This window comes from Trachypithecus francoisi, unplaced genomic scaffold (assembly GCF_009764315.1).
Source record: "Trachypithecus francoisi isolate TF-2019V2 unplaced genomic scaffold, Tfra_2.0 Lachesis_group5, whole genome shotgun sequence".
NCBI lineage: Eukaryota > Metazoa > Chordata > Mammalia > Primates > Cercopithecidae > Trachypithecus > Trachypithecus francoisi.
The window spans coordinates 92,969,645-93,039,403 of NW_022681470.1; the positions used below are offsets into that span (position 1 = coordinate 92,969,645).

The 69,759-nt window shown below is 51.5% G+C and overlaps 1 protein-coding gene, 1 long non-coding RNA gene and 1 other non-coding gene across 8 annotated transcripts; 2 read left to right on the forward strand and 1 right to left on the reverse strand.

Moving 5' to 3' along the window:
• Nucleotides 1-836: 836 nt before the first annotated feature.
• Nucleotides 837-36,560, forward strand: MEF2D (myocyte enhancer factor 2D). Of its 6 annotated transcripts, XM_033198509.1 has the most exons (13): nucleotides 840-1,194; nucleotides 18,354-18,544; nucleotides 19,144-19,347; nucleotides 20,807-20,944; nucleotides 21,978-22,188; nucleotides 22,428-22,484; nucleotides 24,569-24,759; nucleotides 25,260-25,280; nucleotides 26,517-26,646; nucleotides 33,666-33,825; nucleotides 33,898-33,978; nucleotides 34,461-34,767; nucleotides 35,097-36,560. In XM_033198509.1, the coding sequence occupies exons 2-13, from the start codon at nucleotides 18,491-18,493 to the stop codon at nucleotides 35,106-35,108; spliced, it is 1,566 nt and encodes a 521-aa protein (XP_033054400.1). In that variant the 5' UTR covers nucleotides 840-1,194; nucleotides 18,354-18,490; the 3' UTR covers nucleotides 35,109-36,560. The 6 variants fall into 6 exon arrangements, with proteins under 6 accessions (XP_033054397.1, XP_033054399.1, XP_033054400.1 ...); XM_033198506.1 differs by lacking the exon at nucleotides 20,807-20,944 and adding an exon at nucleotides 21,001-21,135 and having other exon boundaries at nucleotides 837-1,194; nucleotides 33,666-33,978; XM_033198504.1 differs by having other exon boundaries at nucleotides 33,666-33,978.
• Nucleotides 31,905-32,042, forward strand: LOC117076919. Its single transcript, XR_004434538.1, has one exon. It is a non-coding gene; the product is annotated as a U4 spliceosomal RNA (small nuclear RNA).
• A 3,690-nt stretch (nucleotides 36,561-40,250) lies between the features above and the next one.
• On the reverse strand, nucleotides 40,251-45,501 carry LOC117075799. Its single transcript, XR_004434125.1, has 3 exons — nucleotides 45,137-45,501; nucleotides 40,707-40,782; nucleotides 40,251-40,383 (listed from the first exon to the last, which is right to left on the reverse strand). It is a non-coding gene; the product is annotated as an uncharacterized LOC117075799 (long non-coding RNA).
• Between the last annotated feature and the right edge of the window lie 24,258 nt (nucleotides 45,502-69,759).

Consider the following 69,759-nt stretch of genomic DNA (forward strand, 5'->3'; position numbering starts at 1 on the left):
TTTGAAAATAAAAAAAAATTGAAGAGCTACTACTGCTCCTTTAATAAGATATCTCTGGGTGTTTACTGTGCGGCGGGAGGTGGGGAGGAATTAGGGTCCCGCCCCTTTAAATTGCCCCCTCGGCAGTTAAGTGCTGTGGGGCCCCGCAAGCACTGGAGATTAGGTCACCCAGGAACTATGAGCTGTCGCTTTAAATTGCTGGGCGTCTGCCGAGCCGGGCCCTGGGACGGGAGGGGGCCTGTCACAGGTAGAGGGAGCAACTGAGCTCCCTAGGTAACCCCCACACCTCCAAGAATGTCGCCCTTAAGTGGGGCTTTGTCACACACCAAGTGGGGGAGATGGGAGCTTTTCACCACTTCCAGTCTCCCCTTAATTTATCTACTTAGACTCCCACCTCCCAACTCTCCCGGGGCCCGGGGCTGGGAGGAGGTCCTGAGGTGGCGCGTGTTGAGAGTGTGCGTGCAGCTCGCACGGCCTCCCCGGAAAGGACCTCCTGGAGCACGCGGTGGCAGCAGCGCCAAGCGGGCGGCCGGCGTGCTCCGAGGGGCACCGTGGGATCGGACCGATCCCTTAAAGGCCTCCGGGTCTCGCTTTCCTACTTTGCCTCGCTTCATCCCTTCCTCCCTCCCTCCCGGCAAGCGGAGGGATCCGCCGCTCCCGGCGCCACAGCCTAGCTTGAGAGGGCGGTAGGGCGGGGGCCGACCCGACTCGGCCCGACCCGGCCAGCCCTGGAGAAGCGAGGGGCGGGGCCGCGTCCTCGGGACCGCCCCAGCCCCGGCTCCGCCCCCGCAACACCCACACGTGCCTCCCATTGGCCCCCACACCTGTCCGTCACCCTGTTCTCCCCACCCCTCAAGCTAGGCTGAGCTGTGCCTACGTCGGCCTCGACTCCCGGGGGCTGGAGGAGTTACCTTTGGAGCCCGAAAGGAGGAAGGAAGCAAAATATCAACAACAGCCAAGGCGGCTCGGGCGCTCGGCCCCGGTTCCCTGCTTGCCCGCCGCCCGCCTGCTGGCCCCCGCGCCCACGACGGGGGCCCAGGCCCCACGGCGCCGCCCAGGGCCCGCGCGGACGCCGGCCTCATTTATTATTCCCCCCGCCCGAAGCTGCGGCTTCCTGGTGTTGAAGATCCCCTGGACCAGGGGCTAGGGCTACCCGCTCTTTGCCGTGACAACACCGTTCCCCCAGGCGGGCTGGTGAGTAAAGAAAAATAATGCGCCTGCCACTTTAAGAGGCCCCCTCCCCCACCCGGGCCAGGGGTTGGGGTGGAGGGTGGTCTAGACCGTCCCCCTGAGGGGTGGGATGGGGCAGCCCCCGGGCCGGGAGGAACTCGCGAAGCGGGCCATGTTTTCGTGTGGCGTTGGCGGGGATTACCTAGGGGACTGTTTGTGTCAGGGAGTCTGCCGTGGGGGACAAGTGGAGTGGGCTGTAATTCTCTTGGGTGTTGGGAGTACGGGGTGGGGACGGGCGGATTGGGGGTGCGCCCGCTTGTTCGCCTAGGGGGTTTACGACGGTCTCCGAGCGGTCTGGGACGGGGCGCCATCCTCCGAGGGGGTCTCCGGTGACAGCCGGGAGCGACTGACATTTTAACAGCCGGCCCTCCCTCCCTCTCCCTCCTCTCGCCGCCTGTTCCCTCCTCCTTGGCCCGAAATGGTGCAGAAGGGGGCCTGGGAGGGCGGCGGGAGGGTGGAGGCGGGGGGAGCCGCAGCTGTTTGGGAAGCGGGGGAGGGAGGGGGGATGTTGTTCAGATGACACCGGGGTGGGGGGTTGGGGTGTGTGAGTGTGTGTGTCTCCGGGGCCCGTGTTTGCCGGGTGCCTGTGGAGTTGGGACGCGGAGTCGCCACGAGGTGGGCATCCAAGACCCTTCCTTGGGACCTCCTAGCCCCGCTTCCGAGACCCCTGATGTGGTTTGTCAGCAACCCCAGCTGGAGAACTCCCTGGCCAGAAGTTTGCAGCTGTTCAACATCTGGGCAAGAGTTCTCTAGTCCCTCTCTCCACCTATGGCAGGCGGAGCTGGGTTGCGAGTGGGGGTTTAGGGAGTTTGGGGGGCTTTTGGGAGGGTGGGCTAAGGAGACCAAAATGCATTTAGTCCCCCACTCCAGTGCCAGCCTCCCTCCTACCAGGTTTGGGTCTAGGGGGATGGGGGAAAGGGGCCCCCTCCCCTAGTGAGTCACGCTGTCCTCTCAGCAGCCTTCTGAGGGCTCCCCCTGAAAGGAAGGCACTCTAGGAGCCACCGACTGGGTTATCCCAGGTTTGCCCTTCTGAGTGGGAGCCTCCCTCTGCCTCCCCTTACTTGGTGCACTGTTGATGGATTGGGGGAGGGTATCGCGGGCTTGGGGAGATCCTGTGTCCCTCTTTGCTGTGCCTAACCCCCATTCGAGTTTTCCTCAGAGTCCTGGTTTCTTTGCTTTGGGGTGGGGGTGGCGCTTATCCACTCCTCCTCCTATCCCTTCAGTGGGTCTCCGCAGCAATTCAGGGTCCAGCCGAGACTATGGGAAGTTTGCCGTCTGAGGCGGTGACCTTGGGCTGCTCTGGCCTGGAGATAGGAGGGAGAGTGCAGGTCAGCCTGAGATTGGGTGTTTTGGCGTTTGGGAGCTGTCCACCTCCCACTCCTCTCCCAGCCCCAACAGGAAGGTCTCAGTAGCTGAGGAGAGCACCGAAAAGGCACATGTCAGTGTTCACAGATGTCCACTGCTTGTGGCCACGGGGTCACACCCGCCCCAGGACTTAGTCTGGCTCTCCCAGCTCCCACGGCCCTGCCTGGGAATGAATTTCCTTCCTGTGGTTTCCCAGTGTGTTGGGCAGGAGATGGGGGTGGGGTAGGACTATTGTGGGAGTGGCTGAGGACCTATTTATGTGGGGTGATTGGGGGACACTGGAGCTTATATGGAACTCCTTCCCCACTTGCCCCAGCATAGGCATTTGGGCCCTTGGGTCTCAGTGGTTATATTCTCTTTGTTGTAACTCCCCTGCCCCCGCCAACACACCCTGTATGTTTGCATATGTGTGTATATGTATGTGTGTGCATGTACATTTGTAAAGGGAGGGGTCTCTGGTCTCTCTGGAGGGAAGGGGGAAGGGAGGAGCTTTTACTCACTCCTGTAGGGACCAAAAAGGTTGAGTTTTTTACCTGAGATCACACAGCAAATCTGTGTAAGAGCTTTCGTCTTTCCACTCGTTTAGGCACAACTTCATAGTAGGGAGGGATTCTAGGAAGGGAGACATACAGTCCGTGTTCATGGAAGCCCCAGTCCAAGGGGAGAAGCAGGACCCAGAGAGCGTCATGATCCTTATGTTGGGGGATGGGCGTGGGGAATTGGCTAGAGCCTCTGTCTGCTGTACTCAATGCCTGAGAGAGTGGTGGAGGACTTGGAGGGGTGGCAGGTGCTGTCCGTGTCCACTCCACTCTGCACTTGGTGCCCCTGGGCTGGAGGGCCTGGGCATCCTGGCTCTGCCCCCTTGGCTCCTGGTTCTCCTCATAGGCTGGGAGATATGATAGTCTTTCTGGCTGCTGTTATATAATCTCTCTGTAGCAGGGTTTTTTTTTTTTTTTTTTTTTTTTCAATCTTTCCTGGGAGATGTGATGGGGAAGAGAAGGCAGAGGGAGACTCTTCAGGTTGGGGGGCGCTAAAGGAGCAGTAGTAAGGAAGATTGGGGTGGGAGGTACCTTGGCCCCTGAGGAGGCCTTGGGGATAGGCCCTCATTGATTATGGCCCAGCCCCTCCGACCCTTCTCCTCTACTGTGCCCTCAGAGGGTCTCTCTGCTGTGGTCGTCCCTTGCTCTTATACCCCCAGAGAGGCCTGGACCTCTGCCCGTTTTGTCAACCTTCTCTTCCTGGCCAGCTGGGCCCCCTGCTCTCCCTGGTTGGCACTGGATCCAGAATCTCAGTGCTTTTGCTGGCCTGGTGTGGGCCCTTGGTTGCACACTTTGCCACACACCTGAGTACCTCTGTGGGGACAAGGGAAGTCCAGGATCTGATGGGTGGGCCCAACATTTCCCTAGTTGTATTTGAGCCAGGCCCCCTGTTTCTTTGCCCCTCTAGTCCAGAGGGTGGTGGCCTTACTGGAAAAGAGGAGTTGAGGGCCTTGACTTAATACAGGCCTTGACCTCTTGGACACATCGTTGGTGTTCATCAGGTTCTGTAAGTGGGTATGAGGATCCGATGTGAGCTTGGAACCTGTCATCAAGGGTTGGGTTCTCAGTCTCCCGGTGCTGTGGTGGTGGGATTCTCCCCATCCCGCGGGACCATGGCTGGGACTCTCAAGACTCTCTCAGGCCAGCTGGTTTAAGGCAACTATTTCTCTTTTATAGGGAAGGAGGAAATGGTGGCAGGCCGGCACAACCTCAGCATCACTGTAATCGCTGGTGGCTTTTATGAGCCAGTCATGGGGCCGGAGTCCGGCCAACTGTCTGTCCTTCTGTCCCAGTTTGGTGACTTACTCATGGAGGGAGGGGCGGTTAGGTACTAGAAGCTGTGTTCTAGAAGCTGGACGGCTGACTGTATTGTGGTTGATGTCACTCGTCTATCCATGATCACATGGATATATCACATATAATCTCTCTGTAGCAGGATGGAGATAGGATGGAGCTTAGACTGTAAGAAGAACTTCCCAGTGGGGAAGCTGGGGAGAAAGAGATGGCTCTAATTTGGCATAGGAAAGGAGGGGAACTCAAAGCGCTTTCTTTTCCAGTGGCTCTCCTGAAAGGCCTTGACCTTTGGCCTGGTGGGGTCGGTGCTGTTTGGATCTTGGAATATTTATTTTCTTTTTCCTCTCCCTGCTTGTGGCTGAAAGTATTCTGAGGCGTTTGTCCTGGAACTGTGGGAGAACTAGCCATTAGGCCCCTTTCTCCTAGTAGTGGGAACTAGATAGGGGTCTCATGTAGACAGGCATGCCCAATGCAGTCCACAGCATTTAGTGGTACACATGCAGGAAGGTGTGCAACGCATACACACTGGTATATACACACCCACAGAGCAGCTGCTGCACTGTGGGAGGTGGGGGGTAGTGAATGGCAAAGATGATTAAAGGATTGGAGAGTTGGGATGGGTTTGAGGGGACCGGAGGCAAGAAGGCGAAGGGCATAGCAAGAACTTTGAAGAGAGAAGGGCTGACTGGAGCAAGAGGGATTAAGGTTAGACCACAGATGGGCAGGCAGAGCCCTGTCTGCAAAATAAAGAGCATGGCTTGTGAGTCAAGGAGCCTTGGCTGACTTCCATCCGTGCCCCCTACCCCTCCCTCACATGCTCCTCTCTGTGGTCCTGGCACAGCCTGCCTCTGCCCCTCACACTGACCGTGTGTCCCCGGGTCACTCCTCTTGGGCCCCAGCTTTCCAGATGTACAGAGTTTCGCCTTTCGGTGATTAACACCTGGGTGTTTTGGTGGTTTGTCGCTGGTCTCTGTTGCCCTCCCCACTCACCTTGATGAGCAAGGCCACTGTGAGGCATCAAGGCTACATCAAAGCCCTCAGGCATTTGGGGGTAGGTCCTTGGCCTAGGTGATCCCCAAGGCCCTCTTCATCTGACATTTTCCTTTTCCTGTGGCCGAGGCTAAAAGCCTCTCTTTTCTGAGAGCCAAGTCATGCTTCTGGTTAGTCCTGGCTGGTGTGGAGACAGGGGAATGCATTCATTGATTCTGCACAGGACCCTGATAGCCAAGGGGGTGAGAGGCTCTTGTGCCTGTCTTACTTCTCTTCTTCCTGCTGTAGGCTGGGAGGGGAGGGACATGTCCAAAGCTCTGGCCTGTCGCTTGCCACACCCAGGCGGGACCATATTTACTCATTTAAACTTACCCTCCCAGGAGGCTCTGGGCTCTAGGCCTGGTCACTGACCTTGGCTTGTTGCCTCTGGCTAGGTACTCTGGCCACTCTCCTAGGAGCTGGGCAGACCAGGAAACCATACAGAGGGTCCCCTGGTCAAAGGAGCTTCACCCTCAGCATTACCCCACTTGCCCAACTTTCCAGTATACTTTGAAGACCAAAAACCAAAACTTTTTTATTTTTTTTTGAGGCAGGATCTTGCTCTGTTGTCCAGGCTGGAGTGCAGTGGTGCCATCATGGCTCACTGCAGCCTCCCATTCAAGCGATCTTCCCACCTCAGCCTTCTGGGTAGCTGGGACTCCAGGTGTGAGCCATCGTGCCCCGCCCAAAAACCAAAACTTTTGAGATCCCAGTGGAGAGAGGTGACGGGTTCTCAAAAGGGAGGAAGGAAACTTCCATTTCTTGTGTTCGTGTGTACCAAGCTTCGTACTGAGCATGGGAACATAAGAAGACTGTTTCTCTCTAAAACTGTTATTTTGGATTGGAAAACAGAGTCTCGGAGATTTAAGTGACTTATTTAAGCTTTCCTAGTTATTAGGTGTAAAGGGCTTTTGTCTGAGATTAAAGGAGAGATCCTGCCCTGCAGGACAGGGCAATGGAAAGAAGGCCTGAGAGGAGGAGGAGAAATGGAAGGGAAGAGAAAACCAGGATTCCTCAGCAGAGGGCAGAGAACCAGCCTTTGGTGGCAAGGTGAGGGAGGTATTGCTTTGACTTGAGTGTCATGGAGAAAGCCCCCAAAGCAAGGGTTTGAGGGCAAGATCAAATGACACTCCAAGACCCCTCCTGCTATCCCTGTGAGCTGCCGCATGGGAGTAATGAGAAGACATTGGAGTGGGAAGGCTTGAACCACAAGAGACTGGGCTTGTCTCAAGGCAGACACAAGGCCAGTGTGAGCCTGCCAGGCCCAGACCTGGGGAGTTGGCCCTGGAAGGAATGTGCTAGAACTCCCAGATGGAGGGAGACTCGCTCCCACTCCCATCCAGGTTGTGAGCAGAAGCCCTGTGCCCAACAGTCAGTCTGCCTCTGCCCCTTATTTCTGGTGACCTTGAGCAACTCCCTGCCCATCTCTGTGTGAGTTTCCATACCTGTGAAAGGAAAGTGGTGCTACCTGCCTCACATGGGAAGGGAAGGGAAGGAGGTTCCGCCAGAAAAAGTGTGATGGTTGCATCTTTTCTCTCAGACCTTGAGCTTTAGGCTGGCCCAGGACTTGCCTGAAACAGGGGAGGGGGCAAGCAATGCCTTTGGTGTCCAGGGTAGGGATTGAGGAGGCCTTGAGGGTTCCTCCTGGCCTAGGGCTCTGTTTGGCCCTGGGATGGTTTGGGAAGCTGAGCCCAGCCCTCCCCTCCCCATCCAGCCATCTCCTTGTCTGAGAACCTGCCTCCTCCACACTTAGCCCCGCGAGTCTTGCCAGATCCCTCTGGCTGCTTGATTGCTTACCCCTCATGATTCTCTCATCCTCAACCCACCAGCGAATACCTAGGGTTGAGGGTTGAGAGAACAAAGAATACGGAGAGAGCCCATCCCTGAGTTTCAAGTAGAAATGCGCGGCAGGAGGCTGGAGTGAGGAGAGGGGGCTTGGTCCCTTTTCCTGGGGTCTTTCCACTCCAGCTGGATCAAGTAATGTGTAGGCAGGGGAATAGAGCAAGGGGTTTGAGGGATGATCTCAAACCTTGAGATTTTCCCTTTAAAGCATGCGTGTATTGTGCATTTGGTGAGAGATGGTGGTTGGGGTAGACTAGGAGGATGGGAATGATCTGGAAGTGGGTTTTTCAGACCTTCCTGTCACCTCTCTCCTTAACTTATGGGCCCCTTTCCTCCAGCCACCACCACTGCCTCCTCTGTGCTGAGTCTCCTTATGCAGGCCTCTGGGGCCAGGGATGGCTGGGTGGGGACAGGTGTCCTAGCCCAGCTGCTTCCTCTTGTCTCCCCCACCTGTCAGCCTGGGGGTGGGGAGCTAAGGGGGCGGGGAGTTAGGGGAACCACTTAGCCCCTCACCTGTTCTGAGGGGTAGGGCCCTGGTTATAAACTGTAGCAGGGGAGTCAAGAGTAGACAACAGGCAGGACTCCCCTCAGAGGAAAGATAACTGCAGATCATAGTAATGGCAGGGAAAACTTGATAGGCAGAGGTCCTTGCTAGCAAAAATCTGAAGGGTCCCTGCACAGCATCCTCATGAAAGGGTTAGAAGCCAGGTATTGGTAAGGGGCATGGATTTGGGGACATGTATCTGCATAGCCTTGTGCAGGTACTGCTCTCCCTACCCCCTTCCCTCTGGGCCCCCCCTCCATCTGGCTGGGCATCTTAGCCTCACCTGGCACCTTTCCTGAAAGCAGCAAGCTAATCCTGTAAGAGCTGCCTGGCTGGCCGCCTCAGCAGGCCCACGCAGCCACAATGCCCGCCCTCCCTCCGCTGCCGGGGGCTTAGAGGACTGTCCTTCGAGTTAGAAGGAGACCCAGCCATTGCCCTGAACAGCCCCTTTAAATCCTCAGTGGCTTCTCGAGGTCATGATGTCTCTAGGAGGATTTGCTTTCCCTGATTGGATTGGCCTCTTTCGGGTTCCCTGTCATCATCGTAGGTGAACCCTTCATGTTCTCCACCTCCCCTTTCCTCATAATTAGTGCTGTCCAGGCTGAGGTCCCAGACCTTGGACTCTCTCCCCTCTCTCTTTGCTCTCATGTCCCAGCAATGAGGGCTCAGACCCCTTCATCTGCTTCAGCCAGAGCAGCCTTGTCTCAGTTCTGTGGGTCAGAAGAAAGGATCTTTCTGCTTTAAGAAAGGGGACAAACACTGCCCAGGAAGAGAATGTCCTTCTGAGACTGTCTGCTGCCTGCCTCTCTCCATTTTTCTCTCTTCAGCCTGCCCTTCCTTTGGCCAGGGGCCCACACTCCTCATTACCCCATGCCCTTATTTCCATGGAAAGTCCCTCCCCTGGTCTAACCATTAGCCCACCCGCTGCAATGGCAGGCAGCCCAGACCCAGCACTGGTGGCATTATGCTCATTCCAACGGCTCTCAAGCAGATCCGCCCCCAAGGCCCCAGCTGCCACTTTCACTTCTGTCTCCTGAGACCCCAGAGGGAAGTTGGGTTGGGGAGGTGGAAGGTGACACACTAACCGTCCCAACGGCCCCCACCTCTCCTCAGTCAGGGCTTCTGATGGCTAAGGGCCCCTGTCCATTTCTCTTGTCTAGATGACCAAAGTGGGTTAGGTAATAGTGGAAGGATTGGCTGCGGTGGGAGGGACGGCAGTTAGATAGCAGGAGGGACTTCCTAGGATTGGAGACCACTGCTGGGCTTCATTGTTTCAGAGGATATGGGAGCGGTGTAGATACTCTGGACAAATGTAGGTCAGACTTAAAGGTAGGTAGGAGAATGGTTGTCTGCAGCTCCCGTTGGTTGGCATACAATGCTGGGGCCTCCATGCCCTCCCACGTGTCACCAGCCTCGCATGCTTGGTTGGAGGGCTTCTGACAAAGCAAGTTTGAGCCCCAGAGACTACTTTGAGTCCAATGACTCAGCCCTGAGAAGTTCTTTCTGTAGTCTTATATCTATCCTACCTGCTGTCCTGGGCCATTTCCTCCCACCCTGCACTGTGGATGGGTTTTGGAAATGGAGATAGAAATGGAAGTAAAGGACGGCTCACCTCCGTCCTGCTGCTGCTGCCCCAACCTTGGCACTAAAGAGGGGAATGGGATTCTTCCCTTGTGACACCTCAAGGCAGTGACAGAGCCACGCTTCACCCTGTGAATCTTACCAAACTCCTGTAGCGGCCATGCTTGCTTATTCCTCGTGATTTCACACCCCTCCCCCATCTCTGCCTAGACAAGAGTAGGGGACCCAGTTGGACTGAGAGCTCTAGACTCTATCACTGTGGGTTACTATAAACCCAATAATGCTTTCTGGTGGGGAAAGATGGGAACAAAGGCCTGAGGTGCCAAGAACTCCACTTGGTGTCCCCAAGTGCCTATGGATCCTGGGTGGGGGTGACCCACGTCCTAGAATGGGAAGTTGAGCCTGAAGGAATAAGGTCAGAGACACTATGCAAATCCTCATGCAAATGAGTGGTGGTGAGTCATTGCAACTTGGCCTGCTGGGATGGAATCTGAAGACAGCCTTAGGCTTGGGTTCTAGAGCTGGTCCCACCAGGGACCAAACAGTGACCTTGGGCTAGTTGCTGCTCAGTAACCACAAGCAGGTGGTCTGATAGGCATTCCCAGTGTGTGAGGGGATTGGGATGGCTGAGCCTCTGCCACAAGGGCATTGTGTACCCCACTTGGTACTTGTTCTGGCTGACCAGAGCCTTTGTCAACCCTTGGCCATCTGTTGGAGGGTTACTGTTTAGAAGACACCTGCCCCTTCACCAGCTCCATCCTGACTCTCTTCTAGCACCCTCATTGCCTTTCCTCCCCAGCAGGAGGATGACAGACCCAGCCAGGCCATCTCTTTGGTTCCTCTCCATGAATTACACAATTCTGACCTCCCTTCCCTTTGGGCTTCCCCAGAGAGCACAGGAGCCATGTGTTTGGGCCAGAAGGGCATTTGGGTACCTAGTCCACCCAGCTACCCATAAGACGGGACAGTGGGGTAAAGCCTGTAGAAGGCAGTGACTTACTCAGGATCACACTTTAGACCAGAGCAGGGACTAGAACCCAGGTATCCAGAATCTCAGCTTAAAGACCCCATATTTCCCTAAGCTGTTCATTCCCCTACCTCACCCATCCCTTCTCTACTGGGACTCAATCTCCTGTTGCCCCCAAATACTTCCTGAGATCAGTCTGGGTAGCTCTAGGAGCTTGTTTTGCGGGGTGGGGTGGTTACCTAGGAGCCAGTCCAGAGGCCATAAGGGGAAGGTCAGAGCTGGAGTGGGAAGTGCTGGACCCTGGGGGACAGGCTGCTGCCTTGTAGGGAGCCAAATGGCCTCACAGCTGCTGCAGGAAGGATGAGAGCTAGACTACAGGAAGGACAAGCTGGGGTGGGGAAAACATGGAGGAGGCCCAGGAGACAGACCCTCACTGGAGAGGCATCTCCTGGGCAGAGAACAGGATGACCCCATCCCAGGAGACTTGCCAGGGAGAAGAGGGCGGGAAGCCTAGGGTGGGGCTCAGGAGAGTTGTCCAGCGGAAGCTAGGGGGAGGGCTCAGCCCTGCTGTCCATACCGGGTGCTCCCCTTGGCAAGTCAGTTCCTGTCCCTTAAGCTGAGACTGCAGGGCCTGCCCCCCACTTGAGTTCCTAGGGTGCCTGAGGCCTGAGACCACCCCTGCCCCAGGCCCAGCTTTCCTGGACTGCCTGCCCCCACAGCCCGATAGCCCGCCCCCAGGTCCCCTGTCGGTGAGTTAAAATTAGCTCAGTGCCCAGGCTAAAAATAGCCCCTGCCCAGCCCTGAGGCTGCTGGACTGGGGGAGGGGAGTCCCCGAGGGAGGGAAAGACGGTGGGAACCAGGGATTTGGGTAGTGAGCCTGCCAGACAGAACTTTGAAGGGTTGGGGCTGGGGCCCTGCTTTGAGATCAGACCCTAGAAGCACTTCTGGGGTAAAGAAAAGAGGCTGCTGTGGGAGGGGGCGGGGACAGAGAGGGGGCAGAGAGAATGTAGCATGAGAGGGAGACCCGAGAGGGGCCCAGGAGCAGGGGCGTGGGGAGCAGGCCATGCAGGAGGGGGTGTGAGAATTGGGCTGTGTGTGGGATGGGGAGAGGGACAATGTGAGGCTCCTGCCTTGGCTCAGACTTCAGAGGGGTAATGCCCCCCACTTCCTTTGTGAAGGAAGAGCTCACCATGTGAACCACAGAATGATCCTGGACCATCTTGCCTGGGTGTTTGGGGGCATCACCGGGTTCACCTCGCCACCCTATCTCCCAGAGCTCCTTAGCCTGTGTCTCTGCACTGGGGAAGAGGTCCCAGGGCTGAAGTTGGGAGAGAGAAATGACTAGAAAGGTTGTGAACCTGGGGGTAGACTGGGTAATAAGGCAGGGCCTGGGGATCGAGCTGGGCAGCCGTGGTCCTTGGTCCTCTGTCCTCACTTCTGCTGCCTCTTAGGGCTGGCCTGCCTGCTCTGGGATGCTCCTTCCGGGGCTGTGTCTGGGTCCAGTCCAGGCCCCCGAGGGCCCCCTTTCGTCTCCCTGCCCTTGCCCTGGGTGGGACCGGCCCCTCCCTTGTCTGTCTCTTGGCTGGACTGCAAGTTCTCAGAGGGCAGGGGTGGTGTCCTGTTGAGTTATTCCCCCAGCGCTGGGCCAGAAGTCAGTCCTGGAAGCCGTTGTTGAACCTGTCTCTTGTTCTCTACCTGCTTCTCTCTGAGTCTTTGTCTCTGCGGGTCTCCTGCCTCTCCCTGTCCTCTAGCCCTCTCCTTGTCTGTCTCTGCTTCTGCCCCATAATGCCTTCTGGCCTTGCTGCCTCTTTTTCTCTGTTATCTTTCCTGTGTCTGTGTGTCTGTCCCCCCTCTGCCACCCTCTTCTGTGTCTGCCTCACCCACGCCTCCTCCCTCATTAGTGAGCAGGCTGCTTGAGGCCGCCTGACTGTGGGGGTGACAGGTGGATTGGATTGTCACCCCCTCCCCCAGTGCCTGCTGCTTATTTCATGCCCTGCAGCCCAGCCACAGGGAAGGGGCGGGAGGAGGGATGACAGCTGTCTCCAGCGCCTCCTGCCTTACCCTCCAGTCCTCAGCCTGCAGCCTGGAGCAGCCTGGGAGGGAGAGATGAAGGGCCCGCCTAATGAGAGCTCCCTTTCTTACCATGAGGAAGAGCAGGTTGATGCCCACTGCTCTGTGATGCGAGGCTGCTCACTCAGACTCTCTGGGCGTCTGCTCCCTTTTGACCTGTGCTGGTATGGGAACTCTGGAAGCAGATGCCCTGTGGTTTCTTTGAGCCTTGGGACTACTAGGATGGGACAGATATGGGTGGAAGGGTATAGGGGAGAAGGAAGGTAGGTACTCCCCTGCCAAGAGCAAGAAAGAGAGGATAGAGGCTGGCCATGGGAAAGGAATTCCCCTGCAGCTCCATGGGAAGGACAGCTCTGCTCAGCCCTGCTGCAGCTGCAGGGAGGCTGCCCTGACCTCTCCCCTTCACCGCTCTCCCCACTGGCCCCAGGCCACCTTCACACAGGAACTGAGATAGCATCATTCTGAAACCCGAGAATGGTTTGAATATTGCTCAGGTACCAAGAGGTGTTGCATTGGGGGAGCCAGGGACCTGTTTCTTCTCCCATGCCCCTTGCAAACTAGTCTTGCTTTAGGGTACCTTTTGCACATCATTTGTAGCTCATTTGTATGTAAACACAACCCACAGGTTCTAATTGGGTCTGTACCTGGGCTTGGAAAAATGGCTATCAGTGGGGTCCTTCTGGATTCCCCCTGGCCCCCTCAGCTCTCCTTCTTGTCAAGGGTGTTGTCAGAGGGGCCTCCTGTCCTGCATCCTCCCTGCTATCCATTTGTGAAATCTTCTCCTCAGCCACCCTTCTCTATAGTTGGTAAGTCTGTGCCTGCTTCCCTCTCTGGGCATCTGCTCCCTTTTGACCTGTGCTGGTATGGGAGCTCTGGAAGCAGATGCCCTGTAGTTTCTTTGAGCCTTGGGACCACTAGGATGGGAACAGATATGGGTGGACATTGCCAAATGTCCTCCCCGTCTTTGCTTCTCACATGTCTACCAGGAAGGCCCTGCCTCTGCCTGTCCCAGCCCCCTGCCACCCACGAGGTTCACCCTGCCCCACCCTTGTCCTATCCACGGAGTCAGGTGAATCAGAGTCAAGCAGCCAGAGCCTTGAGAGCCTTTGAAGGGGAACTTTTGGTGACATAGATACTGTCAGTCCGAGGAGTCATAGCTGTGGCCTGAGGTCAGGATTCGGCAGGCCCTGGGACCATCAGAACAGGAAGGCCATCCTGACCAACCCCATCTCTTTGGTAGCCCAAGTCCTCCTGAGCCCTGGGCTCCAGATACCAGGCAGGGTGAAGGAGAGAGGGTTAGAAAAGAAGCAGCCAAGGGCCAGATCATCTGCGAGGGCTTCCTAGAGGAGGAGTAGACCAGACAGGAGAAGAATGGGGCCAGGGGAGGCTGGAGAGGAGAGACTCACATCTGGAGAACAGATGCCCAGGCCTCTGGCTCCTGCCAGTTGGTTAGGTAATTAGGCAGAGGGCTAATTAAGGAGGTCCAGGTGTTCATTAAAACCTCCCTAATTGGGTAGGAGGGGAGTTTAGCCAGGATAGGCCTCCAAACCTTAGATAGGGTCAGGTTAAGGTATTTTGTGCCTACCTAGGCCCCAGCTACCCCTTCCTCCAAAATCAGGGTCGAGTTCATGTTGTTGCCTCTGGGCTTTCAAAGACCCTGCAGCAATGTGGAATGGAGAGCAGAAGGAAAAAAGGTCAGTACACACTACGCCTGCTTTGTAGAGAGATTTGTGGTTAGATGGGAGGAAGGACTGCCTAAGGCAGGGGCATCTCCTCCTTTGGCAGTATTGGCACAGAGGTGGGAGCAGCAGTGGGGAAAGGGCCCTGGGAAGCATGGAATTATAAAAAGTGCTTTGGGCTAGCTTGATAGGGAGTGTGGATAGATGGGGCCTGGTCTTTTTAACCCTGACTTCTCTCTGTCAGACGATGCTCAGTGAATCTCTGTGGCTTCCCTGTCTTCTCAGCCCTGATCCCTCTCTCGTCCCAGCTCCCCCAGCTTGAGGCGGGGGTGGGGGGGGGGCGGTGTAGGAGATCAGCCAGGGAGCTGGTTGCCAGGCGACAGTTGCCTAAGCAACCCCATCCTCTCCATCTCCATGTGCTCAGGGCTGCTCCTTAGAAGACTTTAGAGTCTCACCCTCTGCACCAGCCAACCTGAGGGTGGGGAGGGTTGAGGACTAGGATACCAGGCGTGGTTGGAGGGTGGGTGGTGTCCAAATCTTCAGGGGCCGTTGGAAGAGGAAGGGTTCTAGCTCCACAGAGGATAGAGTGAGAGGAACTGGTACTGCAGCAAGACTATTGGAGGTTAGACTGCAAGAAGGACTTCTCACAGCGCCACAACAATGAAATAGTATTTTCTTCTTTTCAACAGACATTTCCTGACCTCCTTCTTACAGGAGATAGAGTAGTGAAAAAGACAGATGTGATTCCTGCCCTCATGAAACTTTATCCTCATGGAGGAGCCAGGCGTTAAATAAAAGCACAGGATCGTAGTTATTCACAATGGTGATAAGTGCTAGAAAGATTACAAGAGTGACTTTTCTGAGGGTCATGAAAACAAAGAGAGGTTTATCTTCCAGTTGGGAGGAGGAGGCAGTATTGGTCATAAGCTGACAGAGGTTACATCTCAGCAAGAATTTGGTTATGAACTAAAGGTGCTGAGAGGGAGATAGTAAAGGGGAGAGAGGGAAGGTAGATGCTCTAAATCAGAGGAGCCCAGTAGTTCCTGCATTTACCAGTCTAGATTGAGTTTTCAAGGCTAAGCCAGAGAATCCCATTTAAAAAGCCAACTATTGGTAGCCCCCTCCCCTTGCCCTCTGTGTGCCCTCCCCTACCTTCCCTGCCAAAGCCCACACCACTGTAGCTCTAGAAAGCGCGGTCTTTGGATTGCACCGGGAAGGAGGGAAGCTGAAATCCCTGGGCTGGAGCCTTTGCAATGGGAACTTGGCAGACACTGGGGTCACAGGTGAGGAATGGGGTGTCTGGAGGTGTTTGGGGCCCAGGTGTCTGGTGGGCCACTCAGGACTGGCTGGGCTGGTGTTGCTCTTGTCCCAGGGTACCAGTAGGAGGCCCAGGGCCCAAGGAGCACCTTGAGGACAAGGAGGAGGGGAAGAGGAGGCCGGACAGGTGGCTCACACCTCTAACCCCAGCACTTTGTGAGGCTGAAGCGGGAGGACTGCTTGAGCCCAGGAGTTCAAGACCATCCTGGGCAACATAGGAGGAGACTCTGTCTCTACAAAAGTCAAAAAATTGGCCGGGCGCAGTGGCTTATGCCTGTAATCCCAGCACTTTGGGAGGCTGAGGCGGGCGGATCACGAGGTCAGGAGTTTGAGGCCAACCTGACCAACATGGTGAAACCCCGTCTCTACTGAAAATACAAAAGTTAGCCAGGTGTGATGGCACGTGCCTGTAATCCCAGCTATGCAGGAGGCTGAGACAGGAGAATCGCTTGAATCAGGGAAGCAGAGGTTGCAGTGAGCCGAGATCACGCCACTGCACTCCAGCGTGGGCAACAGAGTGAGACTCCATCTCAAAAAAAAAAAAAAAAAAAAAGTCAAAAATTAGTTGAGCATGGCAGTACACACTCATGGTCCGAGCTACTTGGGAGGTGAGGTAGGAGGATCACTTGAGCCCAGGAGTTTGAACCAGCCTGAGCCACATAGCGACACCCTGTATCTACAAAAAAAAAATTATTAATAAATTATCTGGGTGTGATGGCACACACCTGTATTCTCAACTACTTGGGAGGCTGAGGCTGGAAGGTTGAAGCTGCAGTGAGCTGTGATTGTACATTCCAGCCTGAACAACCGAGCAAGACCCTATCTTAAAAAACAGCAACCACCACCAAAAAAAAAAAAAGAAAGGTAGGGGATCATTTGAAGAGCAATGCATTTATCTGCATTGTTTTCTGTAGATATCCAGGCAGAGCAGAAGCTCTCCAGCTAGGCTGGGGAGCAGTCTTGGTAATGGGGCCGGTATTCCCAGCTCCTCCCCAGTTCATAGATTCCATGTCTTCCCTCTCCCGCTTCCCTCATGAGCAAGAGACCAAGGATGAACTTTAGCATCTACTGTGGTACCTTAGGGGCCATGTTGAGTTGGGCTGGAAAGACTCCAGGGAAACTCAGCAGCCATTGGCAGTGGGAGCTGGGGGGTAGGGGTAGGGGTTGTTCTCTGTCATCAAACACCTCTACCCAGGTAGTGGGCAGTGGGTGCAGAGGATCAGACAGTGGATGGGGGTCTACATCCCTAGACTCTGCAGTAGGGTCTCTGGGCATGGGGCTCTATGGAAGGGGAGCTCTGGAGGGGAGGGTGGGCATTCTCTGGTCCAGGCTTCTCCCAGGACCCAAATAGAGTGGCTTTAGAAAGCCTGGGCCCCAGTTCACTGTCCTCTTCCAACATCTTCCAGAAAGCTCCACTTTTGATGCAAGGACTCCTGGAATCAGAACTGGAGGGGCCCTGAAGTCATTCCATGCCTCCATCCCATCCTGGGCCCTTCCAGTACCCAAGGACTCACCCAGCCTGTGTAGGCACTGCCCACACTGGAGAGAATGCACCTTTTCTAGCCCAGGCTGTGCTGCCATCCTTGAGCCCCCTCCCATCCTGTGGTGCCTCCTGGAGTTGTGCAGTGCAGGGCCTGTTTCTCCTCCTGGCTTTAGCATGGAGCTGTTCAACCAGTGGGCTGTGAGGGGGTTACAGGTGTCCTGAGAGAGCAAGTTCTCTGCCTGGTGCCTGCATCCGCCTGGCTGCCAGTGGCCTCCCCAGGGTGTATCATTTGGCCCTGTATTTTCTCTGTCTGCTTCAAGATGTGCAAGGTTGGGAAGCACTACTCTTAGACTGAACTTGGATTCTAGATGTGGCCCGTACCGCTAGAGCAGAAATCAGCAAACTATGGCCCATGGACCAAATTTGGCCCATGCCCATTTTTGTAAATGTAGTTGTATTGGATCACAGCCATGCTCATGCTCATTCGTTTGTGTGTTGCTGTCTGTTGCTTTCATGGTACAGTGACAGAGTTGAGTAGTTACAACAGAGATTGTATGGTCTGCAAAGCCTGAAATATTTACTATCTGGCCCCAAAATGTCCATCTCCTGGTCTAGAGGAATGGTTTCATTGTTTTAAGCAGCACAACTCTTTCTTTCCTCAAACAAAAATCTTAAGCTGGGCGTGTCCGAAGGTAGTGAGTTAACTCAATTGATTGTTCACAGTCAGTTACAGATCGAACTCCTTGTTCTACTCTTTCCTTTCTTCTCATTACTGCACTTGACTAGGCTTTTAAAAATAAAAAGAAACCTTAGGCTTAAGCTCACTGAGGAAACAGATTGGTGTGGAGGAACTCTAGTTGAAGGGAGATGTGGGTGCTACAACCCCAGGCCCCACTACAGGACTCCAGGCCCCAGCTCTGGTATGTTCTTGAGCCAGGGGCACCAGAGACATCCCATCCTGGCACCAGGTATACCATGCTTGTTGTTCACCAACTGGGCAGATGTCCTCTCAGCATTGTCTCCAGTCCAAGCTCCAGAATGGGAACCATAGTTCTAGGCCAGAGGAGCAGCTGGAACACCCGGGTGTCCATACTACAAGCAGGTTCTAGAGAGAAGAATGGGCCATGGGATATTCTCTGAGACCTGGACCCTTGGAAGCCAGGAGGTCCATTTACTCTGACCTAGAGCCTGAGGACAGCAGTGACCGAGGAGAAAGAGCCTGGGCCTTGGTGTGAGCTCCAGCTTGTGCCTGGCTGTGGCATACCATTCACTCAGACAGCATTGCCTTATGTTGAGGGTGGAGCTCAGATGCTGCCAGGCTCTACAGGGGTGCTGCGAGCCTGGCCTGTGTGCCCAGGGAGCAGGGCTGGGGGTTTTGGGGGCTCTCAGTCCTCTCATGACCCTCCCCTTCCAGGAGGCTGTGCAGAAGGTATCCTGCAGACCATGAACTGAGCACTGTTCCCAGACTGTTCATGAACACAGTGTAAGGTGTGCCAAGATCCACCACCCAGCGAGCCCCTCCCCTCCGTAGCACGAGGACCCTCGGAGAAGATGGGGAGGAAAAAGATTCAGATCCAGCGAATCACCGATGAGCGGAACCGACAGGTAGGGAAGTCTTAGAGCCACATGAAGCGGGTGAGGGCAGGGAGCAGGCCTCTGCCTCTGCTCCCTCCAGGCATTCCAAGAGGGCTTTGTGGAAGAGGGGAAACTATGAGCTATTACAGAAGGGGAAGGGAGATTGGGAGAAGAGGAACCCCAACCTCTTCACAGTTCTTGGAGCTCTGTGTCCCAGGACTCCAAGGCTCATCTGCTGCCACAGCTAGATGAGCCCATGTTCCCATCCCAGAGCCATATGCAAGCCTTAGGTCATACCCCCAGGCACTCCCCATTTCCCAGCAGGAATCCTCCCCCTCTTCTTCTCCACTGACCTCTTCATAGCCTCCAGCACAGAAGTGTGGAGTTCTGTCCACCTGACTCCTGCCCCTTCAGTGAGTTGGGCTCTGGGTTGTATCTCAGCTGTGTGTTGGCCTACAAGCACTAGCCTGGTCCTTCCCCAAACCAGGGACTCCTGAGACCGGGGGCTGTGTCACACTGAGAATGGGGGCTCCTGAGGGCAGGGGCAATATCCAGCCATCTGTAGGCTGGGACTCCCAGTCAGGCCTTAACTGAGCCAGATCTGGCCACCCACCCATCCTTCTCTGCAGGTGACTTTCACCAAGCGGAAGTTTGGCCTGATGAAGAAGGCGTATGAACTGAGCGTGCTATGTGACTGCGAGATCGCACTCATCATCTTCAACCACTCCAACAAGCTGTTCCAGTACGCTAGCACCGACATGGACAAGGTGCTGCTCAAGTACACGGAGTACAATGAGCCACACGAGAGCCGCACCAATGCCGACATCATCGAGGTGGGCCCACACACACAGGCACCAGGACACACCCCCTGCCTGCATCCACATGGACACGTGCCCGCATTGCATGTACACGCAGACCTGCCTATGCACACACCCTGATATACATGCCCCTTGTAGCCCCTCACCTGTGTGTACACACATACAAACCCTCCTCCCATCACACAAACCCAGGGCCTGAGGAGGAAGCAAGGGCAGTTCAGGTGAACAGGCCAGTGCCAGGCTGCCGGCCCACACCCACCCTGACCTCTCCAAAAGTCTATCTTCTGTCGTCCAGCGTGATGTAACATCTCTCTTACCTTCTTGCATCCTGTCTTTCTCTTTGTCTCTCTTTCCCCACTTCTCCATCTTTTGGTGTGCTTCTGCACCTGCCTCTTCCTTTTTTAAATCTCCCTCTTTGTTTCCATCTCTCCTGCTGTCTCTGTCTGTTTGTGGGCCTGGTGGTTCTATTTTCTGTTTCAAAGAGAGCCAACATTGTGAACTGTTGAAGGACATAGGCTTTGGAATTCAGCTCTGACCTTTATTGGCCACATGGCCTTGGGCAGGTGCTTAGGCTTTCCTGAGCCTTGGTGCCCACCTCCACAAAATGGGGCCAGTACCTGCTTTGAAGGGTGCTGTGTGAATTGAATGTCCCTGCTTCTCACACTGAGGTGCGTGCACCTTGGGGGTACAGAACTTGTGCTGACGAAGAGGGTGCCCGGGAAGCCACAGGCCTACTCAGAGATTTGGAGGAAAGTCCCTTATTTTTATGTTAGAGAAGACAGATTTACTCTAGACTAGAAGGTAAAATTTGCATTCATTTTAAAGACAAAGCAAGTATCTGTAAAGCTATTTTGAGCATGAAGAGGGCAGCTTTGGAGTCTACTGCAGATCCCCCAGCTGTGCCTCCACTGGAGTGTGGGGTGGTCACAGTAGGGACTCAGTGTTCATCCCCCTTTCCTTTTCCACATCCCATTCCCCACTCTTTCTGTCTCCATCTCTATTTCTCTCTTCCTCCTCTTCTCCTAAGCAGAGCCCAGGGGCTGGGATGAGCAGACCCCTGCCTACCTCCCCCTGGAGAACTCAGTACCTTCTGGTCAGGGCTTACCACAGAGTGGTCAGGCAGGGACTGGCCCAGGGCACCAGCCCCTTAGCCTATCCCCTGGAAGCCCCCTCCCTGCCTGTCACTTTGGAAGTACATGTCTCCCTGCCAAGGGCACCCCCAGGTTAGGCTCACCTTCCAGCCTTGTTCTCTGTGTTCCGATGGCTCCTACCAAGCCGATCTTCACACGGTGCCCCAGGAGGCACTGTCAGTGGGGAGGGGCAGGTTACATTGAGTCGGGCGGGGGAGATTCTGGGAACCCTGAGGAAGGAGGTCCGGAGAGAGAAGGGGGCCCTTAGGGAGGGGCTGGAAGGAACTCAGGTGAGGCGGGTGGGAAGGACTCTCACCCAGCTGATGGCAGTGGTGCGGTTACAGACCCTGAGGAAGAAGGGCTTCAACGGCTGCGACAGCCCGGAGCCCGACGGGGAGGACTCGCTGGAACAGAGCCCCCTGCTGGAGGACAAGTACCGGCGCGCCAGCGAGGAGCTCGACGGGCTCTTCCGGCGCTATGGGGTGAGCCCCACTCACTCTGTCTCTGTTGGCCCCCCCTTCCGGCCCCTTCCCCCCAGGCGCTGCACAAGAAGCACAGGGAATGTGAGAGCCCTGAGGTGGACGAGGTGTTTGCCCTGACCCCCCAGACGGAAGAGAAATATAAAAAGATAGACGAGGAGTTTGATAAAATGATGCAGAGTTATAGACTGGCCGTGAGTAGTCGCATGGAGCAGAGCCTCCCTGTGGTGCATGGTGTGGCTTCGCGCCCTGGCTCTCGGCTGCCCTGATGGGTGCTCCGCTCTGAGCCATGCTCGGGTTCTTAGTGACCTCTGAGGAACCTCTGACCTTGGTCATGATAAACCTGCATCCCTTGCTGAGACTCTACTGGGATGGAGCACAAGTTGTAAGTTGGAGAGGCCTGAAGTGTCCCCCTCGCCAGCAAGAAGTGTGTAGATGACATGAGATCCTTAGAGGACAGCAAAGTGGAGTGTGCTCTTTGTCCAGATGTTATTTTGGGGGAGAGGCCTGCTTGGGCTTTCTTTCATAGCCCAACCAGAGACACTCAGCCTTGTGTAGGGAAAGCAGAACTGCTGAAGGGGAAGACAGCGAGGTGGGGGTGAGCTCTCTCTGCAGCAGGCCACATGGGTGGAGACTGCAAGAGAAATGATGTCCCGACTTGTGGCATAAGCCTTTAACAGCCGTGTGTGTGAATCTGGGTCTGTTCTCAGGGCCTCTAACCTACTCCCCGTGTGTCCTGCCTGGCTGAGGACTAACCCACCTCCACTAGGGGGTGTCCCTGGTCCTGTCTGCAGTGAGCAGAGCCCTGTTCTCATTCTCTGGGCCAGAAATGGACCCAGAGCTTCTCCCTAAAGTTCTTCCTTGTTGGGAGTGGCAGGCAGGACTCCACAAGGGCACAGGGCAGGGAGCTTGAACTGCTGGCCCTAGGATGTGTAGCCCGGAAATGAGAAGAACCCTTGCCTGCCCTCCCAGGAAAAGTAGGATCCATGGAAGGGGTTGACCTGGCCTGATCCTGCCCCTCCATCTTTCTGTCTAGTCAGCTGTCCCGGCCCCCAACTTTGCCATGCCTGTCACCGTGCCCGTGTCCAATCAGAGCTCACTGCAGTTCAGCAATCCCAGCGGCTCCCTGGTCACCCCTTCCCTGGTGACGTCATCCCTCACAGACCCGCGGCTCCTGTCCCCCCAGCAACCAGCACTACAGAGGAACAGTGTGTCTCCCGGCCTGCCCCAGCGGCCAGCTAGTGCAGGTGAGTGGGCTGGCAGGTGGGTAGGTGAGGTGGAAATTAGATGTGATGGGGACTTTGGGATTCCATTTTCAACGGCGAGTATTTCTTTTCACCTACCACAGCATTCTCCCATTTATATGGCTCCTGAGGGAAGGGAGTATGACTCTTCCTCCTGGGGTCATCTCTTCATGTTCAGTCCCCAAGACTCACTCTTGAAGGGGGAGTGCTGTCAGCTCATCCTGGTTCTGTTTTTCCTCCAGGGGCCATGCTAGGGGGTGACCTGAATAGTGCTAACGGAGCCTGCCCCAGCCCTGTCGGTGAGTGCAGCTATCCTTCTACCTGGAGGTGGGGAGGGCTGCCCACTCAGTGGCCTCAGCAGGTCCAAGGACCAGGAAGGACCTAGATGAGAGGAGGGGAGAATCCCAGAGCCGGAACTGGATGAAGAGTCAGTTAGAGATTTTAAGCCCCTGGATTTTGTTTTCTGTAGCAATGATTGGTGTGGGTGATCAGCAGAGATGGAGGCTCAGGGAATTCTGGGCAAACTGTGAGAATGGGCCAGCATTTCTAGTTGGAGGGGAAGACCCAAGTTTTTGCAGTTGAGTGTGGTTGGGATCTGGAAGATGAGAATGCCGCGCGTTGCCCAGACAAACAATAGGGACAGACTCACGTAAACACTCACACAGTCTCTCACACACATACGTGCATTCTCCCTCTTACAGAAGTATCCAGATGTTAGATGTGCACTTGTGAGCACACATACATAAGCCACAGAAGAGGCCGGGCGCAGTGGCTCACGCCTGTAATCCCAGCACTTTGGGAGGCCGAGGTGGATGGATCACCTGAGGTCGGGAGTTTGAGACCAGCCTGACCAACATGGAGAAACCCCATCTCTACCAAAAATACAAAATTAGCTGGATGTGGTGGCTCATGCTTGTAGTCCCAGCTACTCAGGAGGCTGAGGCAGGAGAATCGCTTAAACTCAGGAGGTGGAGATTGTGGTGAACTGAGATCATGCCATTGAACTCCAGCCTGGGCAACAAGAGCGAAACTCCGTCTCAAAAAAATAAAAAAATAAGCCACAGAAGAAAGGCTGTCCCCCACCCCTGGCAGCCGACAGCCCCTCCTACCCTGTGCCGTTGTCCGGCTGGGTGACTGTGACTTCGAATGTCACGATTGACGTCACCCTGACATTCCTGCCATTCCCAGAGTGATCCGGGAATTGGGATGGAGGCAGGCACACACTTCCAGAGCAGCAGCGTGCTCTTAGGGGACAGAGCAAGGAGGCATTTCTGACTGTGGTCACCCTCACATCCTTGGACCTCAGCATCCCCCTGCTCAGTTTTGGAGCACTATGTAATACCTCCCTGGTGATAATTGTGTCACAGGGTCAGAGGAAATTAAAGGAGTGGGTGAGTGTCACCCTCTTCAAGGAGAAGGTCAGAGAAATGCTTGTAGAACTCAAGGGAGCAGTGATACATAGAGACCCTTGAGTCTAGCGTGTGGAAAGTGGGAGAGAGCACTCACTTGGCCTCCAGCCAGCTTTGTGGCCCTGGGCAAGTCGTTATACTTCTCCCAAGCATGCTCTAGTTTCCTCTTCTGTGAACAGGGCTAATGTCCTGTCTGTCTTGCAGAGTTAATGTGAGGATTAAATAAGATAATACATGTGTGAAAGGCCTGTGTGGATTGTAGAATATGGAGCAGATATAAAAGATTGTTATTACATTTGTTATTACCAGGCTAATTATGGTGGTGGCTGTGTTATCTGTCTCCCAGTGCCAATAACACCATCACCAACAGTGAATGGCTTGTTTCTCCCAAGCTGTTGGCAACTTGTCACGTGTTGATCCAAATCACATCATCCACCCCCAGCTCACGGCAAATGGAGCAGTCCGAGTGGTTGTTGGTTTGTCATGGTGACCAGGCTTCTCAGTGAGGCCCAGATTCCAGGCTGCCGCCCCTTCCACGTCCTGGTCATGGTGGGTCCTGTCTGGGGGAGACTATAGGATCTCAAAATGCTGGACTTCCTGCCTGTGGAGACTAAAGAATAGAGAAAACAGGGAGAGGCTTGGGTACAGAAGAACCTCTTGGCCGTCGCAGAGCCTAGAGGCAATGGTTGCTTTCCAGTTCTTCCCACAGACCTCAGAGTCCCATCACCGAGTCCCATCACATGCAGCTTGGAGTTAGGGAAACGAACCTAAAGATTCAGGAGTAAGGGGTACTTGCCTCCCATTATTCCCAAGACATGAAGTGTTTAGGGAATATCAGATAGCTCAGCCCCCACTCAAAGCCTGAGTGTGGCTTTGAAAGGTTCCAGGTGACAGGAGTATAGTGTGGGGAAGTTAACAGGGCTGAAGGGTAGGCCTATGTTTTTCCTTTTACCCTCATGTTGTCATTTCTCCAGGGAATGGCTACGTCAGTGCTCGGGCTTCCCCTGGCCTCCTCCCTGTGGCCAATGGCAACAGCCTAAACAAGGTCATCCCTGCCAAGTCTCCACCCCCACCCACCCACAGCACCCAGCTTGGAGCCCCCAGCCGCAAGCCCGACCTGCGAGTCATCACTTCCCAGGCAGGAAAGGGGTTAATGCATCACTTGGTAAGTGGGTGTCTGGGCCAAGGGTAGGGGCTGGGGAATGGAAGAGTAGGGACAGGGAAAAGAGCAGACCTCTAGCAGGAAAGATGAAGGCTAGCCAGCAATTAGGACTTCCCGGGAGAGATCATGGAAGCATGACTTTTTATGAGCTTTTTCTTCCCAGAGGGCCTTTTAAGAGGTTGCAACACAAGAAGTTCCAGCCTAAGGCACTAAAAAGGGACAGGAGGTGAGAGAGAAGGTTCTGTGATGGGGAGGGTCATAGACAGGATTTGCCACTACAGCAGAAGGGATGGGGGATTAGATTGTGAGCATTTCCTAACTGGTGGAGATTGGGATGGAGCGTCTCTGGAAGTCAGTCAGGACAGTGACTCTGCCTTTGTAGGCTGGGTAGAGCCATCCGACTCTCATGCAGAGAAGTGACTCTAACGGCTGTGGGGACAGAGGTGTGGGGGAGGGCAGTGGCCAGAGACTGAACATGCCCTTGGTTTTATTTCTGCTCTCAGACTGAGGACCATTTAGATCTGGTAAGTGAGGCTGTGAGCTTTTTGCTGTGGCTTTGAATTCTGGGTATTGCTCTGTGGTCCCTCAGCATGAAGTACGTGTGCGTCCTTGGCCTCTCGCCTGTGCGCAGACTATTGCTGCTGCTTCGCTTAGTTGCCAGGAGCTGTGCTTAGGTGCCAAGTGGGATTCAGAGGTGAATGGGGCGGGGGTGAGAGGTCAGGCGTGTGTGTGTGTGTGCCTGTGTGTACATGAATGTCTGCATGTAGTGTTACATTCATTCAGGCATGCCTTTCTCTGTATGTATGTGTGCGAGGGGGAGTGGGCCAGCCCAGGACTCAGAGGCCCCACCCTGATGCCTGTACTAGGCCCACTAGTCCTCTGACTCCACTCAGGCCCACACTGCATTCTTGGAATCCAGGACAGGATCCTTCTTAGGAGGGAAGTCAGCTGGAAGGAGAAGTCAGTGTTTCAGAGGAAGCCAAGGCCCAGGACCAGGCTGGACTTGACCTTCTTGGTGGGGGCTTCCCACCTCCCCTGTCTCCCTGTGCTTCCTCCTGCACTTAGTCCATGGCATGGGCACTCAGAGGCATGCACAGCTGCTCATTTTCCTCCTCTCTCTCACACACTTACATACACACCCCCAGCCAGGAGTGGGGCGGGGGCTCCTCCCTCCCCATCTCCCTGACGGGAGGCCAGAGAGGCTGGAAAAGGCAGGCAGGCTTTGGCGGCCAACACGGCGGCAGTTTCGGCCCCAGTGTGGAGTTGGAATAAACAAGTGACTCAGCGGCAGATGGAGCTGACAGCCCCACACACGTGTGTGCATACGCGCAGGCACACGCCACACCAGGCCCCACATTCCCCTCGCAGATGCCAGCACGCCTCTGCCGGGGCGTGTACTGCGTTGGGATGGATGGAGAGTGGGCTCCAGAGGGACAGGGCATGGACAATGTCTCCCTTCCCTCACTCTGCACTGGGAGGCTGGGCGAGTGTCAGTGCTGGGGCCACAGGGCCAGCACACGTGCCTTTATCTTTGCATGTGTGTTGGTGTCAGTGAATCTGTGTGTGCATGTTTCCCTCCATGGATCTGAGTGTCTCTGTGAATGCACCAACGTGTCTTTGTCTATCTGTGGGGGCCTCCGTGCTAAGACACCCCACCTTGGCTTTGGGATTCAGGGACCCCACCTTGGCCTCGGGATGGAGGGCCAGCATGAAGCTGCCCACCTATCAGCCACCTCCTGACAGACAGTTTTCTCCTACAGAACAATGCCCAGCGCCTTGGGGTCTCCCAGTCTACCCATTCGCTCACCACCCCAGTGGTTTCTGTGGCAACGCCGAGTTTACTCAGCCAGGGCCTCCCCTTCTCTTCCATGCCCACTGCCTACAACACAGGTGAGTGTTCATGTGACGTGCATGTGTGCACCTGGGCTTGGGGCAGGCAGTGGCCAGACAGAAATGCTAGATATCCCCTGGACAGGCCCCATCTGAGGAGGGCCATTGATTTGGGGGAGCCCGCACCTAATTATGGTTAACAGATTTAGCAAATAAAAGCAAAGAATGCTTTTAAATTCGAATTTCAGATAAAATAAGTAGTTTTTTAGTACAAGTATGTCCCAAAAACATTCTGCTAATGTATGTCCCAAAGACATATTTTATTTTTGGGTTTTTGTTGTTGTTTTTTTTTTCTTTTTTGGAACAGGGTTTCACTCTGTCACTCAGACTGGAGTGCAGTGGTGCCATCTTAGCTCACTACAGCCTTGAACTCCTGGGCTCAGGTGATCCTCCTGCCTCAGCCTCCTGAGTACCTGGGACTACAGGCACATGCCCCCATGCCTGGCTCTTTTTAAATTTTTTTTTGTACAGACAGGGTCTCTCTGTTGCCCAGGCTAGTCTCAAATTCCTGGTCTCAAGCAGTCCTTCTGCCTCAGTCTCCCAAAGTGCTGTGTTACCGACTGTGCCCAGCACCAAAGACATACTTATGCTAACAAATTACGCATTGTTTCATCTGAAATTCAAATTTAGGCTTTTTTTTTTTTTTTTTTAAGGCAGTCTCTGTCACCCAGGTTGGAGTGCAGTGTTGTGACCTTGGCTCACTGCAACCTTTACCTCCTGGGTTGAAGTGATTCTCATGCCTCAGCCTCCTGAGTAGCTGGGACTACAGGAACGCACCACTATGCCCAGCTAATTTTTATATTTTTAGTAGAGACAGGGTTTTGCCATGTTGCCTGGGCTGGTCTCAAACTCCTGAGTTCAAGTGATCCACCAAAGTGCTGGGATTACAGGCATGAGCCACCGTGCCTGGCCGGCGTTGTTTATTTTTTAAATAGTACTTAATGGAAGAGGGAGCCCCTGTCCTCAGGAAGCCTGCAGCCTGAGGAGGAGACAGGACAGAGGCAGGTCTGCAGATGATTCAGGCTGACCAATCTCTAGGCTCCAGGTATGAGGAGTGGTGAGGGGGACATGGTCAGTTCAGAAAAGCTTCCTGGAAGAGAATGAAGGAATGAGGGAGAAAAGATCAAGGAGGCTGAGGAGGCCAGAGAGAAAACACAGTCAGGGTCAGTTTGCCAGCTTCCTGGGAAAGCCAAATGGGGGCTCCAGGGCAAGGCGGAGGGGGAAGAAGAGCGTCTCTCCTCTAGTTTTGGCATGGTGGTGGAATGATGATGGGGGAGGGAAGGAGGAAGAGGGAGGAAGGTTGGAGAAGGGGATCTGAAGCTAAAGAGTCACTTAAGGACATGAGAAAGGTCTCTGGATAGAAGAATTCAGGTAGGACGCCCAGTGCCCAGGCCGTCCTGGGTCTCTAGGGCCATCCTGGCCTGTGTCACCCACTCACACCTGCACAGGAACAGTCTGTGATACTCTCAGCCATCCTTGCCTGTACTCTTAAGCCGCTGTGTCAGGAAGGACTTGCCATAGGAAACGCCTTGTCCCCTGGTTTCAGAGCATTCATGTGGCTGGGGAACCTGGGCTCTTTCCAGCTAGAGACCTCTGCCTTCCTCAGGTTCTCTCACATGTGAATGGTTATGTCAGGCCAGTTCCTATGGTGAGTTTAGTCTGGACCAAAAGACCCATAAACCTCTCCCCCTTCCCCAAGCCTCCCAGAGTTGCACCATGCTAGGTACCAGACACCAGTGCAAATACCCACAAAATCCCACCTCCTCCCCACGTGTGAAAATCCAGAACCCAGGCCGGGTGTGGTGGCTCACACCTGTAATCCCAGCACTTTGGAAGGCTGAGGCGGGCGGATCATGAAGTCAAGAGATGGAGACCATCCTGGCCACATGGTGAAACCCTGTCTCCACTAAAAATACAAAAATCAGCTGGGTGTAGTGGCGTGTACCTATAGTCCCAGCTACTCTGGTGGCTGAGGCAGGAGAATCATTTGAATCTGGGAGGCAGAGGTTGCCATGAGCCAAGATCGCACCACTGCACTTCAGCCTGGTGACAGAGTGAGACTCCCCCTCCAAAAAAAAAAGGAAAAGTTCAAACATAAAAAGACCGGGCACGGTGGCTCATGCCTGTAATCTCAGCACTTTGGGAGGCCGAAGTGGGCAGATCATGAGGTCAGGAGATCGAGACCATCCTGGCTAACACAGTGAAACCCTGTCTCTACTAAAAATACAAAAAATTAAGCCAGGTTTAGTGGAATGTGCCTGTAATCCCAGCTACTTGGGAGGCTAAGGCAGGAGAATCACTTGAACTTGGGAAGTGGAGGTTGCAGTAAGCCGAGATCACGCCACTGCACTCCAGCCTGGGCAACAGATTGAGACTCCATCTCAAAAAAAAAATAGCTGGGTGTAGTGGAACGTGCCTATAGTCCCAGCTACTTGGGAGGCTGAGGCAGGAGAATTGCTTGAACCTGGGAGGCAGAGGTTGCAGTGAGCCGAGGTCACACCACTGCACTCCAGCCTGGGTGACAGAGTGAGACTCTTGTCTCAAAAAAAGAAAAAAAAAAAAAATCCAGAACCCAGCCCTCTGTATAGGAAAGCCCCTCATGGCAGGTAAGAGAGCTGGAGGGACTGCCTCATGTTGAGGGACCAGACTCTGGCTTGTGTGTCTGTGTATAGCTACCACCCAGGTGTCTGTGAGCCCCTTCTCCCTTGTATGTGCACCCATGTGTGTGCCCAGCCCCAGGCTACTATGTCCTGGCAACTTCAGAGACAGCTGCTTCAGAAGACACACCCTGTGGGCCCGTCTCCCCATCTGTAAGAGGAGTGGGTAGACAGGAGGTCTATGAGGCTTTTCCAGCCCTGCCACTGGGCCTCTGGGGCCCAACCAAAAAAACCAGCCCTGAAGGCGGGGTGGCCTGGGGACAGTGACAGTTGGCAGAGGGCAACTCAGACCATTTTTTAGACCACTTTTCTGGAGCTGTTTATCAGGGACTGTATGAGGGTGGTTTTCTGTTTTTCTGCCATCTTCTTGGGCCCACAGTCTTTGTGAAGCTGGAGGAAAGTTAGTTGGTGTCAGCCAACCTAGGACAGGCACTCAGGAAGGCTAGACTTAAAGATTCTCATCTGTCACTCTGGCATGAAAGCAGTTTCTGCCCCTGGGCCACCCTTGGAGCCCTGCTGGGAAGTGTGTGAGATTTCTCATCTTCTCTCAGAGACCACAGGCTCCCTTTCCTCTTGTTACAGGAGCAGCTAAGCAGACCTCAGTTTAAACAGCAGGTGTTTTCAGGTGACCCTAGGTATATAAACAAAACCCAGTGAACACATTGCTGTTTAGTTATTCACTGTTTGCAGTCCTTGGCTGCAGTTCAAGTTCCGGCTGGGGGTAATCGGGCTATGGTAATGCCTCATGTGAGGACCTGGCCCCTTGTTGACACTGGCTGCAGAGGCCTGGCTGTGGTGGCTCTGGGAGCAGACCAGTAGGCTGCCAGGTGGCCTTGGGCCATGCTCCTCCTTGGGGAGCCAAGCCTCCCAGTAGATAGGGCTGGAATCTGGTGGGACGGTGCAGGGTTGGGAGCTAGTCTCCACCACTCACTCACTGAGGGACCTTGGGCTACACTGTTCTGGGCTTGGCTTCCTAGTTTGTAAAACAAGTGTTAGAAATAGTTGATTCTGGCTGGGCGCCGTGGCTCACGCCTGTAATCCAAGCACTTTGGGAGGCCAAGGTGGACGGATCACGAGGTCAGGAGTTCAAGACCAGCCTGACCAACATGGTAAAACCCCGTCTCTACTAAAAATACAAAAGTTAGCCAGGTGTGGCGGTGTGCGCCTGTAGTGCCAGCTATTTGGGAGGCTGAGGTAGGAGAATCACTTGACCCTGGGAGGCAGAGGTTGCAGTGAGCCGAGATCACGCCACTGCACTCCAGCCTGGGTGACAGAGCGAGACTCTGTCTCCAAAAAAAAAAAAAGAAATAGTTGATTCTAGGGCCTGTTTCTGCCCTTGCTCTGCTTTTTAAATAAGCATTTCAAAACTCCTGGCCAACGTTAGGAGACTAGAGCCAAGCACAGATCCCCCTCTAGAGTGAGATTTAAAGGTAATAGAGTCCTGAAGTACTGTCTTATCTCTGCCACTGGCTTGCTCCATGACCTGGAGCCTGTTCCTCAAACTTGAGGCTGCAGTTGCCTTATTTGTAAAGTAATAATAGGTAAATCTTTTGATTATTTTCTATGAACCAGACACTGTTCTACATGCTTTTTGTGTACTAACTTGCTCAGTCCTCACAACAGCTGTGTGATGTAGGTAGGATTATTACCTCCAGTTTATAGTCAGAGTAAGTAACTTACCCAAGGTCACATGGCCTAAGTGGAGGTAGCCTGGAAGTTTGACCTCATAGCTCATGCCTTTAACCTTATTGCTATATTGCAGAGATAATACTATCTTCCCTGCATGAAAACAGAGGGCTGGAGCAAATGACTCGCTGAGTAATAGCATAGTGTTGGAGTATTAGGATGATTGAGGGATGCGTTCCACATCACTGCCCTCCCACTACCACAGTGCAGCCTCAGGGAGGACCTTTTCTTTCTTTCAGAAATTCTTTTTTTTTTTTTTTTTGAAACAGTCTTACTCTGTCGCCCAGGCTGGAGTGCAGTGGTGGTGAGATCTTCACTCATTGCAGCCTCCACCTCCCAGGTTCAGGCGATTCTCCTGCCTCAGCCTCCCGAGTAGCTGGGATTACAGGTGCACGCCACCACCTGGCTAATTTTTTGTATTTTAATAGAGATGGGGTTTCACCATGTTGGCCAGGCTGGTCTTGAACTAGGGAGGACGTTTTCTAAACTCTCCCAAACAGGATACAGCATGAAACAACAGCGCTGTGTAAATTATGAAACATTCCGTGATTCTATTTATTCTGTGACAGTGCAAACATCAGTTTCTTCTTTAAGGTAGACGTTTTATGATGTAATGAACACCCCCTCATGGGGAGATCTGCTGGAACCTTGACCAGCTGTGCTTCCGGCATGGTGCCCTTGCAGCCCCTCTGCCCCATGGGCATGAGGCCTCAGGGGCTAATTTGTGTCCTCTGTGTTTACGTGTGTGTGTGGGCACAGCAGCTCAAACCCTGCTGCTATAAATTTTAGGTATTGACAGTTGAGGAGGCTTGGGGGCTGTGCCGGAGGTGGAATAGTAGTTGCAGGGATTTGCCTCTGAAGCCCTATTCACCAAGCTTTTACCAGGGCTCCCCACTACCTTAGAAAGGCAATTGGAGCTTTGGGCAGTGGGATATCATAGTCAATGAGGCTTATTCAAGGTGTTATAGTTGCTAATTGAAAACTTTACCAGTACCCACCAAGATGACTTGAAATATAATTGGCATTGGCAGTTTTTGACAGTTTCTACAGAGACTGAACCAAAAAAATATAAAAAAGGCAGTTGGAGACTTGCCAGGTGAAAAAAGACGAGTTAGACATAGACCTTCTCTACTTATGTTTTTCCATCTTTTTATTTTTTTAATTGTTATTATGAAAGTGATACCTACACATGATTTTTGTTTGTTTGTTTGAGACAGGGTCCCACAGGCTAGAGTGCAGTGGCATGATCATAGCTTACTGCAGCCTCAGCCTCCCAGGTTCAAGCAAGTCTCCTGCCTCAGCCCCCTGAATAGCCGGGACTACAGTGCATGCCACCAAACCTAGCTAGTTTTAAGTTATTTGTAGAGATGGAGTCTCTTCATGTTGCCCAGACTGGTCTCAAAGTCTGGGCTCAAGTGATCCTTCTGCCTTGACCGCTCAAAGTGCTGGGATTACAGACATGAGCCACTCGCCCAGCTGACTTTTTTTTTTTTTTTTAAGTTCAACACTATTTTTAAAAACCACCTTGGTGGGGCACAGTGGCTCACGCCTGTAATCCCAGCACTTTGGGAGGCCACGGCGGGCGGATCACGAGGTCAGGAGATTGAGACCATCATGGCTAACACGGGTGAAATCCCGTCTCTACTAAAAATACAAAAAATTAGCCAGGCGTGGTGGCGGGCATCTGTAGTCCCAGCTACTCAGGAGGCTGAGGCAAGAGAATGGCGTGAACCCGGGAGGCGGAGCTTGCAGTTAGCAGAGATGGTGCCACTGCACTCCAGCCTGGGGGACAGAGCAAGACTCCATCTCAAACAAACAAACAAACAAACAGACCACCTTGGTCGGACGCGGTGGCTCATGCCTGTAATCCCAGCACTTTGGGAGGCTGAGGTGGGCAGATCACTTGAGGTCAGGAATTTGAGACAAGCCTGGCCAACATAGCGAAACCCCATCTCTACTAAAAATACAAAAATTAGCTGGGTGTGGTGGCATGTGCCTGTAATCCCAGCCATTTAGGAGGCTGAGGCAGGAGATTTGCTTGAACCTGGGAGGCAGAGGTTGTAGTGAGCCAAGATCGCACTGCTGCACTCCAGCCTGGGCAACAGAGTGAGACTCCATCTCAAAAAAACAAAAACCACATCTTTTCATTCCGTTAAAACACAGCACCTCGGCCGGGCGCGGTGGCTCAAGCCTGTAATTCCAGCACTTTGGGAGGCCGAGACGGGCGGATCACTAGGTCAGGAGATCGAGACCATCCTGGCTAACACGGTGAAACCCCGTCTCTACTAAAAATACAAAAACTAGCCGGGCAAGGTGGCGGGCGCCTGTAGTCCCAGCTACTCGGGAGGCTGAGGCAGGAGAATGGTGTAAACCCGGGAGGCGGAGCTTGCAGTGAGCTGAGATCTGGCCACTGCACTCCAGTCTGGGCGACAGAGCGAGACTCCGCCTCAAAAAAAAAAAAAAAAAAAAACAGCACCTCATGGTTATTATGACTTAGGTTTCTTTAACTCTGAGTACCATCTTCACCGAATTTTTGTGGTCTTCTTGAATTCTTTACATCTGTCATTACATACTCCCTGTCCCCTCATCCCCACCGTCTTCCTGGAGGCAGCTCCCTCATAGGAGCCTTTGTGCTCTCCCCAACTCCAGGTTCATCCTCACTTTTCCTCCATGCAGATTACCAGTTGACCAGTGCAGAGCTCTCCTCCTTACCAGCCTTCAGTTCGCCTGGGGGGCTGTCACTAGGCAACGTCACCGCCTGGCAACAGCCACAGCAGCCCCAGCAGCCGCAGCAGCCACAGCCTCCACAGCAGCAGCCACCGCAGCCACAGCAGCCACAGCCACAGCAGCCCCAGCAGCCGCAGCAGCCACAGCCTCCACAGCAGCAGCCACCGCAGCCACAGCAGCCACAGCCACAGCAGCCTCAGCAGCCGCAACAGCCACCTCAGCAACAGTCCCACCTGGTCCCTGTATCTCTCAGCAACCTCATGTGAGTCCTAGGGAGACTCCATGTGAGTGTGTGGGAAGGGAGAATTGAGGAGCGGGAAGAGGAGGGGCCTCTTGGGAGCTGGGTTCCCTGCAGGGTTCTAGTGGACATCCTGTGAGGCTGTGCACTGCACAGTCTGTTAGGCAACAGTGGCACCCCTGGGGTCTCTTGTATAGACCGAAGAGGCTCACCCTGAACCCCTTCTGAGAGCCAGCCCCAGGGTAGGGGGTGGGAGGTGGGGGCCCCTGGGTTGCAGAAGATGACATGGGATGGAAAGAGAACTAATATTTCTTATTTCCCTTCTCTTCCCTTCATTCGACCCTCTTCTGATCACTCTCCATCCAATTGCCTCTCCCCAATACCCCATCCCCCATATTCTCATCCTCTGTTCTCTCCCACTTTCTGTCTGGTGTCCTATCCCTTGTTCTGTCACTCACCCCCTCTGTCTTTACCCCTTGTACCCCATTTCCACTGCCTGCCTCCAGCCCGGGCAGCCCCCTGCCCCACGTGGGTGCTGCCCTCACAGTCACCACCCACCCCCACATCAGCATCAAGTCAGAACCAGTGTCCCCAAGCCGTGAGCGCAGCCCTGCGCCTCCCCCTCCAGCTGTGTTCCCAGCTGCCCGCCCTGAGCCTGGTGATGGTCTCAGCAGCCCAGCCGGGGGATCCTATGAGACGGGGGACCGGGATGACGGACGGGGGGACTTCGGGCCCACACTGGGCCTGCTGCGCCCAGCCCCAGAGCCTGAGGCTGAGGGCTCAGCTGTGAAGAGGATGCGGCTCGATACCTGGGTACTGTAGCATCACCTCTCCTGTCTGCCAGTGTCTGCTACACCCAGGGACTGCCCCGCGTGCCCCTAACCTGTTTTATTTCCCACCCAAGAGGCCTTGTGGCCGGCTAGCCCTTCCGCCAGCCCTTCTGGGGCAGCACCCCTTCACCCCTGCCAAAGGCCCATCTTCTCCCTCCCTCCAGCATTAGTCCTTCTGCTCGATGACTTCCTCCCCTCACAGCTGGCCCTGCCACTAGAATCCTGGCCCTATGGGGAGAGGGGAGTGGGGGGTGCATACCTGTAGCCTGGGCCACCCCCTCACACCCCCTTCTCCATCTCCTCTCTTCACAGACATTAAAGTGACGATTCCCACTCCCCTCCTCTCAGCCTCCCTGATGAAGAGTTGACAATCTCACCGCCCGCCCTTCCCTGCCCCGAGCTCCTCCCGCTCGACCCCCACTTCCTTTCTTGTGCTCCGTGTCCTGTTGACGGTTACATTTGTGTATAATTATTATATTATTATTATTATTATTATATTTTTTTTAATTTGGATTCTCGCTTTGGAGAGGGGGATGCTCTCATCCCCTCTTTCTGTACCCCCCACCATTTTCACTGGCTGGGGGGGGCTCTCTTTTTCGCGGGAAGGGGGGACACTTTGCACGTTGTACACATATGCTGCAGGAAGGGGGTGGGGGGCCCAATAGGCCTTTGGGAAAGGACAGGTGCCGAGCCCTGCATGTGAAGCCCTCCCACCCCACCCCCAGATAGAGGGAAATAACCAAAAAACTACCAAACAACAGAAACCCACACTCTAGACTGAAACCCCAAAGTGGGCTTGATGGGTGGGTTTGTGTTTCAAGGGGAAAGTGAGGCAGAGGTTCTGAAAAGGGTCTCTGTTTTTGGGTTCATGTAGCCGTAGGCACATGGAACAGAATACCTAAGCCTGGCCCCCAAATGCCCCTGCACACACACGTGCCACACCTGTGCTGATTCTTGTGTGTGCTGCACCCCCAAGGTGTGTGGGTGCTGCACCCCCAAGGTGTGTGGGTGCTGGCTGAGCTTTGGGCTGGGACGGTAGCCTGGGAATCTGAGGCTGGGGACAGGGGTTTGAGGTGGGGGCCTCTCTGGAAGCACATTTGGAGAGAAAGACAGAGAGCCATGAGGAGAGGGCTGAGGAGGGCAGAAGGGCTAGGCAGGGGGCAAATTGGGCCCCTCCCTTCCCCAGCTTTTCTCTAAGATATACAGTGCAATAGCTCCCCACCCCTCAGTTGACACCAGCCCTGTAAAGCTGGCCACAGTGTGCAGGGAGAATGGGGAGAGGGTCTTCAGTGAGGTGGCTGGGGTGAGAGTCGGCCTGGACTTCCCTGGGGTGCTCCAGGCCAGAGCTCTTTCATCGGGGCGAGTGTGGTGAGGGATGTCCTTGGCCTTGCACACACACTACCTGGGGGAGTGGGCACTGGGGTGGTCTGTGGGGTGGGAGGTCCTACGGATGGGTCCGTAGAGGTCCCACCTCCCTCATTCCTCCTTGGCCCCTCTCCCTAGCTTCTCCTGTTAGCTCCTTCTGCTCCTGACCCTGCCTTCTTGCTCTTGGCGCCCCCATTGTCTCTGGCTACCTCCTTGTCCCACCACCTCCAGGCCGCATCCCACCTTCCCTCTTGGCTACTGTAATTGTAAATAGCGACCTTTGGAAAACGTTAGCGGTGTAACAGTCCAGGAAACTGTTTTTTTGTTGTTGTTGTTGTATTGATATGAAATGAGATTCTATTTTTGTCAAAGTATATTGTAATAATAATGACTCAAACGGCCCGTACTGTACAGATGAGATTCTTCTGCTGTTGTTCTTGCTCCCCTCCCCTCCTCTGAGTCCGCCCCTCTCTGCTGCCTCCTCAGCGGGGCAGTGGGCAAGGGGCCCAGGGGCAGCCGAAGTACGGGGTCCTGAGACCTCAGGCAGGATGGGAGATCAAACCAGAGGGGGCAGGCTCCCAGCCTGCTCTCTAGGATCACCCCCCGCCCTAAGGGGCCTGGCCTGGGGTGACGTAGGCAGGCAGACTGTCTACCCCACTCCTTCACACAAGCCCAGCTCCTCTTCCCAAGGGGTGCGGTGCTCCCTTGGGGTTTCCTCCCAGTTGGAGAGTAGAGTTAGACAAGGCCCAGTTTTGTGTTAGCTGACCGTCTTTGCCCGCCTCTATGACCCAGCCTCTTGCAGTATTCCCATACTTGATGCAGGGAAGGAACCAGAAGCAGAGGAGCCTCTATGCAGGTACACACGTGTACCTGAGTGTGTTCATGAGGGCATCTGGTGTTTATGTGTCTGAGTGTAACTTTGTATTTATGTGTGTGTGTGTGTCTGGTTGCACGGGTGTACCTTTGTATTTATGTGTGTATGTGGTTGCATGGGTGTGCCTCTGTGTGTCTCTGAGCCTGGCCGAGTGTGTATGCAAATCTGTGACTGGAGCTCTAGGAGCATCTCTGTGTCTGAGTGTGCCTGGTGTGTGTTTACAAAGGGACAGTTGGCTGCTCCAGGTCCACAGCCCTGAGACCTCAACTCCCATCTTCCCTACTCCTTTCCCTGTGTTCACTCTCAGCTCTGACGCATTGAACTGCAGTTGGGGGGATTGACAGGTAGCCCTCTGTGCTTCTCCCTGCAGCCCTACCTCTGCCAGGGCCTCTGCCTCCAGGGACCTCTGCTTCCACCCACATTTTTCCACTTAGTCGCCCACGCTTGACACACAGTTCCTGGAGTACCCTCTTTCCCCGACCCCAGACCTGCTTTCAGAGCAAAACTCAAGTCCCTCTTCCTCCGTGAAGCTTCTCCCTCAGCTGAGCAGTGATCCGTTCTTACTCTTTTTTTTTTTTTTTTTTTTTTTTTGAGACAGAGTCTCGTTCTGCCCCCAGGCTGGAATGCAGTGGTGGGATCTCAGCTCACTGCAAGCTCTGCCTCCTGGGTTCACGCCATTCTCCTGCCTCAGCCTCCCGAGTAGCTGGGACTACAGGCGCCCACCACCACGCCCGGCTAACTTTTTTGTATTTTTAGTAGAGATGGGGTTTCACCATGTTAGCCAGGATGGTCTCCATCTCCTGACCTCGTGATCCGCCCGCCTCGGCCTCCCAAAGTGCTGGGATTACAGGCGTGAGCCACTGCGCCCAGCCCCGTTCTTACTCTTAACCCCAATCCACTGACTGGGTGGGGGCAGCACGTCCAGCCTTCCCACCTCCCCTGCAGGCTTCTAGAGGGAGTTTCAAAAACTGATGAGCCTCGATCCAGGGCTTGAAAGAAGCCAGGGTGTAATCTTGTTCATGCATGCATCCCCAGAGCCTCGCCCAGTGCCTGGCACATAGTAGGCACTCAATAAATGCTGAATGGGTGAATGGTTGAATGATAGGTGCTCAATAAATGAATGACTGGCCTTCCCTTCTCAGGCTATTCCCACCATTAGTCTGCCCACCTTTCTAGACTGGGCTTGGCCACCATTAAACACGGGGTGGGGGTGAGGGCCCCTGCAGTTCATGGTGCAATATTCACCAGTTTTGCCCTCTGCCTCATAAAGGCAAACCTGGCTTTTGATTACCATGTGTGGATGTTTCTGTGTCCTTTCTTCTCTGTCCCTGGGGACAGGGTGGTCTGTGAATATGTGACATTTCTGCAGTTCAGTATCCGAAGGTTTCTCTTGGGGGTAGGGGCTCCTGGGCGGCCAGATGAATTGGGTCCCTGGGAACCCAGACCTCAGATGGGGACTTAATGGCTTCTTCCTCTGAAGCCAAATTCGCCTCCACCCACTCCCTCTGAAGAACTGGGCATTTGCCAAAGTAACCACTGGAGTCATCTAATGGCCCTCCCTTCCCCAGGTTTCCCACAGCTTTCAGGGACAGTAGGCAAGAGGACCCCCCCCACCACCACCTCAATGGAACACACCATCCTCCCCTCTCAACAGCACACTCAGTGCAGCGAGACTGACCCCTGACCCCCTTCCAACCCTCCCCACCTTGGACAGGAAGGAAGTAATGCACCTTCTCTTGCTGATTATTTATTTGTTTGGAGAGACAGAAATGTAAAAGTGTATCTAGAAATATCTATATCTCTATATATTTTTAACTGACTCTTTGGAATCCCCTGGGGTGGGGTGAGGGGTAAGTTTAGGCTTTGGCGGAGGGGAGGAGACATGGAGCCTGGGAACTCCTTGTTCTCCCCTCTGCTGCCTCTCCCCACCCCTTAAAGCAGTTGGTAGAAGGAATGGCATTTGTATGGGGGGAGGGAGGCTGGAATGGAGAATCTGGATTCTCTCCTCTTCCCATTCAAGTCCCAGAGGGAGGGAGGGAGGTGGTGAGGAAGAGGAAGGGAGGGGCAGGACGGGCCATGGAGGTGCCCCACCCCCACACCTGACAATCACCCACACTCCTGGGGCTCTTCCAGGGTCCTGGGGCAGGGCGAGTCCAAGTGTGAGGCTGTTGATTTGTTTTCAATATTTCTTTTCGTGCTGTATGGTGATGCTTTCTTAGTATTCTACACAATAAGAAAAGACAAAGTCCTTGAGATTCTTATGAGTTTTGTTTGAAAACTCTTTCACTATATTTGTTGTAAAGAGGTTTACTATTAAAAGAAAAAGAATACACGTTTCTGATACTTCGGCGTGGGTTTTGGTTTCTTTGGTGCCGCGAGGATGGGAAGGAAGGACTGGTGTAGCCCCATCAGGATGAGAGGCAGCGCTTCACCTCAGCAGGGAAGAACGGGGGGGCGGCCTGCAGGGTGGGGCACTTCACAGGTCTCAGGTGGGGTTTTCAGGTGAGAATTTCTTCTAAGTGTTCTATCAGAAGGAGGCAGCCCCAGGCCACACTAAAGAGGAGTTGCCCAGCTAGAAGCCTCAGGAGGGATTCTAGGACACAAAAACAGAAATGCCACCCAAGGTTGGGTTCAAACCAGGATGGTGTTGGGGGTGGGAGTGTGGCACGGTGAGGACCTTTGCCCGCTGAAAGCCTTCCTCAGCAGAGAGTTGCCCGAGCACTGTGTGAGGCACAGGCGGATTCCACCCTCGTGCTCCTCACAGCATGCTTCCCTCCAGCAGAGGAAGCCGCTCTTGCCCTTTCAAAGTGCTTTAACAGTGCCAAGGAGCCTCTCTCTCCCATCCTCACACACCCCACAGGACCACCCCACCCTGCCCCGCCCCACCATGCCCTCCAGCCAGTGTGGCCTGCTCTTAAACGTGCCTCCTTGGCCGGGCGCTGTGGCTCACGTCTGTAATCACAGCACTTTGGGAGGCCTAGGCGAGTGGATCACCTGAGGTCGGGAGTTCGAGACCAGCCTGACCATCATGGAGAAACCCCGTCTCTACTAAAAATACAAAATTAGCCGAGCGTGGTGGCACATACCTATAACCCCAGCTAAGGGAGGCTGAGGCAGGAGAATCGCTTGAAACTGGGAGGCGGAGGTTGCGGTGAGCTGAGATTGTGCCATTGCACTCCAGCCTGGGCAACAACAGTGAAACTCCGTCTCAAAAAAAAAAAACCCTGCCTCCTCATACCCAGCACAGCCGTGCCCTGGGGCAGATGCAGTGGCTGTAGAGGAAAGCAGATGGAGGAAAGCAGATCCGGCTTGGCTTCCTCCAAACAGGCTGTGGCTGCTTCTCTGTACCTAGCCCAGGTGCTGCGGAGACAAACGTGGAGTGTGAGGGGCCATATACAATGGCAGAGACAGGCCTACGAACGCCTAAAATCCATGAGGCATGGTTAAGGCTGTGGGTGCTACACATGCAGGCTGTGGTGGGAGCACACAGGAGTCAGGTTTTGTGCCTTGGCTTTCCTCATTTGCAAAATGCAGATGACCATCTCTACTGGTCCTGCTTCCCTCATAAGGTCATTGCAGTCTTCCCCTCACTTCTCCCTCAGTAGGGGCAGAGAGGAACGATGAGCTGAGCAGGAAGGGGTTAAGAGGATACCACCCTCCAGATGAGGCTCCCTGCTGGTTACCTGCTCCCCTGTAGCAGCTTCCAAGATGACCTCCAATGATCCCTGCCTGGTATTCATGCCCTTGTGTGGTCCCCTCCTTCAGCGAATCATGGTTGGTATCAGTATTTTTAATCAGTCCAATTAAAAAAAGACAGAGTGATAGCATGTGACTTCCAAGGCTGTCATGGCTTCTACTCCATCTCCCGCTCCCTCCCCCTCCCCTCTCCCTTCCCACCCCCTCCCCCTCCCTCTCCCTCTCTGTCTCCCCATCACCTCATTTGCCCTGGGGAAAGCCAGATCCCATACTGTGGGACACTTAAGCAGCCTTATGGAAAGGCCCACATGGCAAACAACTGACGCCTCTTGCCAACCACCGTCTGAGTGAGGTCATCCTCTCCTCTGTCCTTGTAGTTCCCAAAATTCTGCAGATGTTGGTACAGGTGAGAACCCACTGGTACAATGTACACTGTAGCTCAGCCACAGCCATGAAGAGAGGACCACTGTCTTCTGCACATCTGCAGTTGGTTCCTCAGACTGGCCTGTGCCTCCTTCCGTATAGCCATCATTCCATGATGTCTTGGGTAGGCGTTAGTTTTGCCCACACATGTTTCCAGTTCTCTTCCCTTCCTGGACACACAAAAGGCTGTGCATCCCAGTCCCTGTATAGTCAAGTGGAGTTATTGGACTAGTTCTGGGCTGTAGCCTATAATGGGAAGTAATGTGTGTCCCTTCTGAAATGCAGCTAGTGCCTGATTCTCCAAACACTCTTTCCCTGTTGTGGGAATTGCAGAAGCACGTGTTGAGGAGGAGCGCTAGCAGATCAAGGCAGCCTAGGCTGCTAAGCTGCCCTAAGGTTTTGTCCAGCACGAGTGGACTTTGTGTGAATAGAAAATAACTGTGTTTTGTTAAACCACAGTGATTTTGAGTACTGTGTCTGCCATATAACCTATCCTGACTGACACAGTATCGCTCTCACACGGATCTCTGAACTTGGCATAGTCCAGAACTAACTGGTTCAACTCCTAGTTCTGCCACTTACCAGCTGTGTGGTCTTGGGTAGTCACATTCTCCTTAAGCCTCTGTTTCTGTAAAACAGAGCTAATAGCTGCTTGTTTTCTCCCCCACCTTCCCCCTCTTCAATTCATCCCCCACCTTCCCCCTCTTCAATTCATCCTCCCCATCTTTGGCCCAGCTCTGATAATCTAACATGTCATGGTTCTCCACTGCCCACCATCTAAAGTCCTAACTCCTTGGCCTTGCTCCCAAGGCCTTCAAAGAGCCAGCACAACCTCTTTTCCAGGCTTAGTTCCTATGGCTCCCTCTGCATCCCTTGGACTCTAGGCAGACCAGACAGCCCTATCAGTTCCCTTACAGATCTGTTGTGGTATGGCCCACGCCATAATCTGTCTGAAATGCAACAAACATCAAGCACCTATACTTTGTGAAACCTTGTGTTAGGCACTGGGGACATAGGAATGAGATAGCTCCTGCCTCTAGGCAATTCACAGTCTAATGGCCACAGGAGACAAGTGAACCAACAGTTTATACTTGAGTCTGTGTTAAATGTCACATAGAAAGAATGTAAGTGGGCTTTTGGGATCAGAGATGTGGTACACCCAAATCCAAACCAATGAAAATGAGAGGAGGCTTCTTAGAGGAGGTGCTTGAGCTGGATTTTGAAGACATATAGGAGTCGCCTGGGCAAATGAGAGTAAGGCAGACATTCCTTATAGCAGGAATAACACATAAGGTATGGAGAGACTATAGTGGCTTCAGGAAATCAAATACGGTGATGCAGGTCAAAGGAACAGCACATAGAACCAAAGAGGTGGGAAGAGGCCCCATTATAAAGGGCCTTGATTGCCAAGACTTGGACTTTATTTTGCAGATATTTGGTCATCAAAAGATTTTAAGTAAAGGAGGGATTTGACCAAACTTGCATTTCAGAAAGCTCCTGCCAATAAAAGTTGCCCTCTGACAGTAATGCTGAAAATCAGCTGGAAAGGAATGCCGCATTGGAGGCAAGTGGCCTATCACGATCCTCTACAAGTAGAAATAGTGAGAGCCTACACCCAAGGAAGACGTAGACAGAAGGATGGAGAAAAAATGAGTTTTGTAGATACTGAAGAGAACACTTACTACTGCTACTAGTCAAAGACATGAAAATAGATGAACTTACTTGGTTTGGGTAAGAAGAGGTCTAGCAAAAAACTGCTTTACCACGCCTATTTCTATCTTCGAAACCCTTCCTATCTTTAAGGTTTTACTCCTACAATTTTCCCATCATGAAACTTTTCCTGATTTCTCTCCCTCCCCTGTCCTGCCTAGCTGGCTATGGTATCCTCCAATGAAGTGTCTTAGGAATCTGCCCCCCGCTTTTTTTTTTTTTTTTTTTTTGAGACAGAGTCTCTGTCACCCAGGCTGGAGTGCAGTGGCATGATCTCGGCTCACTGCAAGCTTCATCTCGCAGGTTCAAGTGATTCCCCTACCTCAGCCTGCCGAGTAGCTGGGACTACAGGCGCCCGCCACCATGCCCGGCTGATTTTTTGTATTTTTAGTAAAGACAGGGTTTCACTGTGTTAGCCAGGATGGTCTCGACGTCTTGACGTCGTGATACGCCCACCTCAGACTCCCAAAGTGCTGGGATTACAGGCATGAGCCACTGTGCCCAGCCAGGAATTTGCCCCTTCTTTATAGCACCTACCTCATTTTACCTGGAAATGTAGGTACCAGTTTCTGTTTTTTCTCTGCCACCATACTGAAACTCCTTTTAAAAATGTACTGCCAGCCAGGCATGGTGGCTTACACCTGTAATCCCAGCACTTTGGGAGGCCAAGGCGAGTGAATTACCTGAGGTCAGAGTTCAAGACCAGCCTGGCTAACATGGTGAAACCCCATCTCTACTAAATATACAAAAATTAGGCCAGGCGCAGTGGCTCACGCCTGTAATCCCAGCACTTCGGGAAGGCAAACTGGGCAGGAGTTTGAGACCAGCCTGACCAACATGGTGAAACCCCATCTCTATTAAAAATACAAAAAATTAGCTGGGTGTGGTGGCGGGCACCTGTAGTCCCAGCTACTCGGGAGGCTGAGGTAGGGGAATCGCTTGAACCTGGGAGGCAGAGGTTGCAGTGAGCTGAGATCATGCCACTGCACTCCAGCCTAGGCAGCAGAGCAAGACTCCTTCTCAAACAAAAACAGCAGAGCAAGACTCCTTCTCAAACAAAAAACCAGGTATGGTGGTATGCACCTGTAATCCCAGCTACTCGGGAGGCTGAGGCAGGAGAATTGCTTGAACTCGGCAGGTGGAGGGTGCAGTGAGCCGAGATCGTGCCACTGCACACTAGCATGGGTGACAGAGCAAGACTCTGTCTTGGGGGTAAAAGAAAAAATGCACTGCCTTGTCCATGTTTGTATGTGGCCCCATGCCTGGCACACAGTATGTGTTCAGTGGGGCTAAAATGAAATAATGCATGTGAAAGTGCACTCTGTAAACTGTGGAGAGTACTACAAACCCTATAGATTTTTTAAAATAATACTCAAGAGCATATAACTTTTTGCAGCGTCTCCTCTACTTTTCAGCTGCAAGATCAGCTCCTGAAGCAGCACAGATCCTTAGGGTCCCAGTTTCCTGGACTCAGATATGGGTCCACAGAAGAATTAGCACCCACTAGGCTTCTGTACCCAGAGGCAGGCGGCTCTTGGTAGGCAGGAGGCAAAGGGTGGTATTTGTTCCAGCCAAGAAGGCCAGACTGCCAGACCAGTTCTCTGTAGCTCATCTTCTTCTGACTCACACCCCTCAGTCCCATGGGCTGAGTAACTTTTCCAGCCTTGTGATTGTGGAAACTTGTTTCAGAACAGCGGATGTGAAAGGGACACTTGGGCGACCCCACCCCAGGTTCCAGAATGGCTCGATTCTACTGGAGCCAATACCCAGGCTGGAGTGCAGTGGCGCGATCTCGGCTCACTGCAACCTCCGCCTCCTGAGTTCAAGTGATTCTCCTGCCTCAGCCTCCTGAGTAGCTAGGATTACCAGCACGCGCCACCACACTTGGCTAATTTTTCTGTTTTTAGTAGAGATGGGGTTTCACCATATTGGTCAGGCTGGTCTCGAACTCCTGACCTCGTGATCCGCCTGCCTCAGCCTCCCAAAGTGTGGGGATGAGAGGCCTGAGCCACCGCGCCCGGCACTCTGTTTGCAGTCTTAAATCACTGTGTCACTGCCCAAAGTCCATTCCCCTGCCCTATTTCACAGTTGGTAAACCAGAGGCCCAAGAGGAAAAGGAGGCACTAGAAAGCTCCTACAGCCTCCCGCTCTTCTCCCAGCTAGGTCTAGTTCAGATCAGCCTGGGTGGGGGGGCTCAGGATTTAGTGCTTCCAGTCGGATTGATTTATATTTGACGATGCCCCTGCCCCCGCCCCCGTCCCCGTCACCCTCTCCACCCTGCCACCTTTGTTTTGTACTTGCTGCCAATTGTTTACAGCTCCAAGGGCTTCGCTCAGGCAGTTTGTTTGGTCTCATAAAGTGCGGTCCCGCCTTCGCAGGGGAGAGTCACTCCTATTTACTGCGCATCAGCCGCCACGTGCCCCATAAAAGCTGGTTACGACGACGCCAGCCGGAGCTGGGAGGAGAGGGACCCCGCCTACGGGAAGGTCACGAGCCCGCCAGGCCCCGCCCTCACGTGACCTGCGGGGAACGTCCTCGCCTGTGTCACTACCCTCGGCGGAGAGCGAAGCCGGGCGCCGGCCGTGGCATCCAATCCCTGCCCTGCCAGCTATAGCCGGGCGGGGAGGAGGGAGCGGTTCCGGGTTCAGAAAGAGAAAACATCCATCTAAGGCGAAGGGGTAGAAGGGAGGTCGAGGGAAGGCAATAAAGTCACTTGTTTAATCTCCTCTATGCTGTAAACTCCCCGAAGGGAGAAATCACCATATTCCTATGTGTATGGCACACAGGAGACGCTCAATAAATGGCTGATTGGCAACTGGCCCTCGGACCCCGCTCGGATGCAGCGCCAGTCCCGCCGCCCTACGTAGCAGCCCCTTCACCCCTCTCCCCCGGCGTCCTCCCGGCTGTGACAAGGCAAATGAGGCAATGGTTCGGCCAACCAACGCTTCCAAGCCTGCGGCCCGCGGCCAGGAAGGCGCCTCAATCCGCTTGTCCAACACTGCAGTGGGTGCGGACAAAGACCCCAGTCCACTCTCGGCGCCCCTGCCCATGGGCGGGAAGCGGAACCTCAGCCTCACTCGGCTGGCTCTGCCAGTGACAGACGGAATCATCAACCAACTGCACCCGGGCAGGACGCATGCGCACCCAGAAGATGTAGCCCTAGATGGGGAAAAACCGAGCCGAGAGAGCCAATTTTGGCTGGGTCTCTCAAGGTCTTCCCAGAGAGGGTGCGCATGCGTAAATCTAGCACCTCCTCTAAATCTAAAGCCCTGCTCAGTTCGAGGGGGACAGCGCCCTCTGTCCTCCTGGCCGTTTTCCTGAACTCCTAACCTCAGTCAACACTGCCTCGGGACCTCGCGCTGCCTGGGAGATCCAGAAGAAAGGAAGCATCTTGGCCCCTGCCTCGGGGGCGACACGACCGTCCCCAAACACAGCGAGTCACTGGCCTGGGTCTTTGTGCAGTGGCCCCTCTAGGAGCGGGGGACCAACGATGGCACGAACATTAATTTGAGGAGGATGCTTCGCAGTTTATGAAGCGCGTTATATCCATTGTCTCAGAAGTTCTTCACACACAAAAAAAAAGGTTGGCAAGAAGCTGACGCTCAGGAAGGTGAAGGGGACGAGTCCAAGGACACTGCCTGTCAAGATGAAATGGCCTGGAACCTAGGCGACCCAACTCCCCATTCAATGCTCTTTGTTTTTATTTTGTTTTTTGAGACAAGGTCTTGCTCTATCGCCCAGGCTGGAGTGCAGTGGCGCGATCTTGACTCACTACAACCCCTGCCTCCCGGGTTCAAGCGATTCTCCTGCCTCAGCCTCCCAAGTAGCTGGGACTATGGCGCCCGCCGCCACGCCCAGCTAAGTTTTTGTATTTTTAGTAGAGACAGGGTTTCACCATGTTAGGCAGGATGGTCTGATCTCCTGACCTCAGGTGATCCGCCCGCCTCGGCCTCCCAAAGTGCTGGGATTACAGGCGTGAGCCACTGCTCCTGGCTCTATTCAGTGCTCTTTTATACCATGATAAGCAGTTTCCTTGCTCTCCAGGAGCTTGTGTTTAGTTGGCCTAACAGCACATAAGATCAAGGAAAAGGCGGTTTCAGTCTTTTTAAATTTTTTTTTAATAGACAATGGGTGCTAGAGGCATTCAGAAACGGCACAGGCCACTTTGTGCTCCTGTGATCTGAAGGCAGCGTGAAGAAGATGAGGCTTGGAAAATGGGTGCAAAGTACATAATTGGAGTGGATCAATCTTAGGAACAGGCCAGGCTCAGTGGTTCACGCCTGTAATCCCAACACTCTGTGAGGCCAGGGCGGGAAGATCACCTGAGCCCAGGAGTTCCAAAACGAGCAAAATTAAGCAATATAGGGTTAAATATAGCAATATAGGGATAAAACTTTGGGAAAAGCAAGGAATGATAAGCACAAAATGTATTAATAGTTACCATAGAGAGATTGGGGATGGGAGGAAAAAAAACACACAGATGGATGCCATTGGTAATGATGTAGTTTTTGGGATAAATGGTAGATTTATGGGTATTCATCTAATTATGTATATAACACATACATACATTACAATTATTCTTTTGTATGTATAAAATGTAATTTAAAAGATGATAATGGAATCACAGCCTCCCACCCCAGTACATTACACAGTTGAAGAGAGGGAAAGCCAGCCAGGCGTGGTGGTTTACGCCGGTAATCCCAGCACTTTGGGAGGCCGAGGCAGGTGGATCACTTGAGTCCAGGAGTTCGAGACCAGCCTGGGCAACATGGTGAAACCTCGTCTCTACTAAAGATACAAAAATTAGCCAGGCATGGTGGCGTGCACCTGTAGTCCCAGCTACTTGGGAGGTTGAGGTGGGAGGATCACTCGAGCCCAGGAGGTCTAGGCTGTAGTGAGCCGAGATTACACCACTACACTCCAGCCTGGGGGACAGAGCAAGACCCTGTCTTCAATCAGAAAAAAAAAAAAAAAAAAAGGAGGGTGCGGGGCGGGGGTGGAAAGACTTATATGTATTGTAGTTGGTTAAAGAGCATTTCTACATACTTTATACTTTATACCAGGTGATTCTCACAAGAAGGATTCAATAATCTGCATGTTAGAGATGAAGAGACTCAACTGAAAGTTACTTAAGGCCAATGGGGACCCTGTGCAGCTATATACCCAGTGTCTCAAGCACTGTGTCTGGGACATTAGTAAACACGTTTCATAGGCGAGTGACAGAACTTTGTAAATACCTTGGTGTCTGCTAGAGAAATGAGCTGCCTCTGAAGGTAGGGAGTGCCCTGCACAGCAGCTGGCTGACCATTGTCAGGATCAGAAGTAATATAGAAACAATTCTGTCTTCAGCTGAAGTTTGGATATAGGTAACCTCTCAGGTTCTTTTCAACTATAAGGCTCTATGAGTCTTTCAGAGGCTGAAGGCAAAACCATATTAAGATAATAAGTCTGTCCACTTCCATTGGGGTCGTAGAAGTGGTTGCCAAAAAAAGGCCTAGATGAAAAGACTTTTTTTTTTTTTTTTTTTTGAGACAGTCTCACTTTGTCACCCAGGCTGGAATGCAGTAGGCGTGATCACTGCTCACTGCATCCTTGAACTCCTGGGCTTGAACGATCCTCCCTTCTCAGCCTACCAAGTAGCTGAGACTACAGACCACTGTATCTGGCTAATTTTTAAATTTTGTAGAACACGGTGGCTCAAGCCTGTAATCCCAGCACTTTGGGAGGCCGAGACGGGCGGATCACGAGGTCAGGAGATCGAGACCATCCTGGCTAACACGGTGAAACCCCGTGTCTACTAAAAATAAAAAAAACTAGCCGGGCGAGGTGGCGGGCGCCTGTAGTCCCAGCTACTCGGGAGGCTGAGGCAGGAGAATGGCGTGAACCCGGGAGGCGGAGCTTGCAGTGAGCTGAGATCCAGCCACTGCACTCCAGCCTGGGTGACAGAGCAAGACTCCGTCTCAAAAAAAAAAAAAAAAAAAAATTTGTAGAACAAAGTCTTGGCATGTTCCCCAGGCTGGTCTTGGACTCTTGGCTTCAAGTGATCCTCCCTCCTCGACCTCCCGAAGTGTTGGGATTACAGGCATGAGCCACTGCACCTCACCCCCAAAAACATTTGGAGGGACAAGTTAACAGGACTTATTGCCAAAATAGATATGAAGTATGTTGTTACGGTTATGTATATTATTGCATGTTGTGTGTGGTCACAGGATTTTTGATCCACTGTAACTGGAAGAAATGCCTAATGGGCAATTAACAACATGGGATAGTGCTCAAGAGAGATAAGGGGTGATATGTCACACTGAGATATAAGGGAAAGAGCACTGGAGTTGGAGTTAGGAGACCTGATTTCTAGACCTAACCTTGTCTTTAATTAACAGTGTCATCTTGGAAAAATCCCTTCATTTGCCTAAGTCTATTCCCTCATATACTAAAGATATATACACACAATGATAGCTCTAAGGAAGAATGTGCCCATCCCCTTCTTAAGATCCTACTCATCTAGTTAAAAAAACAGATATCCAGTATTAAAACTTGGCTTCCGTGGTGAAACTCCGTCCCTACTAAAATACAAAAAATTAGTTGGGCATGATGGCGGGCGCCTGTAGTCCCAGCTACTTGGGAGGCTGAGGCAGGGGAATCACTTGAACCCAGGAGGCAGAGGTTGCAGTGAGCCAAGATGGTACCACTGCATTCCAGCCTGGCAACAGAGCGAGAGTCCGTCTCAAAAATAAAATAAAATAAGAAACTTTGCTTCCCTCTGTTGTCCCATATTATGTTCGTTTTTCTATTATAGGACTTACCACATTTTACATTGTATGCATGTCTGTCTGCTCCAACAGAAGTGGCTTTCTTGAAGGAAGGAATTCTACCTTGTTCAACTTTATATTCCCCCACAGTGCCTTGCAGAAAGTAGGAGCCCAGTAAATGTGTATTGAATTGCTCAGAATTGTGTGGTGAGGTGGAAAGTATTGCTTAATCTCTCCGAGACCTCAATTTCCTTATTTGTAAATTAAGCTGCTGGTTAATTTCTAAATTTCTTTTGAGTTACAGAATTCTGTTACCCGACAAGGTTTCACAGATTGAGAAGACTGAATTATTTGATTTCTTTTTTTTTTTTTTTTTTGAGGCGGAGTCTCGCTCTGTCACCCGGACTGGAGTGCAGTGGCCGGATCTCAGCTCACTGCAAGCTCCGTCTCCCAGGTTTACGCCATTCTCCTGCCTCAGCCTCCTGAGTAGCTGGGACTACAGGCGCCCGCCACCTCGCCCAGCTAGTTTTTGTATTTTTAGTAGAGACGGGGTTTCACCGTGTTAGCCAGGATGGTCTCGATCTCCTGACCTCGTGATCCGCCCGTCTCGGCCTCCCAAAGTGCTGGGATTACAGGCTTGAGCCACCGCGCCCGGCCTGAATTATTTGATTTCTAAATTCCCTTTCATTTAATCAATATTAAATGATTTTATAATACCGAGTTGCAAGTGATCTACATGGAAGTTGAACAAGTTATCAGAGGAAAAACATGTGCAAAAAGACTGAGAACAGAAGTAACATCTAGCTATCCAATACAAGAGAGAGAGAAGCCACTGAAAGTAACATGGAAGAGTCAGTCTGAAAAGCAGGGGAGATAATAATAGAAGGAGTGACAGAATCAGATGCTGAGAGGACTACCACGCAAATGAGTGAAGTGGTCCAGTGGTAAGCATTAGGGAGCTGTGGAGAATGGAGAGGCCAAGGCCCATCTAAAGTCAGCTGTGTCATGTTATCGATGTGTGTTGCCACATCTTCCGGGTTTTTGTTTGTTTGTTATTGTTGGTTTTGTTTTTTGTTTTTTTGAGACAGACTGGCTGTCACCAGGCTGGAGTACAGTGGCATGATCTCGCCTCACTGCAACCTTCTTCGCCTTCTGGGTTCAAGCGATTCTCCTGCTCAGCCTCCTGAGCAGCTGGGATTACAGGCACACACCACCACACCTGGCTAATTTTTGTATTTTTAGTAGAGACAGGGTTTCACCATGTTGGCCAGGCTGATCTCAAACTCCTGGTCTCAGACGATCCGCCCACCTTGGCTTCCCAAAGTGCTGGGATTACAGACATGAGCCACCATCCCTGGCCTAGTTTTTAAGAAGCTGGTAGGCCGGGCGCGGTGGCTCAAGCCTGTAATCCCAGCACTTTGGGAGCCGAGACGGGCGGATCACGAGGTCAGGAGATCGAGACCATCCTGGCTAACACGGTGAAACCCCGTCTCGACTAAAAAATACAAAAAAATTAGCCGGGCGAGGTGGCGGGCGCCTGTAGTCCCAGTTACTCGGGAGGCTGAGCAGGAGAATGGCGTGAACCTGGGAGGCGGAGCTTGCAGTGAGCTGAGATCCGGCCACTGCACTCCAGCCTGGGCGGCAGAGCCAGACTCTGTCTCAAAAAAAAAAAAAAAAAAAAAAAAAAAAAAAAAAAAAAAAAAAAAAAAAAAAAGAAGCTGGTAATACAGATTTTTATTTGAAATCTCATTGTTTGTAAGTGTTAGCAACAAGTTCAATTCTGTGCAGGTCAAAAAAAAAAAACACATCATTAGGCCAAATATTTGGGCCACCTATCCATAACCTCTCCAGTATAGTACCAAAGGAGGAACTCTTTTTCACCATCAAATCATACATGCTTAAGTATGATGTTAGTGGAAGAGCTCCCTCTCTCTGTTCATAGCAGCTCTGTGATATGCATCCCAACCCTTCCTGGTACTTCCAGGACTTTGCCCCATTAATTATCTCCTCACTCTCCTCTGTTTTCAACTTCTCCTTGTCTACTTGCACCTTCTCTTCATTCTAAGAACATGCTGAAGTCTCTTCACATTCTGAAAACTCACTGCTCCATTGTCTTATAGCCACTTACAGGCATTTTCTAGAAAGTTCTTTCTTTTTTTCTCTTTTCCAACAAATTTCTTGACAACATCAATTACATTTGCTATTTCCTCTCCCTCTCTTCCCACTGTAAGTTGGCTTTACTCCTCAACTCACAGAGTTTGCATCTACACTTCAGCCTTTCTCAACAGGGCAAAGATCTCCACTGTGAAATTCATTGACACTGCCCAACTAGGTTAAAACTTCTCACACTCAGATATTAAGTATTATATATTTTTTATTTTAGCACCTAAGAGATGTTCAGTCAGTGTTTATTGAACCAAAGGGGAACCAGTATGTGTTTACTGAACCAAAATGGAAAGAGTTTTCAAGAAAGAAGGATGGTCAGCGTCATCAAATTTGCAGAAAGATCAAAGACTGTGGTGGCCAAATGAAACCCACTGGATTTTAAGATAAGGAGATTACTAGTAACTTTTGAGGGTGCAGTTTCAGTTTAGGGAGTTGGTTGACATTGCCGTGGTTTATAAAGAAGATGGCTGTGGAGTGAGTGTAAACCATGCATTGGAGAAGTTTGGCACTATAGGGAGGAAACAGCAGGAAATATTGGAGACAATCATGCCAGTTAGAGTTCTCAGGATTGAGAAAATCCTGGCATATTTGTAAGTAAAGAAGACAAAACTAGTGGCATAGGAGATGCTGAAAATGTTTGATAAAGAGAACACCCCAGAGCACACCAGCAGAGGTGACGGGAGACAATTGAGAAGTTAGCGGATTCAAGGAATTGGTTGGCCTTTACAAGGAGGTGAGAAATCACCTCTGAATTAGGCAGAAGGGTTAAAGGCATGAGTCATAATTATACACAGACCCTTGAGTGAGGAAAGGTGATGGAGGAGAGCTCCTGCACATTTTATCAATAAAGTGGAAACAAGGTTACATGTTTCCAGTAGTCGGCTGGGGTAGTAGTAGATTGCTAGCAATCTTAGAGACTATTCTTTGCAGGCTCTACTCCTTTTGCCCACCTTGTAAATAGTATTGTTTCCTTGCTGAGGATGGGGGTGGTGGTCTGTCTTTGACTGCCCTCTCTTCTTTTTTTTTTTTTTTTTATGCTTTAAGTTCTAGGTTACATGTGCACAATGTGCAGGTTTGTTACATATGTATACATGTGCCATGTTGGTGTGCTGCACCCATCAACTCATCAGCACCCATCAACTCATCATTTACATCAGGTATAACTCCCAATGCCATCCCTCCCCCAACTCCCCTCCCCACAATAGGCCCCGGTGTGTGATGTTCCCCTTCCCGTGTCCAAGTGATCTCATTGTTCAATTCCAACCTATGAGTGAGAACATGCGGTGTTTGGTTTTCTGTTCTTGCAATAGTTTGCTGAGAATGATGGTTTCCAGCTGCATCCATGTCCCTACAAAGGACATGAACTCATCCTTTTTTATGGCTGCATAGTATTCCATGGTGTGTATGTGCCACATTTTCTTAATCCAGTCTGTCACTCCTTTTCAGGGCAGTATCATCTACTCCTTAATTTTAAGCAACCCCTAGAGGCTGATGGCTCCTAATCTACGTCTATAGCTGAAATCTCTCTCGAGCTTCAGACCTATGTGTACAGCCATGCTTGTGGCATATCCCTAGGATATTTCACAGGTTAAACCTAACAGGAACTCTGTATTTTCAGCACTGACACTGCTAATTTCTCCTAAATTCTTTGTCTTAGCTAATGGTCACACTACCTCCCCAGCTGCTCAAGCCAGATACCTCTCTCTCTCCTTCCCTCCCTCTCTCTAAATATGTGTGTGCCTGTATCTGTGTATGTAGACAAGTAGGTATTTAAAAGAATAGGAACATACTTATATTTTTTGTATTATATTATGTTTTCTTTTACACTTACTAATGCCATGATCATTTGATCATGCCAATAAATACTTTTCTACATTTTTAGTGCCTGATAAGTATTATCTTCTAACCATGTACTGTATTCTACTGCCTTGTTGAAAATTTGTTTGTTTCCTCTTTTTTTATATATATTTTTGGCTATCAGGAATAGTACTGAGTGAGTCCAGGTGTGGTGGCCCATGCCTGTAATCCCAACACTTTGGGAGGCTGAGGTGGGAGGATTATATGATCTCAAGAGTAAGACCAGCCTGGGTAACATAAGGAGACCCTGTCTCTACAAAAAATAAAACAATTAGCCGAGAGTGGTAGAGAATGTCTGTGATCCCACTTACTTAGGAGGCTGAGGTGGGAGGATCATACGAACCTGGGAGGTCAAGGCTTCAGTGAACCGTGATCGCACAACTGTACTTCAGCCTGGGCAAGAGAGTGAGACTGTTTCAAATAAATAAAGAGCACTGAACATATCTGTACATATATTTTACTTCCTTAGATTGAATACTTAGAACTGCAAATAGAGGGCCATGAAGTATACGCATTTGAAAATGCGCATTTTTTTTGAGATGGATTCTCGCTCTGTCGCCCAGGCTGGAGTGCAGTGGCACGATCTCGGCTCACTACAAGCTCTGCCTTTCAGGTTCACGCCATTCTCCTGCCTCAGCCTCCCGAGTAGCTGGGACTACAGGCACCCGCCACCACGCCCGGCTTTTTTTTGGTATTTTTAGTAGAGATGGGGTTTCACCGTGTTAGCCAGGGTGGTCTCGATCTCCTGACCTCATGATCCACCCGCCTCGGCCTCCCCAAGTGCTGGGATTACAGACGTGAGCCACCGCGCCCGGCCCCCTGAAAATATTTTAATACATTTTGCCAAATTGGCCTTCCAGAAAAATTATACCAGCAGTATATGATAACATCCTTGCCAATATGGATATTATCATTTTTAATTTTTGCCATTGTAGTAGATTATATCTGACCCTCCAACTCTCAACCACACCTTTTCCCTAAATCCTTCATCATTCCCTTCCAAGTACCCTCACAACTCCCCTGGGACACATAACTTAATTGAAAGGCAGAGAGGAGGGACCAATTTCCCATAAGGATGATTCCCAATCTTCTCCACTTTCCTCTAACCCCACTGTTGCTGCTCTTGTTCATAGAGGTTTCTAGGCCAACCTGCGCAAGCTTCCAAAATAATTTTTTTTGTGTGTGTGTGACAGAATCTCACTCTGTCGCCCAGGCTGGAGTGCAGTGGCTGCTCACTGCAAGCTCCGTCCCCCAGGTTCACGCCATTCTCCTGCCTCAGCCTCCTGAATAGCTGGGACTACAGGCGCCCGCCACCACGCCCGGCTAATTTTTTTGTATTTTTAGTAGAGACGGGGTTTCACTGTGTTTGCCAGGATGGTCTTGATCTCCTGACCTTGTGATCCGCCTGCCTCGGCCTCCTAAAGTGCTGGGATTACAGGTGTGAGCCACTGCGCTCGGCCCCAAAATAATTTTTTTGTAACTCTTTAGTATCTTCCTCTAACTCCCTCTCTTCCTAAATTCCTGTCTCTGAGAGATTATCTTCCCCCTCCTTGCTGAGAGTGACTTTTCAAAAGCACTTTGTCCTTCTTTCCTCCCCTAACCTTTGCGTTTGTGTTATGCCATTGCTGCCTCCCATTAACAGAGTATTAATTTCTTCTCTCTGCCAAAAACATATTTGAATATCTTCTATTCAAGAGAAAAGAAAAAGAATTCCATTATCCTCAAACTACCACATTCTTTTCTCCTTCCTTCACCATCAATTTTTTTTGAGATGGAGTCTTGCTCTGTTGCCCAGGCTGGGGCGCAGTGGTACAATCTTGGCTCACTGCAAGCTCCACCTCCTAGGTTCGAGTGATTCTCCTGCCTCAGCCCCTGGAGTAGCTGGGATTACAGGTGCCTGCCACCACGCCTGGCTAATTTTTTTGTATTTTTAGTAGAGATGGGGTTTCACCATGTTGGCCAGGCTGGTCTTGAACTCCTGACCTCAGGTGATCTGCCCACCTCAGCCTCCCAAAGTGCTGAGATTCAGGCGTGAGCCACCACGCCTGGCCACCATCAAACTTTAGAGTGCTGAGAAGTGTCTATTGACTCTCATGTACCTCTCAGCATCTTGAATTCTGGGGTCCAGCTCCTTACTCCTGAAATTGCAGTCTTCAGGGTCCCAGGCAACTTTAAAGCCCTATCAAAAGCCTTGTTCTTCACCTCGTGGTAGTGTGGGGTGCAGGTCCCTGCCCTCCCTCCTGAGGCTGTCTTCTCCTGGCTGCATGGTTCGCCCTCTCCTGATTCTCCTCTCTCAGTGGCGGCTGGGATCCTGCAGTCCTGCAGGCCATGTTCATGAGTCTCAACTGTAACTCTCCTAGCTCTTCCTTCCCTCTGGGTTTTCTCACCTGATCCTGTGGCTTCGGTTTTCTCCTTTATCTTGCTGATTCATAGCCCAAGTGGAATCCCAGACCCAAATTATGTAGTTGCCTCCTAGACAGCTCTACCTGAATGTGATTCCTCAAATTCCACAGATCTCAAACTGAATTTGTTAGCCAGTTTCCCCCACCATTCCCACTGCCACACACAGACAAAGAGAAAAACCCGCCCCTCCCACTGTGTTTCCCATTTTGGTCAATGTCATCATCAAACTTTTAGTCATCATGTTCAAACCCATAAAAATAATAGCTGCCACATACTGAGCACCTGCTTTATTTGCCAGGTGCCTTACATGCAGAATCAAATCCAATCTTCCCACAATAACTATGTAAGGCAGATTTACTATGTCCATTTTTATAGATGAGGAAACTACCCGAAAGTGGTGGTATTCAGTAAGTCTGGTTAGTGCCCACACCTCTGCGTGGAGTTTCACCACATAATCTCTCCCTGCTCCTCAGTACCATATCCAGCCAGTTTCCAGGTCCTCCATGTTCACTATATAGTACATCTGCCCTCTCTTTATCTGCCCACCACCAACTCCTTAGGCCAGCCTCACTGTTCTTTGCTCCCCCCCCATACTCTTTTTTTTTTTTTTTTTTTTTTTTTTTGGTAGAGACAGCATCTTCAGCATCTTGCTCTGTTGACCAGGCTGGTCTCAAACTCCTGGCCTCCCAAAGAGTTGGGATTACAGACATGAGACCACTGCACCTGGCCTCACTGTTCTGTTGCCTGGAAATTAGCAAAACTTCTTCAACTATCACTGACAAATGTCATTATACAGCATACTTTTATTTTTATTTTTATTTTATTTTTTTGAGACGGAGTCTCGCTCTGTCACCCAGGCTGGAGTGCAGTGGCCGGATCTCAGCTCACTGCAAGCTCCACCTCCCGGGTTTATGCCATTCTCCCGCCTCAGCCTCCCGAGTAGCTGGGACTACAGGCACCTGCCACCACACCTAGCTAGTTTTTTGTATTTTTTTAGTAGAGACGGGGTTTCACCGTGTTAGCCAGGATGGTCTCGATCTCCTGACCTCGCGATCCGCCCGTCTCGGTCTCCCAAAGTGCTGGGATTACAGGCTTGAGCCACCGCGCCCAGCCTACAGCATACTTTTAAACATTACTCCTTGCACATGAAAATCCTAAATGGTTCCTATTGCTGAGTGGGGTTCTAACCCTTTAGCCTGGTGTCCAAGGCTCTCTACCCTCCAATGCCAGCCTTATCTCCTGCCTATGCCCTTGGTGAACCTTATATTCCATCTAGCCAAGAATACAAGTTTTCAGCATGCCCTGCACTTCCCCCCATGACCCAAGTCTTTGTTCTTACTATTGCTTCTCTGTAATTCCCTTTCTTCCCTATCTAATGCCCCTCTCATATGTGCCTGTTGAAATCCTACCAATACTTAAAGCCCAGTTCAGCTGCCACCTCCACAGAAAACCCTTTCTTTTTAAAAATTAATTGCCAGGCATGGTGACTCACGCCTGTAATCCCAGCACTTTGAGAAGTCAAGGTGGGTGGATCACCTGAGGTCGGGAGTTCGAGACCAGCCTGACCAACATGAAGAAACTCCATCTCTACTAAAAATACAAAATTAGCCGAGTGTGGTGGCGCATGCCTGTAATCCCACTTACTTGGGAGGCTGAGGCAGGAGAATCGCTTGAACCTGGGAGGCGGAGGTCATGGTAAGCCAAGATTGCACCACTGCACTCCAGCCTGGGCAACAAGAGCGAAACTGCACCTCAAAAAATAATAATGATAATTAATAATTAAATTTTGAGACAGAGTCTCACTTGTTCACCAAGGCTGGAATGCACTGGCGCAATCATAGCTCATTGCAACCTCAAACTCCTGAGCCCAAGAGATCCTCCCTCCTCAGCCTTCAAAAGTACTGGGATTATAGGCTTGAACCACCACACCCGCCAGAAAACCCTTTCAAATCTTCCAAGGAGTCATTTAAGTCTACCTCTTCCAACTCCCACTCTTAGTATTTTTGCCTTTTTTTTTTTTTTTTTTTTTTTTTTTTTTTGAGATGGAGTCTCGCTCTATCGCCCAGGCTGGAGTGCAGTGGCACAGTCTCGGCTCACTGCAAGCTCCGCCTCCCGGGTTCAAGCAATTCTCCCTCCCCAGCCTCCTGAGTAGCTGAGACTACAGGCGCCCGCCACCGTGCCCGGCTAATTTTTTTGTATTTTTAGTAGAGACAGGGTTTCACCGTGTTAGCCAGGATGGTCTCGATCTCCTGACCCCGTGATCCGCCCGCCTCGGCCTCCCAAAGTGCTGGGATTACAAGCGTGAGCCACCGCGCCCAGCTTTGCCTTTTTTTAAACCATATTTTTCCTCATCTCAGAGATACTTTTGTAAATGTTTGTCTCCCCCTCTAGTCTTTTATGTTCTCAGAGGATATGGACTATTTCTTAGTCATCTTTGTATCTCGAACGTTATCTCCCCCACTAAGCAGTATCCAGAGTAGGCATGTACAATGTACCAATTTTAGTTTGACTGATTCTAATTAATCATTCAATCCACTCTTGCTAATCCTTCCACTTCTGCATTCCAGGTTCTGTCAGGTGAGCTGTTGTGCTGTATTTCTGACCTGAATTGCCTTTTAGGAGGGAATCAGTACTTGGAAGCTGGACTACATCAGGGATACCCCTAAAACGAGAGACTGTTTTTTTTTTCCATTGGATTCTGACATAAATAAATTTTGCCCACTTTGACAGTCAGCTGTGTCCTGAATGTTGGGAAGAGGGAAGTCATGTTCTGGGCTTTGAAGTCATGCAGATCTGAGTTCAAGTCCTGCCTCCACCAATTTCTGCTTGTGCGATTCAATGCCCATTGGTTAACCTCCTCATGGAGTTGAGAGGATTAAATACAATGCAAGTAAAACACTTAGAACGGTGCCTAGTAAAGATTAAGAGCTTAATAAATGTTAAGTATAGTAATCATGGGAATAAATAAAATACATTCAAACTGGGTTTTATCTGTTTACACTTGAGTATGAATATGTCTGCGTTTCTGGAAATTCACATCAATGTCGATTAAATGATGCTATTTCCGGGACTTTATTCTCAACCCAGCTCAGCCCCTCCAGCCGATCTCCTGCCTTTCCTCTTGCCTGCCATAGCCTGGTGCGGCCACCAGGAGGAGCATTTGTGCCACAGAAGGAGTCTCACTTACTTCTCAGGCAGGAAAAAGCCTTCCTCACTCTCCAGGCCATATCCACTCCCCTCTGGAGCACGGCTTGTGACACCGCTGCCCTCTGCCTGTCTTCTCCTCCCTGCCTGGGAGGAGCTCTCTATTCTAGGTTTCCATTCTCTCATTTTGGACAGCCTGCTGTAAAGACATACCCTCCGCCGGGCGCAGTGGCTCACGCCTGTAATCCTAGCGTTTTGGGAGGCCGAGGTGGGCGGATCACTTGAGGTCAGGAGTTCAAAACCAGCTTGCCCATCGTGGTGAAACCCCCGTCTCTACTAAAAATACAAAAAATTAGCTGGGCATAGTGGTGCACGCCTGTAATCCCTGCTACTCAGGAGGCTGACCCAGGAGAATCACTTAAACCCGGGAGGCGAAGGTTACAGCGAGCTGAGATCATGCCACCACAGTCCAGCCTGGGTAACAGAGCAAGACTCCATCTTAAAAAAAAAAAAAATAGACATATACCCAGAATGAGAGCCAGGAAACCTGTTACTTGCTCAGCTTTTCCACTACATCCCTGTTAATCAACTGCTTGACTTTCTTTTCTTTCTTTCTTTCTTTTTTCTTTTTCTTTTTTTTTTTTTTTTTTTTTTTTTTTTTTTTTTTTTGGACACAGGGTCTCACTCTAGTTGTCCAGGCTGGAGTGCAGTGGCCCAATCTCAGCTCACCACAACCTCAACCTCCTGGGCTCAGGTGATCCTCCCACCGCAGCCTCCCGAGTAGCTGGGACCACAGGTACATGCCACCATGCCCAGCTATTGACTTTCTTTAGCCTGTTTCCTCACCTGTGAAATGGGAATGCTAATACATGCCCTGTGACCCTCGGTAGGGTGCTGTAAAAATGAAATATCCTGACATATACAGACCCTCTTTATAAAGTGTCAAATAGGTGGCAGCATTGTCTAACCTCACACTGTGTCATTTCTCTCTCCTGCTGTCTTCAGTGGACACTCTCATCCAGCCAGAGCCTTGACTGGAAATGGATTGTTAGGAAGGGATTACAGAGCACCTAGTCTCCACTTACGCTAACAGAAGGGAACGAGTCTGAACCATAGCAAGAAGTACTAGAATTAAATTTACCTGGAATATTCAGAGAAAGGTTAAAGTCACTTTTCACAGAAAGCAAAGGATAGCAAGGGAACTGTCTAGAACAGAATGACAACAGGAATTCCTAGAAACAACTGGCAGGGCAACTTGCCTTCATAGCTGGCCAGAGGGAAGGTTTAATATATTTTGCTGAAAGATGGAAAGAATCAGTGAATCTGAATGAATGAAATATAGGTATGATATTTTAAGGTCTTGGGACACTAGGTGGCAGCACAAAGCAACAAACCAAGAGAAGACCAGCACTTCCAATCCGGGGGACTGCCCCAGGAGGGGCACCTCCTCTGTATTCCCCAGACTTTAAGCACTCTTTCCCCTTCTATATCTGTCTTTTCAAATGATGCACTCTCTTCAGTGATAAAGACATTGAAGCAGGCAAGGAAGAGAAAACCAGGGGGAGCCAAATACATATTACCTAAGGTTTCTTCTTTTCAGATAGGCCGTGGAATTAGAGTTCTGCGTCTCCAAAAAGGGCATACAAAAGGGAAAAAAAATGGGAACATTGCATGAGAAATCTGGATTAGGGTGAGAAGGTATTTAGATTGGGTTACCCAATCTACACTGATTGGGGAAAGATCTGGTGACAGAATTTTTCTTCTTCTTCTTCTTCTTTTTTTTTTTTTTTTTTTGAGATGGAGTCTTGCTCTATCGCCCAGGCTGGAGTGCAGTCGTGCGATCTCGGCTCACTGCAGCCTCTGCCTCCTGGGTTCAAGAGATTCTCCTGACTCAGCCTCCTGAGTAGGTGGGATTATGGGTGCGTGCCACCACGCCTGGTTAATTTTTGTATTTTTAGTAGAGATGGGGTTTCACCATGTTGGCAAGGCCAGTCTCAAACTCCTGACCCCAAGTGATCCTCCCACCTCAGCCTCCCAAAGTGCTGGGATTACAGGAGTGAGCCACCGCGCTTGGCCTAGCATTTTTTTTTTTTTAATCAAATAATAGTACCCTGGGGAAGTTACTGCTTCACTCATTTCTTCCTCAAGACACTACAGACCCCTCTCCTCCAATTTATTGAGAGAGAGAGAGAGAGAGACTGTGACTATAGCTCTTCTCAGCAAAGCAAAAGCAAAGCAGAAATCAGGCTGTGTAACTACTGGGAACTCTTCATTGTATTTTTTCACCAAGTATTGGTTCTGTGATACAGGAGAGAAAGCACTGCCAAAAGCCAAGGGCCTTTGAATAAATTCTCAGTCAGGAAACCCTAAAAAGTTACTGTGGTAGTAGGCGGCTACAGGGAGTTGATCATGCCTTGGCCACCATAATGCAAGCCTTCTGAGTCATGAACATAGTGCCAGTGGAAAGATGCCCCCTTCTTAGCTTCACTCTGCTTTGGTTTGTAACTCTAAGACAAAACCACCTCTCTGTATCATCTCCATTCCTAATGTTGTTCGGTTCGGTGTCCTATTTTAGCAGCCATCAGTGGATATGCAGCCCAGCCATGCCCCTCCCAGTTTCCTTTAACACAATGGAACCAAGACCACCATGTTACCCTCTGTCCTCTCTTCTGTGGGTGGCAATTCCCTGGCCTTTCCTGTTTCCTCCAAGAAGAAATCCCTTCTTCCCATGGTGAGGGAGGAGAAGTAGTGAGCATTGTGCTTTTTACACCGAGCTCCTGTAACACTGTCTTTATAATACGCATATAAAGCACTTGTAACAGAACACTAAAAGAAGTGATTATCAGCTGGGCACAGTGGCTCACGCCTGTAATCCCAGCACTTTGGGAGGCTGAAGTGGGCGGATCACCTGAGGTCAGGAGTTCGAGACCAGCCTGGCCAACCTGGTGAAACCCCGTCTCTACTAAAAATACAAAAATTAGTCGAATGTGGTGGCACACACCTGTAATCCCAGCTACTTGGGAGGCTGAGGCAGAAGAATCGGTTGAACCCAGGAGGCGGAGGTTGCAGTGAGCCGAGATCGCACCACTGCACTCCAGCCTGGGTGACAGAGCGAGACTCCGTCTCAAAAAAAAAAAAGAAAAAGAAAAAGAAAAGTCAGTGACTATCATGGTACTTATAACTATCTGCAGTCTTTTCCAGTGTACAAGAACTTTGACATGCATTATTTATTCCATTCATTTAATCATTAAACAAATATTTATAAAATGCATGTTATATGCCCAGTACTCTTCTGGGCCATTGATGAAGAAATGGACCACATGGGCATGATCCCTACCTTCATGAAACTTTGAGGAAGCTTAAAATTTGTAATGTAAGTTGACATATTCACTGCTTTGTATTAGAACTTTGACATTGGAAAGAATGTTAGAAATCAGCTAGTGCAAATTTTATTTTTTATTTTGTTTATTTATTTATTTATTTATTTAGAGATCGGTTCTTGCTCTGTCACCCAGGCTACAGTGCAGTGGTGTGATTTCAGCTTACTGCAGCCTTAACCACCCAAGCTCAAGCGACCCTCTCACCTCAGCCTCCAGTGTAGCTGGGACTACAGGCACATACCACTAAGAAATCAGGTAGTTCAATCACTTACCCAAAACAGAAATTCGTTCTTCTAAATCTTGGTCTAAAATCACCAAGAATTGGTGGCCGTTCTTGACTCAACATTCTCTGTATTTGGTCTTTTCTGACCATTTGTACATTCTTCTTTATGCCAAGCCCTAATGTGGTTCCTTCTCATTTCCACTCACTGATTCTCCTCCTGTACCATTCAATAAGTCTGCCCCTCTTCTATGTGGATTGCCCATTAAATAGTTAAAGACAGGTACCATAGCTCCAGGATCAGTTTGTTCACAATCCTTCACTTAATGAAGACTTCTTTTTCAAGAATCAGTTGAAGTATTTCCCATGTGCCAGGCACTTTTGTAGGTATTCTTATACAATTTCATTTAACCCTCACTATGAACCCTGTGCGATACACTTCGTTCTGGTTTCATTGATAAGGGAAATGAAGATGAGAGAGGTGAAGTAACCTGCCCATGGCCACATCCCTTATATACAGCAGAGCCCCCTCGACATTTGGTTAATCCTTTTCTCAATGCTCTCTTATATGTCAGTATCTTGCTTCAGATGGAGTCAGTTACAAGTACAGTAACACTCTTCAGCTTTCTTGATTGGAATGTGATTCTTCTTCCCAGAGCCAAAGACCACATTAGGTCTTAGCAGTTCCATCACGTTACTGGCTCATATTGAGCTTATGGTTACCTAAATGTTCAGGTCTTTCCCATATGCGTTACTGTCAAGCCTGGTCTTTCACATGCACTGCTTTATCCTAGGCTCTGCATGTTCAGGTCCTATCCTTCCTTCAAAGACCATCCAGCTCATGCCCACCTCTTTAGTGAAACCTTTCCTGATTCTACATTACCCCCATTGAACATGATCTCTTTCTCTCTCCATAGAATTTCTATCTATATTTTCTGAGCAATAATTTGTGGCTTTGTTTTTGATCTTTAATTAGGGCAGATGTCTCCTTCCCCGTATGTCCCTTAGTACCTGGTCCATAGAGTCATCCAGCAAACATTTATCAAATGAACAAATCTTGTAACTAGAAAATTTATATTTTGTCTCTAAATGCAGTGCTTTACATATCCCTGTTGAATTTCTTAAGCAAATTCTAACTTCTCTGTGGTTTGGGACCCATTCTCTGCTCTATCTCACACAGTGCTCTGTGCAGAGCACCCACCAGGAACCGTACATTTCCCCAGCAGCCTTATGAGGCAGGCATGATCCTTGTTTTACAAATGAGGAAATGGAGAAACAGAGAGTCCAGGAGCCATACCCAGGATCACACAACTCATAAGTAGCAGAGCTGAGCTTCATTCAAAATGAAATCTGCCTGACTCCGATGCCTATGTTGTTCCTGTCACCCTATGCTCCTTTTCTGAAGTAAAACCTGTCTTTACAGGAGACCAGATGCGTCTAGGGCAGAGTTATCCCCAACAGGCAGCTGTTTGCCAGAGTCTGGGAGATCTACCTCTGCAGATTGTCCTGCAAAGGATAAGACGGTTGCTGGAAGCCCCTCTAGTTCCTGAACAGGTTACGAAACAGCTGCTAACAATGATGACTGAAGAACAAAATGGAGTAGAGGCAGCCAAGACAGAAGGCAACTGTGAGAAGAGACTGGATGTTCCTTGTGTGTGGAACTTTTTCCTGATTTCCTCGCGAATAACTCTCTTATCTCCTCTGTCTTTGCTCCAATGCCAACTTCTCAATGAGGCCCCACCCAGTCCCCTTATGCTGCTTTACATTTCATTTATCGTCCATAGCGGTTATCACCTTTTAATATATAATGTGCATAATCTAATTTCTGCAGCCCAGTTTGCACATACGCGCTCCTGGTTCTAGTGATCCACTTCGCTGAGACCTTGGGCTAGAAGGCACTCCCCCGAGCCCCTCTCTTCCCCATTTACGAAGCCGCTTTCTGCAACAGAGCAATAACAAATAAGAGAATAAATGTGAAAACCTATAGAACAAATGACTCTTAGATGGAATCAAATTAGTGTTTATGTGGATTTTCGTGTCCTTTTTCCCACAGTTCTGCCAAGGGAGGGACGAAAGTTATATTTTAATAATTATTTTCCAACAGTCATAGGTGGAAGACACTCAAAAAGACTAGAAAGGGACCAAAAACGGGCTGGGGTAAGGTGGCCTCAGAGCAGAGACAGCAGGACGGTGGGGCACAGAACAGCCTGTCCCACACCTCCGCAGGGGGCTGGTCCTGAGAGACCTCCAGAGCCCCGGGGCCCGCCCCTCTCCCCAATTCCCATCGTCGCAGGCTCCCGAGAAGAATGCAGGTCAGGATCGTAAGTGACCTTTCACACCTCAGACAAGCTAAGTTTGTTTTCTCCTTTTCTGTCCAGCCCTCAGCGGGAGGGAGGGGGAAATGGGATGGGCCTTGTCGAACTTTCTCCTGCTACAATACCCCAGAGGAGTTGAAGTGGAGGGAGTAAAGGATCTATTTATTTTGGCTCAGGAGGGACAATGTAAGCAGATGGTCTTTGATGGGATTAGCGGCGTAATCTCTAAGACCCTGGTAAATTGGAAAATGATCCATTATATTCCACGAACCTTTTGCGGCTTCAGCTCCCGGGGAGGGAGGGGCAGGGCCCGGGGGCACCTTGTTAGAAAGGACCCCCCTCTGGGAGCAGCCAAATTCCGCATCGAGAATTTGGGAAAAAGTTCGTTAGCTGCGCAATGCAAGCCCCTCTCCTCTTGAGAGAGCACAGAAATAAGAATTTTCCCTGTGCCCTCTCGAACCTCTTTTTTCTCCTTTCCCACTCCCCCTCTTTCGGGTGTGCTGGGGTGTCTTCTCTACCATCCCCTGCCCCAGCGCTTTGCATTCCCAGGGTGTTAGGGGACTCTTCTCTGGGGAGAGAATGTTACTGGGCCTCTTGCCTTGGAAGGTCAGAATTCTTAGAATCCCAATAACATCCCTTCCACTGTAATCTCAGTCCATTTCCCACCCACTGTCCTCCAATGCTACAGCCCACAGCCCAGGAGCACTCTTCCACTGGCCATGTATGTCAAGGCAAGGCAGAGAAAGCGCCAAGTAGGGGGAAGCGGCAAACTGATGGTGGGTGAGGGCTGAAAAATGTAAAAAGGGAGATAAGGTGATAATGAACCATGCTGCCCAACCCTCCACACTCTCACCTCACCTCCATTCCCCAGAGCTCAAGCGCCTCCAGGCCTCGGATCCCCTCCATCTGGAGATCCCAACCGCAGAGATGGGGCATATGGGAGGCCCATTCAGTATGAGGCGTAGTGTGGTAGGACGCATTGATGTAGTTTGGGTCACATAAGTTATTTGCAGTACGTATAATATCGTGCATTCATAGAGCATTTGTAGATTATAAAGAAACTTTGATGTATAGAATTTCATTTGGAGCTCATAACAACTGAATGAGAAGGGCATTCCAAAGACTGGAAAAAGGGGTCAGTGACATGCCTAAGGTCACCCAGTTTAGTAAGTGACAGAGCCAGGACCGAAACTTGACTTTTTTGACTCTTAGTTCACAGCTTTTTCCTTTCTTCAGTCTATCATCTTCCACCACAGAAACTTATGTTTCCTCTTGCCTACGCTTTCATTTCCTGCGGTCACACACGTATTTTCTTTCTTTGACTGTCTCTCGCAAATATGCAAACATACTACGAATACTATATGTGTATTTCATGTGTTTTTTATCTGTATAAATAGAATAGTGCTACTTCTCTCATTAACTTCTAACTTTTTCACTCAATATTACACTGTGACATCTATTCATGTTCATAAATGTCTAAATTTTTCCTTTCCTGCACAACATCTTGTTTATTCTTTTCAGTATTCAACTCACTTCCAAAACTTCATTGTTATATATCTATCCTTGAACAGGCATTTTATTGGAATTGTATTAAATGTATAGGTTTAACTTGGGCTATTAAAACCAAAACAGTCAAAATATGCATTTTTCCATACATAGAATCTCCGTAATTCTCGGAAAATAAAGTACAGAAATAAGGAAAGTGGGGGTGGGGTGGACAGACAGAAAGGCAGTACAAATTACTCAATTCCAGGTAGGAATACCAACCCTGTTGAGTGTGTTAACTTTAACTGTAAAAGATGCAGCAGGTAACTGGTGGAGGTTCCAGGAAAAATTTGACTTCCACAGTGTTTTATTGCAGGCTATTTCAAAGAATTGAGGGATGTTTTATTTTATTTCAGTGTCATTTTTTAAAAGAACAACGCTTTATGTTGTATATTTAATTATCTGCAATAATTTGAGTCTGACACAGGGATTCAGAGACTGGTTAAAACTGGAAGCCAAGAGTGACAGGCAGCAAAATACAGCCATTCCCGCGACACATCCTCTGCTCAGCGCCACCCCAAACAAGAAGATAAAACAATATGAACATGACATTCCTGAACTGGAAACACACACACACACACACACAAACACCGATTTCTTATCCATGAAGAGTCAAGCAGGTACATTAATTTATTGAGTTCGTATTACCACAACCCAGGGAAGTTGGTTTCCGCTCCTCCATTTTGCCTGTTCAGAAGGAGGTCGGAGAGTTTAATTGGCTTGGAGTAACACAGCCAGCCTCAAACTGTGCTCTTCCCAGCACTAGTACCCTCCACCAAGCTGTCAGGCCTTTATGCCATCCTCTTCTGCCGCAGCACCCTGTCTGGTCATTGATCTCGTATCAGGGACCCTCCTGGGAAACCCTTTTGCTCCCTGTTCTCCTGGCCTCTCACAGAAGCAGCCCACTCCTCGCCTCCCACCCTCTTAGCGGATGGCTTTCTTTCAGATTGGCCCACACCCAGCCACGCATTAATACACAGTATGTTTACTGACGAGGTCCAAAATGTTCCGGGATGAGCTTAACTGACCCACCAAATCTGGGTTGGTCTCATTTGCAGTGACTCTTACGTCCCATTCATTCCCAGCTCTGACCATCTTTCCACTGGAGGGACTTCCATGGCTTCCAGCCCCAGACTCTCCGTTTATAAAGGCAAAAAGGGATGGAGGAAGTGACTTGACCAAGGCCACAAAGCTCGTCATAGCAGCCCTTTCCCCACCTGTCCGGGGATGAGGGCGGGGTGTGGGAAGGGAGGCTGTGGGAGGTATTTGTTCAGGTTGTTTGATTCCTGCCACACTGAGGCCAGCGGGAAATTTATTTATCTTTTTTAGGATGGGCGAGCTCTGAATCAGGCCAGCCTCCCCTAATGTGATCCCAGAAACGGCCCTGGATCCGGGAGTGGGGGGCTGGGGGTCTGCTGGCTGGGCCCTTCTCGGAGACACTTTTTCTGTGCCCTACAATGTCACAGCTTCTCTATAGCCCACAGTCTCTCCATCCCCTTTGCCTGCTTCCCAGAGAGCCACGGCCAAGGTCGGCATCTTTGGATGCTGGCCCTACCCTCTACTGGGAACGTAGCGTCTAGGGACAGAATTCGGCAGCTTGGAAAGAAAAGGGAAGGGGAGCGGCTCCCAGCAGCGGCGCAGGGGAGGGGGATACGGGCGCCTCTGGCTAAGCTCCCAGAGAGGCCCGGCTGCCTCTCCCACCGCCCTTCGCTTCTCTTTTTTCCTTTATTTATCTCATTTTTCCTTCTCCCCAGCCTTTCTTCCTCTCTCGCCCGCCTCGCTCTTAACCCCCTCTCTGTCTCCCTCTGTCCCTGTCTCTCTGTGTCTCTCGGTCTCATCTTCCCTCTCCCTGGCTTGCCAGGCTTCCCGCTCGCCCTGGCTTCTCCTGGTTGTTAATTATTCAGCCCCTTGGCCCCACATCCCAGTCCAGGCTGCCGCGTGGAGTTTGCGCGGAGAGGGACGCTGTCCGCTTTCCCCCAGGCTGGGGTCCCGAACGGCGGGCGGCGAGCGGGCCGCGTTCAGCAGTCCCCGCGCTCTCCGCTGCCCAGGCTGAACCGAGGCATCGCTTGACGCCGCGAACCCAGACACTGCGCATGCAGGGCCTCGCAGCCTAGAGCACACGCTCTGGGAGACCCGGCTCTGGGAGGCGGCGGCTAGGAGGATTTCCCCTGGCCGGGTTCGGCGGGTGGTGGAGGTGGGGGCGAAGGAGTCCCGCGGCTCCCGGCCCTCGGGCTCCAGCGGCTCTCTGTGGGTGGAGCTGGCTGACCGTCCAGCCGGCTCTTCGCCCCAGCCGGGTGCCGGCGGCAGGCAGCGCGCGGAGGAGGCCCCGGCGCTGCGCACCTGCCCGGCCCCGCCGCGCCGGCTGCCCGAAGCTCCCAAACGCTGCGTCGCCCCGTCTAGGGCCCCCTTCCCTGCGGGCGCCTGGGAGCCCTTTCCTAGCCCTATTGTTTCTTCGCCTTTTCTATCACTTAGTTTAACGCCTTTAACGTCTTTAGTATGTCTCCTTTTTATTTCATTTAGCGTTACTTTATCCCTTTCGTTGAAACGTTTTATTTCTTTTTGAGTGGGTTTTGTTTTTCCTTTTTATCTGTTTCCGATGGATTCTCTTTTCGCTTTCTGTTCACTTCTCGCCTCAGCTCCGGAGCCCGCGCTTTCGTTTCCTCTTCCCCGCGCGCCCGCGGCCCTGCGGCTGGCGTCGGCGGTGCCCGCGGTGGTCCCGCCCGGGCGAGGGCGCGAGGGTCCTGGTAACGCCCGGGCGAGGGTGCGAGGGTGCGAGGGTCTTGGCTCCGGCCAGGCGAGGGTGCGAGGGTTCTGGTTCCATCCGGAGCTCTGTCCGCGCGCCCAGCGAGTCCGCGCCCCGTGCCGCTGCGGAGCTGAGACTTTGTCGAAAGCGGGAGCCAAATCGCTGCCGCGGGCGAGAGCGCCGAGAGCAGGCAGAGGCGCCTGCCAGGGCTCTGCCGGCGGGTTCCAGCCTGGTTTCGGCCTGGCCCAGAGGCACACAGAGGGCCCAGACCTGCAGTTCACACGGAGGCCGCAGGCCCACGCTCACTGAGACTCAGAAGCCTGCAGGCCATCGTGCACGGACCACACAGACACCCACCGAGTTACCTGCGAGCCTCACCGCCAAC

Bases quoted from the DNA above. Each gene is read 5' to 3' on its own strand.
- MEF2D (XM_033198504.1), top strand. From the start codon at position 18,491: ATGGGGAGGAAAAAGATTCAGATCCAGCGAATCACCGATGAGCGGAAC. The intron at 24,760-25,259 runs GTAAGTGGGTGT...TTCTGCTCTCAG, and splicing joins AGGGGTTAATGCATCACTTG to ACTGAGGACCATTTAGATCT. The intron at 26,647-33,665 runs GTGAGTGTTCAT...TCCTCCATGCAG, and splicing joins GCCCACTGCCTACAACACAG to ATTACCAGTTGACCAGTGCA.